The following is a 72,089-nucleotide window of genomic DNA, read 5'->3' on the forward strand; positions in this document are numbered from 1 at the left end:
TATTTTTCTATTTTTTATCAATCAATTATCATTTTCGGAATTTACCAAAAAAATTAACAAAATTGTTAAAAACGGGTTGGATAGTTTATTTAAAAGAGGGTGATTTTTGGGTCTGATTAGGTGTTTATGAGTCCGAATCCCTTTCAATTTTCATATAAATGTCATGTGGTAAGCTCAAAATGACGTGACAATTTCATGTGACATTTAAAGAGATAAAAAATGAGTTGGATATTTCTAACATATCAACTAATGCCCATAAGGGCATATCTGGGCAAAATTTAGACGACGAGAATATGAGTGAACCAAACTTTAAACGGAAGGTATATCTAGACCTATTCGAACAATTTAGGAACATATTTGACCCTTTTTTCTATTCCCTGCATTTAATATACTAGTTTTTTCTTTAAGGAAATTAATCGTTATTGCATACCTCAAATACGTGAATTAACTATTAAGTGCATTTGATGGTTTAATTTGTCATCGAAATAAAATTAAATAAACGAAAAAAGAAAGAAAATGTGACATGATAAAGTTGATAAAATTAGTAATTAATTTCTTTTCGAGAGAGATAAATATGAAGAGGGACAAAGAAGAATACCCCAGAGGCTGAGCTACATCGAAAAATTATATCTTATATGCAAGTAAAATAATAAATAAAGTGATCAAATAACATATCTATTAGTTTCAAGTGGCTTTGAAGAGCCGAGACACGAATAAGATGTTTGTGTGTTTAAATCTCGCACTAACTCCTTTTTCACTTTTTAAGCATAACTTTTGGACACTCTTCAAAAAAATTTTGGCTCTGTCACTTGCTATATCCTCTTGGCAATCCAATCTGCAATCATAAGATCATTGACTGCATTATATCCTGACAAACTAAGATACTTGATAACTTTGTTACCACTTGAAATATGAGTGTCAATAATATCATGAATATTTAGCCAATTTTCACAATATTCAGCATTATTAGCTGCGATTGAAAATTCAGCTCCTGCGACATCGTACAACTTTTGTTTTTCAACATGAATCAAAGCACCCTTATACACACCTATTATATGATGATACAAATTGTGACATTGATCAAGAGCTCGTCTCGATTCTAGAATATTTTCCTCTTCCATGTATATTTGTGTCTTTATCGCGTTTATAAGTCCTGTCTCGATGATTGCTAATGTCAGGTGCAACAAATCCTTTGCTAATACGATTTGAGGATTTGATTTCATAATTTCCAAACAAAATGAAGAATTCCAACTTTTTGTATAACCAATACAAGCATTCTTGAGCAATTTTGGAGAATTTGGCTCTAGCATAGCAATAATTGTTCGTGGTAGAAAGAAGAACAAGGACGGCAAAATAAATATTGCAAGAATTGAAATATTGATCGATGAAGACATAATATTCTTGTTATGAGAGTGTGTATTGCTTGAAAATTTAAAATGATTTTATGAAATTGTATCATGAGCAATAGTTGGAATATATATGCATAATGAATTGTTTCAATAATTGATTATTTATTTGGTACAACTTATCTAGTATGACTTATTTATCATGATTTAATTGTGACGAATATCAAGAAGGTAAAGATTTAAATTGTAGGCTTTCAACTATAGGAAGAACACTGTACTTGGATGGATTAAATGAACATACAATATTTTTTAATAATAAATATTATGCTCATACAAACGTGGCAAAACTCATTTTCCCTGATGTATATAATTCAACGTGTAGTATAACATTATATATATCGCTGAGTACTTAATCAGACTACAAGACATTTTCAATTAAGTATATCTAGAGATACCATCTTAATCAGATCGATGTAATCGTTTTCTTTAACTTCTGCTGGACTAACTTCATTACAGTTTCTACCGTGCACCTAGGGGAATTTGTAAAACTAATAGCTCTCTATAGAACAAACAGACTCAGCGTGATATCACGGACAGGGCCTAAAAGAGACCTTTGCAACGTAGAGAGACTGTTTTCGCTTTAAACAAAAGCAATTTGAAGCTAACAGTGGGAGTATAAGTATTGTATCCGAATCCCAATCCTGCAATATATGATGCTGAGGGGGGATTTAACTGCAAAATGTTCTATCCACACACCACCAGTATACATTCCAACAGTCTGTTAATGTCCGTCCAATCAATTACTTTTTATTTCCACAATTGTCGTATAATATGGAAGATGGGGAAAATACTTCAAAGAAGCTAACTGATATTGTGAAGAAAATGTGCAAGAGCCATCGCTGCTTAACTTCCAGAGGCATTAAGTCTAGACAAAACAAACGAACTAATAGTCCTGCAATTGGAACTTAAGAAGTAGCAGCAAGCTATAACAGGGAGTTAGTTTCCTTGTCAATCAAAAAAATACACACGTCTATTCACTAATTTTCCCAAAAGAATATTTATATTTGGCTAGAAGTATCTCACTGGTGAATGAGAAAGGGAAAAGAACATAATGTAGCACAGATTTAACCTTACAGTAGTAAGTTACATTTAGCTCCATATTACCATCAATGACACTTTTTTCTAACCAGAAAGCAAAAGCAACTGCAGCCAAAGGTTAGGCCCATCGCCGTCAACTGTACAACATCCTTAATCATTGATATTGCTCTTTTGGAGCAACATGGCTCCTGCTTTCGGTGACATTGGATTTCACGCCAATGACCTCTGATGCGATTTCCCAGCTCCCACTTCTCCTTCCCCAGCTTGAATTTCGTATGTCTGCTTGCACATTGGGGGCTCGCCTATCTGACCCAAGAACAGAATCAGCCTCAGACGAATTATGGTGGTGCACATCACTCTCTCGGCTTCGTATCTCTGCTTCAATGTCTTCAATATTATGACGCTGTGAGATCTTTAGAAGGTCTCCACCAAATTCAAGATCATCTTCTACTTTCACTCGTTGATCCTCGCCCATTTCGACTTCAGCTTCCCTGGTAGTGGGCAAAGGAGGTCGTGGTTCTTCCTCTTGTACATTAGCTCGGAAGTTGTTCCGTGATGGTTTTACTTTTGTGCAAAATACTTCCATGAAGTTGTTCACACAACCAAGGTCATAGACATTGATCCTGTTTTCTGCTTTATAGCGGAAATTTTCATAGGTTGTCTGAAAAAGAAAAGGTTAAACACAATTGTGAATGCTCAGACTGCTGCATATTTAAACAGCACAAGAGGAAAATTTCTAGTTGACATGACAGTAAAACTTGACTCTCTATCATGCAACTATAACTGCATCTACAGAAACAAACAGAAAAAAAATTACAAGTATTCAGGTATATCTACATTTACTGAATGGGACTCAGCTTTTACAGAAACCACAAGGGCATTCATTAGACAAGCTTCTCGAGGTATCTCACAGTACCTTGTCTAGAAGACTAGAAGTTATCTACTTTAACAACTATACAGACAATACTTGACTATAAGATAATAATGCATGAATACCAGCCAAAAAGGATTAGTTGGTTTAAATGAACAGAAGAAAAGAAAAGCATTTTAGAAAAGAGAGTGCATTTTATCTGAAACAAGACCAGCCCAAAACCTTTACAAGAACTGCCTGCAACTATTGAACACATATGCAAAGGAACAACTTTTGGTAATAAAGAACACATAAAACAGCAACCTAAACCTACCCTTGTGCAACAGTACACTAAAAAGCAGCACATTAGGCTCCTCATCTTTTCCTTGCATCACGAGGTCAGTAAAAAGGCATCAAAAACTTCCTACCACATTCTGCTAAAGAAAACAACAGCAGCACATTCATGGGCCCAACAAAGGTATAAAAACAGCCAGAGGCAAATCATGAAAGGCCTGGCTATGGAATGCACCACATATGACAGGTTCATTCCGTATCTTGAAGCACAACTAGTATCAATTTCCCCTATTCTCTATAACAACCAATCCTATCGCCATTATGAATACAAGATAAAGCAGCTGACCTGATTGGTGCTTATTAGATACAAGTGAAAGCCAGTGAGTCCACCAACAAACCACAGGGAAATAAAACAATAAGCCATTAGAACCACGGATGCTGGTGACTCTTTCAGTGCCTTCAAGACTGTGCTTTGATTATTATCCATTAGCACCTTGATGTACAGAGCACATATTGCAAACACATAGATGCATAGCAGCATAGCAGAAGAGACAAAGCAAAAGAAAAAACGGTAGTTACGCTGCAAAATAAAAAAAGAAGTATCAAGAATAAACCAATAGATCCAAACGCTATGGGAAACAACACTCAAAACCAATGTCAATAGTATAATACCCTACCAATCCAATGCATTGGCCAACCCATGGGCAGTGGTGATCAAATCGCTCCACACAATTGTTACAGATGGAGCAATGCGAACAACGTGGAGGGCGATATAGCATGCAGGTATCACAATATTTCACTCTGACTGGCATCCCATTAACAATTACTTCTTTTGTTCGGGGAAATTGAAGGCTGGGCGTTTGTCTTCCACCCTCTACCGATGCAGAAAGTTCATGACGGAACTCCTCCTCTGGTGGATGAGAATTACGTGGAACAATACCTGGATCTCGAGCTGATGTAAGAAGCAGCAGCACCAGTACCTGCCAAAATCAATTTATGGAACCTCTAAGCCACAGCTTGTAGTTATTTCATTATTCCTCTACACTATTCCGGATTATCAAAAAGTGATTCAAGTAGAGAGGCAATAACAGTACATAGTTCAACATAAAAAGAAACTATCAGAACATATTATAAGGTATCTATTTTCAAAAAGTACTGCATTCAGCTATCCGAAACACAATGATAAAACAAGTAACCTGAATCAAATTCTGAAGTTTCACTAACAAAATCTGAGAGCTAACAAAACATATCCATATGTGCTTGACATTTCCACATGTTCAGCAGGCTTCTACTAGCAAAATAGTGCAACCTCCAACAGTCCAAACAAAGAAGAAATTAAGGTCGCATTTATTTTTGTTATGATTAAGACGTCTGAATCTCAATGCATATCTGGATACTAAATGAAGTGTCTAGATTTCAACATCTGAATGTGCACAATTCAAAATTTGTTTAAAATAGTTGATCAAACTTTATATCAATTAGACAATTGTTTTAACATATGTAATCAAAGAAGAGCAAACATAAATTTAATCCTTCAATTATAAAAAAAATCCAATATGCATTTTCTTTACAAAATTTGCATTAGTGACAAGAGTTCAAGCCTATCAATTATATGCAGCTATAGAATCGGGCATCTACTACAATTGTCAGAAAACATACTTAGGAATAGTTTATTAGAAATTTAAAAGGTGTAAATACAAATTTATCTACATCACTTTGACAAGTAAAGACTCCACTTCTCATCAGTTCAAAAAACTTAATTGTCCCGATAGAACAGAAAAGAGAGGTAAAACAAGAAAATGGAATGAGCCAAGGCCAAAATTTCTCAATTTTTTTATGTTTATGATATTGAAGACATGCAAGCATCCTTGTTCATTGTTCTAATGAAATTTACCCATCCCATCCAAACCTGTCATCATTATCAATGCATCCTTCTAGCCACGAGTTAAATTATATCTGACATGTGCCTTTTTAGACCCTTGGTTTAAAACCTAAAAATTACCATTGAAAAATTGGTATCTAGATATATAATTTCAAATAAAAAATTGAAAATCTTATCGATGAAAATTTTGGCCGACTGGTTGATAGTAGGTGAAAGATATGCAAGAAGTGGTGAAATTGTTTTGCCGAAAGAGACAAAGTGATATGGAGAGGACAAAAGAAGTGTATTTTTAAGGTCAGGACGGGTAGACTGGATTTCTGACCTCTATAAAGTGCAAACAAATGAAGCCTAACACAAAAAAAAATCATTGTAATATCAGATATAGAGCTGTTGGGTAACGGCTATTTAGGTTAGTTCTTCTTAGTTTTGTTTTTTAAGATGATCCTTTTAGTTATTTACCTTCTTCATATTCAGTAATTAGGTCTGAGACGAAGTCTTGAAACGATGTAACTAAAAGATCTAAGAAAATAGAAAGGGAAAATTATGCAAAATGTCTGCCCATAAAGTCTACTTACCACCTTTTTAGCAAAATTTTTATTTAAATTAACCTAAAATGGCCATTCAGCCCTATTTTTTCCAAAAGAAATAACAGCCACGACCCACGTGTTTCTTCTGCTACATCCTTCGGCCTCCTTTTTCTTCTTCATGTGTCATTTTCTTCTTCGTAGTCGCTTCGATCTGCCATTAAAGCATTTTCTTCTTCTTCTTCAAGAAGCTATGGCTCTTAAGAACGAGATAAAAAAGCGAAAGTTCGTCAAAAAGACGGAACATCCAATCGCTACTAACTCTAAAATCAATAGGAATCAGCTGAAGATTAATAAGATTATATCTTCTTCTTCTTCCTCCTCCTTCCTTCCTTCTTTCCTCCCTCCTCCAAGATCAATCAGCCATTAAAGTTTCAAAGATTGCTTGATTTAAAATTTAACGTAACATAAACATGAATTGTTTCAAACGAATTTATATCAATTACTCAAAACATTGAGAGGGTTTCATATCTAAAATTTGAGACTGTTTAGAGGTGATTTTGAGTTGAGTTGAGTTGATCGTGATTGAATAGTCAGTGTATACTTCATGTATAGCTATGCTCTATTCAGCTTTTTGAGTGTATCATAAAGTATAGTCAGTCTATAGCTCATGTACAAGTAAACTATATTGTATAGTCAGTCTGTCAGTGTATACTTATTACTTTGCATGACATATGACTTTTGGCAAAGCTATATTGTATAATCAATAATACCTTCTCTGACTTTTGGCTCTATATATTGTATAGTCAGCGTATACTTCCTATGACTTTTGAAAAACATGACTATATTTATTTTGAGATTGACTAAAAAAATGTATTGTATAAACAATGCATATGGTTAGCCCTTTATATTATTAATTGTATAAACAATGCATATGATGTATGTGTATTTTTGATACATAGATATACATCATATATGCATGATTATACACTAAATACAATATCAATACATGCATTACCTTTTATGCAATATTGATACATTACATGTGCAATTATTTTTGCTGAAATTTTTGTCACATGTATGGAAGAGTTGGAATTTGCTCCATTTTTTAATGTGAAAAATATCTTGAGATACAAAAAATGCAGTTTACCCACAGTTTTTCTCCCAATTACCCAAAAACAAAAAATGGGGCTATTTTTTATGTAAAGAAAATTATGTTTGTATTTGATGTGAACTAATTACTTTGTTATGATAACCAACAAGAAGGTGGGGATATGGGGATAAAGAACTTGAAGGTACAGAGTAAAGCTCTCAAAATGAAATCATTGTGGAAATTTGCCAATAAAAATTAGATGCTATGGAGAAGGGTAATAAGCGCAAAATATGAAGGTGAAGATACGTGGATGACGAAATAAGTGACTACACCTTTGGAAACAAACATGGAGAAGCAAAATACCTCAATAAATCACATGCTTCATATGGTTATTGGCCAAAGAAGCTGCTCTGACTCAAGATAAAACTTGAAGAAAAGAGGGATAACCTTATGCTCTAGTTTTCTTAATGGGGAGGCATTAGAGACGATGAATCATCCGTTCCTACACCGCAAGTATACCCAACAACTATGGAGGATATTTTTGAACCTCAAAGGCATCTCCTGGACCATGCCCAGGAAGGTCTCAGGGGCTTTGAAGAGTTGGGAGGCAGCAGAGGTGAATGCAAAGGACAGAAACAGGTGGAGAATTATCCCTGCTGTGTATATGGTGGACTATTTGGAAAGGAAAGGAACTCTAGGTGTTTTGAGATCATAGAGAATGGTGTCCAGAAAGTCAAGTTAAACTGCATTTTATTGTTATGCTTATGGTGTAATCAAGTATACTCCAATGACACTATCAGTAATCGATGTTTTAGACTCAATATAGACGAAAACAAGTGGAAAAGGAGACATCTGTATATAATAGTTACAGTACAACCCATGTACTATTTTGTGATATAACACAAAGTTACCTATTTCAGAAAAAAAAATTACTCTGTGTAAATATTCTAGATTGTCCCCAAATAGAAAACCCATGATACGAAAGTAAAAATGAAATTAAAAAACATACTCTAACCAGAAATCTTACTGCCTTGGCACTACAGACTATATACCCACCCACAAAAAACCAGAAATCATAATAGCAAAATCCAATCACAAAACTCTTCCAATTATGTGTAAAAGAAAAAGATAAAGTAAAAGCAAATAAATAATCAGAAGAACTAAAATACAGGCGCACACACATAGGGACAAATAAATCCTAGATGCAAATGCTTCAATATCCATGAATAAATGAAATGCAGCAAGCCAGCAACTAGCCACTAGCAAAAAACCAGAAGAATTCAAAGCAAAACAAACTTGTCACACTTTTTATCCCTACTGGTGAAAAAAGTACTGTACAGCTTACATGGATGGTGAAAACAATTGCTACTACCAAGATAGCATATCCTGCATTGTACGATGGGAACTCATGGCGCAAATGCCTTGCAACGAACACACAGAAAACAGTGACGGGCACTATGATAAGCAATAAGCTGATAAGCAACGACTTTGCATCCGGCCCAAAAATCAACCTTCCACCTAGAAAAAAATACTGCAAGAGACAGGAAATGAGTTTTAAAAAAGAAGGCAAATGAAACCCCAAGCAAAAAGTATAGCATGGCATGTGACTGCTGATTTGTTACAGACGCAACAGATGAATGACTCCACTGTTGTTGCTGCAAATGAAAATATTGAAAAATGATTTATCTTTTGCATCCTTGATTGACAAGAACAGATGGAAGATCAAGAGACAATTTCAAGAGGGAAACTTAACAATTTGTTTTCATTGCAATCATCAGTGCAAATGGTCTCACCTATATTTACTATTTTCTGCTCGGTGGTCTTAACCAGTACTCAGAAACTGGTCTAAATTTAAAATATTTTCTTCAAGGCTTTGAGCGCAGACAAGATTTATACATGGTAGCAACAACTATTGGGTGGTCATGAGAATGAGGATGAGTGGAAGCAAGCAGTGTGAGTGGCTTAATCAAAAGGGAAAATGTAGGTAGCAGGTATACTGATTCCTTCTATTGGTTTTGTTAATCTTCGATGGCGATCTTCTCCGATTTCCTTTTCAAGACTTCTCTCTGTTCAGAACAAATCTACTTGTGGCTATGATCATGATTTTATAACAATAGTTTTTGAATTGTACATACATCACCTCAAGATAAACGGGCCTCTAATTGTTAAACTCAGGGGGATGTTACTAACAAAAATCCAATACAGAAGGAATTTAGGCGCCAAAAGTCTATGATCCATGCATCCAGCATAGAGGGGTCCCCGCACAAAGAAGATATTTATGAGGAAAACAGCCTGATAAACTATATTATATTTACAAATATGAATTTTATACAGGGTTTTCTTTTCTCTATGAGGGGCTTCCCCTTCTTTCTACCCAGTCATCCCTACATTTGCAATGTCAAGCATAAGCTTAACACTTGGATTTTAATACGACCAATATATGCGTATCAAAATAAAGAAAATAATGAAATCAATGGGCCAAGGGCCCATGATGAGCCGATTGTGATAATAAATATTCGACTTAAAGTTCTTTTATTTTTGATAAGTAGACTTGAGGTTAATTTTATGATAAGCAACCTTTCAGTATAGGAATTCAAGTGCTACTAACATCCAAGAAAGTCTAGCAAGATTACTAGAAAGGAAGATAGCTACATCTTTTCTTTTTCTAATCACGACTAACTAACGCGAAAAGCACACATTAGCGGAACCTTAAAAAGCATGTCAGTGTACTAGGGCATATGTACCATGTTGAGATCACCTTCAGTGCAGGGGTAAGAGTGTCAAAACAATTCTGTTCCAACTATACTTCCTTAGGTAAAGGCCAACTAGACATAGTTCATCAAGAAGAAGATAAAATTCACTCTATGTTGACTAACTAATAGTACTTCATTAGGCCAGGCCCTCAGAGTTGCACCTAACTCCCTTCCTAACCCTTCTATCGTTGCTAGAAACTATCTAATCATTTTGAGACAGCCATGAATGCACACAACAATCACAAGATGTTGATGACACCCTGATCTTCTGTGATGCAGAAGTTGAACAATTGAGAATTATAAGAATTATACAGGTTTTCTTTGAAGGAATTTATGGGCAGCATAGTCATCTTTTCCGAATAAATGAAGTATCAAACATGGAGGATTTGGCACTAATCCGAGGGGAGGGGGGGTGGGGTGGAGGGGAGACTCTTCCCACTACTTTTCTAGGCATGCCACTGGGCGCCAAGTCAAGATCTATGAATATGAAACAATGTCCCGGAGAAATGTGAGAAAAAACTCTCAAGATAGATGTGCCAAATTTTGTCAATGGGGTCATTCAAAGATTGGAGAGAATAAGAAGAAACTTTCAGTTATAGGGTAAAAACAAAAAGAAAAGGTCTATAACCTAGACAATTGGAAAGAGGCAGTTCTCAGCAAGGCTCAAGGTGGATTGGGATTTAGAAATTTGAAGAATCACAGCAAAGCCCTCAAATTTTCGATTCACCTGATCTTACCACTTCTGAAAAGAGCCAATAAAATAGTAAAAATATGAAGTAATTATAGAGGTACTCTCAAGACCCTTATGGATCGTTTGGTAGAGTGTATAAGAATAATGTTAAATAGAGTGTATTAGTAAGCATGTATTAGTTATGCTTGCATTAATTATACATAAATTATTTTTATGCATTGTTTGGTTTGATACATTAAAAAAAAAGCATGAATAGCATAAACAAAAATTATTTACTAAGATACCCTCCACTTGTGGAGAAGATGTAAAAAGGCTTTAAGGGGAAATTGGGTCACTAATCATGCTAATGCATGCATAAAACCATTGCATCACTAACCGTAAGCTCTTTTGTTTTTTGGTGCAACCAAATCTACCCAAAAGACCTTTTATTATTTGCTAGGGGAGATCTTAGATCAGTATCTACCAGTGTTCTTAAAGGCAAGCGCCACTCGCCAAAGGCAATGGGGGTTGTTCCTATTTCCCGCGAGGGGTGGCGAGGTCAAAAAGGCGAGCAAAGGCGAGTGGTGACGTGGAATTGGCGATGCAATAGGCGTCACCTTTTTTATTTTGTTTTTTTTTAAGTCTGAATATTAAAAACTAAATAACCAGATTAAGTTTTTTTTGGGTATTTTTCAAACTTGATGTCGCGACTGCTGTTGCTCTTTTTTGCGATTGCAAACTTGAAATCAATTCCTTCTCAGTTCACAACGAGTGAAAACTTGAAGGCAAGAGTCGTGACTGCTGCTGCTGCGAGTTCATGACTATTGCAGCTGCTAGTACTGGTCTGGACTTTTCTCTTCTCTTACATGACTTCTCTCTTTTCTTCTTTTCCCGAATCTCTCTTCACTTCTTTTCTCGAGCCAATCTCTCGTCCCTTCTTTTGCCCTGTTATTAGTACTCTATCAATCCCTCTATTTTTTTTAATTGTGAAGTCTAGTGAAGAATGACTGAGTTACTGAAGCCACTGTCCACTGCCTACATTTTAAAAAAAAAATCTTCTATGATTATTTCTTTGCAATTTGATTTAGTTTTAATACAAGTAAATATTTATATTTGCGATTAAATATTTTTAATTTTTTGTATTAATTAGCGCCTCGATTCAAAAAGGCGAGCGCCTCACCGTGTGGCGAGGCATGCCCTTGTCGCCTTTTGTCACCTCTCGCCGTCCAAAACATTGGTATCTACTCCGCATCAGACTTTCAAGCAATTCTCAGAGGTGTCAGGATTGCAAGCAGATTTCCAAAAAAAGGCTCTATATACTTTGGTGGAGTTGTTGAGAAGGGAAGTGATAGAATTGTGCATATGCTTGGAATACCTGCTGGTCAGTTAACTTTTAAGTATCTTGAAGTTCCACTATCCACCAAGAAAATATCTTTTATCCAATGGCAACCTCTAATAGAAAATATATTGGCCAGAATTACATCTTGGACATCAAAAAACCTCTCATATGCCGGAAGAGCTCAGCTAGTTCAATCTGGAATATTTCGAATACAATCTTATTGGTTTCAACTATTTCAGATGCATGTTGAAGTTCTCAAACCAGTGTTTTGGACGGCGAGAGGCGATAAAAGGCGACAAGAGCCTGCCTCGCCACGTGGCGAGGCGCTCGCCTTTTTGAATTGAGGCGTCAATTAATACCAAAAAATAAAAATATTTAATTGCATATAGAAATATTAATTAGTATTAAACTTAATTAAATTGCAAAGAAATAATGATAGAAGAATTATTTGTTTTTTAAAATGTGGGCAGTGGGCAGTAGCTTCAGTCACTCTGTACTTCTTCAGCAGACTTCACAATAAAAAATAAAGGGACTGATAGAGTACTAAAAACAAAGCAAAAGAAGAGGAGATAAAATCGAGAAAAGAAGAGAGATTCGAGAAATAAAGAAAAGAGAGAAGTCCAGACCAGTACCTGAGCAGCAACAGCTTTCAGTCATCGCTAACTAAGAAAGTAATTGATTTCAAGTTTGCAGTCGCGAAATAAGCAGCAGCAGTCGCAACATCAAGTTTGAAAAAATACCCAAAAAACCCTAATTTGGTTATTTAGCTTTTAATTATTAAAATTCAGACTTTAAAAAAATATAATCAAAAAGGCAACGCCTATTGCATCGCCAATTCCACGTTACCACTCACCTTGGCTTGCATTTTTAAACCTCGCCACGCCTCGCCAGAAATATGAGCAGCCCCATCACCACGCCTCGTCGCCTTTGGCGAGTGGCGCTCGCCTTTAAGAACACTGTCTCGAACTGACAGAAGAATACTACCGGAGTTCTATTTGGTCTGGAACTAACACAGTCACTAAGAAGGGTCTTGTTGCATGGGAGAAGGTATGTAAACCCAAGGTTTTTGGAGGTCTAAATATCACTAAACATTATGCTTTGGAATAAAGATGCCTTAGCCAAAAAAGACTACTGGGATCAACTGGATTCATGAGTTTTATCTCAAAGGCCAACTATTTGATAATGTCAGAGTGCCACAATAGGACTGCTGGATCATCAGGAAAGTTTGGGAAGCAAGATATACTTTGTCACAGGTGTAGATTTGAACATGTATTGAAGGCTTAACTAAACAAATCTACTCCGTATTGCTAGTTGACCTTCCTAAAGTTCCTTGGATATGTGTGATGTACAAGAATGATGTCAGACACAAAGCATAATTCATCATATGGTTGCAATTACAGGGGAAACTTTTAACAATTGATAGGCTTATCAAATGAAGTATGGCAATTAACCTTGAATGTTTATGTCATGCTCAACTAGAGACAAGAGACCACTTGCTTATGAGTTGCACATCAACTAAGCAAGTGTGGGATAAGATCCAGATGGATCCGACAGTAGGGATGCTTTAGAAATGATAAGGAGTAACATCTGACATGAGTCATCCAGAATGAAAAGGGAAGAACAATGTGAGCTCGCATTTTCTTCTATTTTATGACTGTGGTGTCTAGGCCACGCACCTCGACTAATTTCAAGCAACGGGTACAATGTAACTCTTTCCATCAAGGCTAGGTCAGATGGGAAGAATCACCTATTGTTTGGTATCCACTGAGTTTTGAACCTGGGTTCTCAACCACTTCATTGACCACTAAGCCAACACCCTTGGGTGCTATGAGAGCTCACAACTTCAAAGAGTGTACGCTGAATGTAGTTATGTCATATGGATGGAACGCAATCAAAAGGCGTTTGAGAAGTTATGCACACTGCTGACAACACAGTGAGCATGTTTGTTTTTAAAACCCTAATTTTGCCTTTTAATTATTAAGTCATGTCTTTTATTAAAAATAAATAAAAGAAGGCGGCAATGGTGTCGCCTTCCCTTGCCGCATTGACATGCCTCACCAGTAATAAGCGCCAAGCCTTTGCCTCACCTCGCCTCTCACCAAAGGCGCAAAGGCAATCACCTTTGAGAATACAGTAACTTAAAAACATTAGGTTCCTATCAGAACAACAGCATGGTTTTTCTCTCTTTCACTCACTTGTATAGATGGTTTCAACACAACCCATGTATTGTTTTGTGTTTAATACATACAACATTACAACATGTCACCTTCTCAAAAAGAAGTCATGAACATTTCTGTGATTATAAGTATCTCTTCAAGATAAAATGGAAAGTTTAAATCTAAATTATTTCTAAATAAGAATGTATGTCATTCTTTTTCAGACAGGCTGAAAAGGAAAAAATGACACAAAAATTGGGGAAAGGGGGTATTTTAATTGAAATTTAATCGGTATGCTATTAAATTCATAAAAATCTACTTTGCATTTCACTTCAAGGAAGTATGCAGCTCACTTATTGCTTTTCCCTCCAAGCCCTGTGAATCTTGTTACTTTTATGTGCTTTTCACTTTAAAAGCATTGCCACGTGGTTAAACAAGATAGAATGTTTACTCAGGACTTCAACTTCAATAAAGTGTCCCTACATCCTTGTCATTCTATCCTACAAATATCACACACCTGAAAGTGTAATCTCACCCCCACTTGACTTCTATAAAAACAATGCACCTTGATTTTAAGAGAAATGTCATTTTGCTACTCAACTCAATCCTAATAGTTGTTTGAAAGTCGCAGAAAATGTTTTCCGCATGAAAATAAATGATTCTTCATATGCTTTTTTGGTGCTTGATAAGTAAGAAAACTATATATTCCAAAACTATAACGGGAAAAAATTAACCAACTTTTCAGGGTGGAGCTGGGGTGGGAGAGGTATGGAAACCATATGTTGGAAGTAGCATAAATGAGTTTCAGAAATGACTTCCCTCCTCTTGCGAAGGAAGTTATTTTCCAGAAATTAAAGAAAAGTGTATTATTAAGAGAGAAAAATTCAAAACATTTAAGTCGAACATGAAAAAACTGGAAAACCTTTTCTGCCAACCAAGAAGATGAAAGTAGCATAAGTGAGTATGATGAGATGGATGGAGAGATACTATTATGAATGAAGATACTAGGTTGTTTGTTGTTGTTTTTGTTTCTACATACCAAACAAACCCTTAAAAACAAAAAGAGCTCTAAAATCCTTCTAAATTTTAGGGTTGCCTACTGTGTCCTTAGAGAGATATACATTTGCACTATTCCTGCTCAACGTGTCATAAAGTAAAGAAAGACAGTTAGCAGCAATACAAACTATATGTCAAACAAGAATTCGAAAGTCCATGTGACACGATCAGATTCCTAAGTAACTAGCAGCTATTCACCAAAAAAATCCTTTCTTGGAATATGACATTTCAAGTATTATTCAAGAAACAGCTCTTCTTTTTTTCCCCATTGGGTAGAGTCTTTTACTATACATAACTGTGTGCGGGTGTATCGATTGAATGTGCATATATGTAAGCTATGTCTTAACCTCAAAGAAAAGTTTCAACAATTTTCTTCAGATTTTTATGAACGTAACGAACTTGCAGACACTTGTCTGGAAACATCTTCTCAATCAGCAGTAGCTCCAGCATTCGGGATAAGATGCTTAACTGATGCAAATCCCAAGAGTTCCAAAATAAAAAGAATGCCGAGGAGTAACATTCTTTACAGTTCAGATCAAAACTTTAACATTTTAAAGGCCATTAGAATAACTCAAAGCTGCAAATATATCATACTAAGCAATTAAAATTCGATCTTTATGCAGAACTTAAGAAAGTAACTGATACACACACCAAGAAACTTATATCATTCTCTTCACTCATAGCGCCTCAAAACAACACAGCTCAAATAATGATATCAACAAATTGTTACTGACCAAAAAATGAAACGAAATGCTCATCAATAACCCTAGATACTAGAAAGTTGCTTAAAAAAACAAAATTAGCCTGAATCCCACTACATCAAACAATACCCTAACTAAAATTTCAAGCAAAACCCAGAAAAATTCAAACCATAACAAACGAAAAAACATCAGAAAAAAGCAAAATTGAAACAATCACAAGCAAGAAAGTAAGAGAAATTTCTCACATTGCTTCCTTTCCAGACTTGGTACACGCGCTTTGCCATGGGGCACGCCTCAACCCCACGTACTACGACCTTTCAAACCTTACGCTGGAACAGAGTCAAAGACTTGAAACTTAAGAAGATTCATTTTCTCCTCCTCTTCCTCCTCCTCCTCCTCCCTCAAAACCTATCCAACACCAAAACACAAAGAACGAAAATTCTCAGTAAATTCTCAACAAATTCATGCGATTTGTGAACCAAATGCTCAAATAAATAGCGTTCCTTAAAGGGTTTTTCTGGGATTTTGATTTGGAATATGGGGAAGAAGAGAATTTGAGGGGGTGGGTATAAGGACGGGAGATGGTGGTGGCGGTTTTGGAGTTTTTGGTAAAAAAAAAAAATATCCCCTTTTTTATGTTTTTTGGGAATTGTTATTTTTAGAAAACAAAATTAAATTGGTTCGAAAAAGGCTAAACACTTTTTTAAGTTAAGAAAATTTAATTTATTACATTAATTTTCTCTTTCTTAGGTCACTATTTTTAGTAGTGACATGATTTTTAAAATAGTTTTAGACTGTCATTTTTGGTTATTTAGATTTGTTTAAGATTTTGGACAGCCTACATGTATGAACACTTCTTGTCATATCGAAAATGTTGGAAGTGAAAAAAAACATACTCTAATAAAGAAATAAAAATATATAAATAAAGATGTTAAAAGAACATAAATATTTTCTTTAAGGATGGCAAGGAATATCAATGGGAAAAGAAGCTAAAAAGAAAAATGATTCAGGCTCAAATCAAAGGTCTTTTCGTCTTTTGGGGAAAAGTCAAGTTTGTTACGTTAGTAAATTAACCTTGAATTGTATCAATAGTGATTTAGATCATCTTCTCAAGTGTGCCTAATCTAATTGTGTGAGTAATTACAAAATTGTTTGTGAATGGACTCGTTTTCAATGTCGTTTCATCTCTCTAGTTAAGTAATTGTTCACCGTCTTTCTTTCCCATATCTGAAATGGCTTTATAGTTAGTGGCCTCCCATATAGATGACCGTCTGAATAACTTTTATTCTGTTTGTTGGAAGGTTTGTATGAATCTCTTCCCGTATGAACTCACTCACTATCCGAGAGAAGGTAAATCATACGTAATATAAATGTTTTGCGCCTTTGAGCCTGCACAAAACCTTTAATTATACTTCATCAAAAATCTGATTATTGCAAATAACATATTAAAGTCACTTCCTACTCAAAATTGTTAATTACGTTGTAAAAGAAATACCTATACATTTAACTTTTCTTAAACAAAATTGATGATCAATCAATGCGTGATCTTGAAATTCACCTATTTATTGACATCATTTGGTGATTAATCTATGGGACCAACAAGGTACTCTACTGAATTTTCTTTTTATTCTAACAAATTTATTTTAGGATTTTGTCTCATTAGGATAAACTGCATTGAATACAAAATTTACAAATTTCGTCTTTACCATTGGCATTAATATTATTTGCATCAGATTCATTTCCAAATATACTTCGAGTTCTTTTGGTTATGTAATTAGATATGCTTTAGCATGTACTAATTACCTTAAAGAAAATAATTTTTTTCTTGATCTAGATTTTCTTTAAATTAAAAGTATAAATTTTATAAAGTCATTTTTCTCTCTCAAAGTTAGCATTCAATCTATATATAGCTATATATTATAATGAGTCACTTAAAATAAATATAAATAGCTACGTAGGATAGGCTATAAATTGATTAACATAACCTTTTCATCTTTCATGTCTTTGTTTTTCGATCTGCAACTCAATAGCGATATTTCAAAAAATTTACAAGCTTTTTGTATCTTAATTAGAAAATCTTTTATCACTAAATTCAGACCAAGTATAATAAATAGTTTTAATGAGACGAAACCCTAGTAAAATCTTTATATACTATGCTTAATGTACCCTATGCTTTAAATTTTTTATTAAAGAAGAGTACTATATATTTATCGACAATATTTATGTTCTTATTGATTTTACAAGAATTTGTAGTTTCATTATAACAAAAATTAACACACTCCTAACCTTCTGTACTATCAAATCATTAGATTAGTTATTATCAGGATAATTATTTTCTTATAGAATCATCTATACGATTCATTTTTATGTTACGCATAGGATTTGGAGACTAAAGTTACTTTTTGATCTTACTTAAAATTTTTGTGAGACAATTCGAATTTTATTTTTGTAAATATTTAAATTTTCTAAAATATTATTTATCAAGAAAGAACTTATAATGATGTTGATTAGTTTATAAGCTTCTTCCCCACTCAACTCTTGAAGAACTTTTCTAATATGACTTAGATGTTGAGGGTGGACAATATCCTCATGAGACTAGTTGACTATTTATATTATAATGTTAACATAAACGTTATACTTTCAAATAATTATAGACGTTTATTTTATGTATTTAGGCAAATACTATCTTTATCTTGAAAAAATAAATTTTGTTTTTAGTTTTGCTTAAATTATTTATGTAACATACAAAATCACGATTTACTCAATAATTATTTATAATTTGTTTGTAGTCACGTACCTTTTATTATATGAAAAAAGAATATTATTATTTACAGAGGAAAAAACGTGCATAAATACCCTGAGCTATGCGTAACGTTATAGGAACACATTTTGTTTTTACGGATTATATTATCCCTCTAAAAAAATTTAAATGAAATAAAATGTCACTTTCAAGTATTGATAGGGCAAAGAAAACTCAAATTTTAATAGACGATAAAGTATACGCAATGCCACAAGTGTTTTGTTTTTAAAATAAATAATCTATTTTGTTTTCTTTTTAAATTCAAAATATAATAAAATCAACCAAATCCAAATGTTAAAATGAGGGAGAAGTTTAGTAGATATAAAAAAAAACTATAGTTTCTTGTTTCTCATTTCCTAATTTTAATGACATTCGAGTTCTAAATTTATTCTTAGATCTCTAGTTTTTGTTGAGATTCAAAAATGGAGAAAGAATTTAGAATCTATTATTACTAAACCTTAAAAAAATAAAACTTTGAAGAATAAGTAAAATAGATCAAAATTCTTGATAGTTAGTCAAATTGATTACTAGAGTTTGATAATAATGTTGTGAATTTGAGCTTGATTTATTTATACATATATGTTGAAGTTCTTTTAAAAGTTTGAACTCTTGAAAAATGGGTGATAAAATAAGAATGAAGAGTATATTTGAACAAAGAGCTTTTGAGAGTTTTGGAACAGATACGTAGTTATTTTATATTTAATTAGAGTCTTTTCTTAAGATTCTCACGTTTGAGGAAAATATTTTTACATTTAGCTTCACATCGATCAACAAAGTGCTACAAAATAAAATAAAAAAGTTGGAAAGTAATAAAACCCTCATATTGCTTGTAACCCTAAAACTTCAAATAGAAAATTGATCCTAAGGATAGAACTAACTTAATTTCTCCTAGTGGAGTGTTTGGTCATTAATTCATTAGATTTCCAACTTAAACTTCAAATGCTCCTTACTAATTATGTGACCACTTCTTAACCTTTAACTTTTATGTTTATTGATATTTCTTTTCTGTTTTTAGTGTAGGAGATAAAATTTTGGAAAGAAAGAAATAAGATATCTATCAACTATAAGAGAAGATTGTTCAAATAAATAGTATTTTTATATCTAATTTTAAAATTGTAATTCAAATCACAAATAATTAATAGGAACTTATAGCAAAGGACTAAAAAAAGAAATTTTATATTTTTCTTATTTGGCTACTAAAATATATATATTAATACAAAAAGTAGGACTCGACTTAAACTAGGATACTCTTTTTTTTTACTTATGACCATTAATCGGCTAAAGGTCTACGCTAAACTTTTCATATTAACGTGAGAAGTAGGATTTGACAAAACTAAGAGCCTGTTTGGCTCAGCTTAAAAGTTGGTCAAACTAATTTGAAATCTGTTTTTGACTTATTTAACTGTTTGGCAATATTCAAAATAGCTTATTTTAAGTTAAAAAAAACTTATTTTAAGCCAAAAGTTAAAAGTTGGGGTAGGGGTGCTTCTTTTTTTTTTTAGCTTATAAGCTGTTTTAAGTTGACCACATTTTTATGTTTTTTCCCTTAATATTTTTATACAATCTTCAAATTACCCATATAACTCTAACATCTCTTTCTTCTATTTTTTCCTTTTCACGTTTGGCATAACAACTTCAGCACTTTTATCCAAACGCATAACTGTTTATTTTAAAAATAAGTTTCAGCACTTTCAAAAGTACTTTTTTAAAGCTGTTTTTACTAAGCCCATCCAAACGGGCCCTAAGAGCCTGTTTGACTCAGCTTAAAAGCTGGTCAAACTGACTTAAAAGCTGGTTTTTGACTTATTTAACTGTTTGGCAATACTCAAAATAGCTTATTTTAGGTTAAAAAAAAACTTATTTTAAGCCAAAAGTTAAAAGCTGGGGTAGGGGTGCTTTTTTTTTTTAGTCTATAAGCTATTTTAAGTTGACCACATTTTTATGTTTTTTCTCTAAATATTTTTATACAATCTTCAAATTACCCATATAACCCTAATATCTCTTTCTTCTATTTTTCCCTTTTCACGTTTGGCATAACAACTTCAGTACTTTTATCCAAACGCATAACTGCTTATTTTAAAAATAAGTTTCAGCACTTTCAAAAGTACTTTTTTAAAGCTGCTTTTATTAAGCCCATCCAAACGGGCCCTAACAATGGTAAGAAAGTCATAATAATGTGAACAAAATAATCTAATATTTAAATCAGAGGTGTTATAAAATAATTAGCTAATAAATTAATATTAATAAACTAAATTAAAATAAATAACTAACAAAGAGAGAGCATAATAATTTATTCAAAAATTTTCTATACTTCACTAGTTTTTAATGGCTATTTATCACCAAAGGAAAACATGGGTATAAGTAGGAGCTTATAGGCTAAGATGAGATAGTTTATACACATGGCATTGTGAGGCTATATGTGAGTCTTACATATGATATCCATCTTTGATTATTTTACAACAAAAGTATATATACTGGTCTTTATTTTATTTTATAATATAGTATTTTTCTTTTTAGGTTATTTAGAAAGGAACTATCGTTTTTTATATTTGAAAATAATTTCAAATTTAACCTTTTATTTAGGGTGTATTTGGTAGATAAGAAAATTATGTTTTTCAATTTTCATATATAGTAGATCAATTGTCAAAAATACTTTGCCATGTCCCAAATTGAAATGAAACATGATTGACACTCAATTAATGAGTGAACTCTATATCATTTAGCTCAACATATGAACTAAAAATAGTAAAATGAGTTTATAAAATCATGACCTTTTCAATCTATTTAGGTTTGGATAAATTAATAATCTATTTATGTTATGAATTCAATTAATTTAATCTATTTAAATTAATTTAATTTAAAATTGAATTAATATGTAGTCTAAATTGATTCATAAAAAATTTAAAATAAATATTTTTTATTTGATATATTATATAAATCATATATAAGAACAAAAATAATTAGGTATTGGTCAATTAATAAAAAATGGACAAAGAATTAAAATGTAATAAGAATTAAATTAGCTGAACGATGACTATGCTTTTAGTGTATTTGATCTTTAACTTGTCTTAACCTAAATAACTTTTAGATCGGTTAATGATCAATTCATAAATTAACATAATCTATTTTAACGTACAAATTCAATCAAACGTGTTTATAGTGGTGTACAAAATCGAAATTGAAAATCGAAACAAATCGCAAATCGAGTCAAACAGAAAAAAATTCGACTAGCGGTTTGGTATGAAAAAAATCCGACTATATTTGAGTTAGTTTGGTTTCAACTAAAAAAAATCAACCCAACATTATATATGTAATTTTAAAATTTTACTTTATGCATAAAAATATTTACTTTGATATCATTTTAAAATATTTTTTATACTATTTCATAGTTTTTAACTTTTAATATATTATTTCAAGTTTAAAACTTAGAATTCGGAATGGTCCAATAAAGATTATAGTTCATAGATATTGATAATTATAATAAAACTAAAATCAAAATCAAGTTAATACTAATGCAAAAAGAAAATCAATTCAACACTAAGAATGACAATAATATTAACTTTTTTTTAGTTTTACGTTGGTTTAGACAATTAAAATGCATAATTTAATTTTAATTTTCCTTAAATATTTATTAATGTTAATACTTATTAAACTTATTTTTGCATGATCTAGTACTTTTAAATTATGATTATTTTCACTATGACTTTACAATATTTATTTTATATATGATGATTTAATTATTAATTTTTATTGAATATTTTTGTCATCAATACTCATCTCTATTTTGTGTTATTTTTTTTTAAAGAAACACCTTAGATAATTGTATTTTGATTGGACTAAAGAAATATTTGGAGCACAAGTTAATTGTACGTTTGTATGCAAACTTTAGGTTGGTTTGATTTATAAATTTAAAATTCAACACAATAGTTTAATTTGGTATTTGAAAAATCCGAACCAACCCGAGGCAGAAAAACGAAAAAAATTCAAATTTTATTAGTTTGATTTGATTTATAAATTTAAAAATTTTATACAAATATTTTAGTTTGATATTTGAAAAACCCGAACTAACTCGGTCATATATATATACTCTACTATGTTCATTTTGACACTCTTAATTTGAATAATTCAGTAATTATGCACCTATCAAATAGTAATTAAATAACTAATTAACCTAAAAGTTAAATCATTTTCTTTCATTCCGAGTGATGAGTAAACCCTTAAATGCACATTTCATTCTTATTTTTGATTTAGAAAAATTAATCTCATTTTAATTTGATTTATTTATTCCAAGTCTTGTTTCAACAAACTCACATAGTCAGTCCTCCAAAATCTACATTAAGCGAGTAAAATCATTAGCTAAATTAATTCATTCAACTCAACTCCTCCGTCAAAGTATTATAATTTAGCTATATAGTACTTATACTAAATTTCATTATCTAACTTCTTTACTTGTTATATTTTATAGTCATAATATATATATATATATATATATATATATATATATATATATATATATATAAATTGTAAATAAAAGATTCTAACTTTAACATTACGAAATACCATTACTATCTTTAACGAAGTTTTCACAAAATTTTAAATTAATTTCCCTTTTCAATTGTTGAAGATTTTCTTAAATTTTGTTAAATAATTTGGTATTAAGTCATGAACTTTTTATTTTTGTTTTTTTTTGTGTTTACTCTTGAATTACTCACTCTTGATGTGGTAACCCAATTATATTACTTTATGAGAAAGGATTCAATGCTCAAACTTTTCAAATAATTTACTATTGAACTTTTTATCTACATCTGATCAAATCACATATTAGGTAACAATCTTGCATTTAAGTGAAATTGAGATATTCTTTTTAGCAATCACAAATTATATAAAAAAAATTACGATAAATTTGAAATTATAAATTTCAAAATTTTCATAATCACATAAAAATAATGACAAGCTTAAAATTAAAAAAAAAAATCACTTTTTCTTTCTTAATTTTCAATAAAAAAAAATGAAGAGAGGGCCAAATTTCTTTCCATCTTAAAGTCTTCAGTCAAGTATAGCTAACTCTAGAAGCAATGAACCTCCCAACAAAAAATAAGAAAAACAAGTAAACAAGTATTATTACTACTATTCCCAGTGAGACCTGAGACCATTTTTCTCTAATATATATTTGAATTTTCATCGTATCAAATTTATTTAGTAATTTATATTTTTAAAGTTATGTCAAATGTATCAAAATGTTCTTTAATATTGTAGTCTTAAACATGCCACGTGAAAAGTTAAAGTTAAAGTGTTACAAAAAAAAAGAATCATTCTTTTTTAAACAGACTAAAAAGGAAAGAAGGTCATTCTGTTTTAAACGGAGGAGTATTATTAATTACTAGGTCTCATAGGAATTTAGGTCTATTTATAATTAATAAATGAATTAGTTATACTTCTTACGTGATATTATAGAATGTATAATACCTTCCATTTGGAGGTATTAGTAATATAACTCGTAGGATATAATACCATTGGATAAGTCTATATAATGACAAAGATATTCTTCAAAGTATTTTAATTATTTTTATTTATTTTCTTAATTTTATAATTTATATTTGTACTAGTAAATTTATTCAAATAAATTAGCTTACAAATTATTTAGAGATAGTTGTTTGTTACTAAATAAATTCAATAGAAATTTGAAATGTATATGTGTGTGTATATACGTGTGTGTGTGTGTGCGATTTTCTAATTATTTATTTTTTGAACAATTTAAAAACTTACATAGATATTAGAATTATATCTTGCAATTTTTATGTGTAAATATAAATGACTTATTAAAATTTACTATTATTGACCGTCTTTTTGATTTTAAAAGTAGATATTTTATCTTTTTAACTTGAAAAATGACATTCCGAGTGAATAATTTATTAAGATACAATTCCTCAAATAATTAAAGTGAAAAAATAGTAAACATAACAATAAAATAATTCTTTCTCATAACTAATTAGAAAGCGATAAAAAGAATATTATTATCCAACGATTATTTATCTTGATCCTCTAGTAACAGTAAATTCACTTTTAGTCCAATAGCTCACGTAACAAATACATGTTTGGTTTTTAGTTTTTCTGCTCATTTTGTGTTTAAAATAAAATTTTAAAAAGTATTTTTTCTTTTAATTACATCCCTAAATTACTCTGTATCGGATCAAGATAAACCAAACACATAATATAAAATATATATTTATTATGCTTACATTAATTAATAAAAAAGTTATATATAATAACAAATTAATAATCTAAAATAAATTGAGTAGCTAGGGTCTAATTTAATTGTGCTCCAATAGCAAATATTTGCGAAAAATTGTCAGACACCTCTCTCCAAATATCTCACTCGCCACTCTCCTCCAATCTCTCGCTCGCTTTCTCATTTTTTATACAAACACAAGTGTATAAAAATTGTTTCTAATTGTATAAAGCAGAGAAAATTATATAAATACATATATTTTTGTTTCCTCTCTCCCCTCTTCCAGATCTCGCTCGCCACTCTCCCAAATCTCATTCGTCACCCTTGCCTTTTTCACTTATACAAACAGAAGCGAAATGTATAAATTGTGTTTCTGTTTGTATAAAGCGTGAGAAAATTGTATATACACATGCAAGTACATATATTTTCGTCCTATACACTTATAATTATACAATAAAAATACTTCTTTTGTCTTTCTCTCTTTCTCATTTTATGAAATTTTCAAATTGTATCTAATTTCTCTCTTTTTAATTTTATACAATTCGATTCAATTATATATTCCTTGTCAAGTCTCTTTTGTCTTTTCTCTCTTTCTCATTTTATGCAAATTTAAATTGGTATATAATCGTTCTATACACTTATAATAATACAATTCGTTGTCTTTCTCTTTCTTGTTTTATACACTTCGTTTATACAATTTGCTTCAATTTTATATGTATAGCGAATTATACAATTTCTATATTTGCTATAACATACAAATATAAATTTTTTATTTGCTGAAAGTTGCTGGTTAATTAATTATAAGCGAGCCATTGGACTGAAGCAAATTTACTGTTACTAGAACTGTATGATGAAATTCTACTGTATGGACCGTTGACCCCCAATCCAGTCCGCGCTTTCAGACAACCCAACATCTTCTCTTTCATTCAAAACCCCATCTTCTTCACCCGTTAATGGCGGCTTCTCCTTTTCCACCTCCCTCTACTCCTCTCTCTCTTCCACCTTTTTCCATCTTCAGTTTCAATCGGAAATTGAAAAACTCGATTTTACTTTTTTACTTCCATGGATCCTCCACTTCAAGCTTTTATAGCTGCGGCTTCCAGTTTCGTTGCAGTCCTCTTGATCTTTGCTTCTCTCTATATTTTCTGCAGAAACCCTATCAAACGTCGTCCTATCGAAGAGGAAACCCGGAATCATCCCCGTAGCCGGAACCGGAACATCCGGGCTATAGCTAGTAGCAATACAGATCTTTCATCCATCACCGTAACTGAAAGTGCAACATTTGACCCGAATCTAGATCAACTCTCCATGAAGCAGCTCGCCGACGCGACCCGGAATTTCTCACCGGAACTCATAATCGGCGACGGGAGTTTCGGGATGGTATACAAGGCAACGCTCACCTGCGGCAAGACCGTCGCCGTGAAGAAACTCTCCGCCGACGCTTTTCAAGGGTTCCGAGAATATCGCGCGGAGATGGAAACCCTAGGTAACATCAAGCACAAAAATATAGTCAAAATGCTCGGGTACTGCTCCACGGGTAGTGACCGGGTACTAATTTACGAGTTCATCGAAAAAGGCAGCCTCGACCAATGGCTTTACGACACGTCATCGACTTCCGATATGTTGGAATGGATGCCACTTCATTGGGAAACAAGGACAAAAATTGTCAAAGGAGTAGCTGAAGGACTTGCCTATATGCATAATTTGGATACTCCAATTATTCACAGAGATATCAAAGCCAGTAACATCTTATTAGATGCAAATTTCAATGCTTATATTGCTGATTTCGGATTAGCTAGAAGAATTCAAGGATCACATTTACATGTATCAACACAAGTAGCTGGAACCATGGGGTACATGCCACCAGAGTATATAAATGGTGCACCCATGGCTAAAACAAACGGAGATGTTTATAGTTTTGGCGTGTTAATGCTAGAGATTGTTACCGGGAGACGCCCTAATTTCCCGTTTAAAGGAGAAGATGGTTGCGAAATTAGGCTTGTCAATTGGATTAGTGGTATGGTAGAACAAGAAAGGTTCATGGAAATGGTGGATGACAATCTTTCGAAGGATGAGTTGAAAGAAAGTGCAGTGGTTGAGTATTTTAGGATCGCTATGATGTGTGCTAACGAAAATTGTCACGCTAGGCCGCCTATGAAGGAAGTCGTTAAGATTCTGGATGGAATTTCAACATTCATTTCTTCGTGAGTATTCCTAAATTCATATCTAATGTATCCAATTCTATGTAGTACTATTTTTAAGTTTGTACTTAGTAGTTTATATATAAAAATGTAAAAAGTAGGGCAAATTGTTGTTTTTAATTGATTGAGAAATAAGGTATTCGGACATTATGTAAATAACAATTGCACCAATTTAGATTCTTATGTCCTAATAAAGTTTTAAGCAAGCTTGTGGCTAGACCACATTGTCCAATTCTTCCACTTCTCATCTTATTTAAGTACTTGCATTAATCCAACTTCTTATATAGTGGATAAACTTATCAGATACTTATACTTAATCTAACGATTGCGGTGTACTCAAGTCGATTCGAATATTAGTTCTTTTAGTAAGAAGGAAAAAAAGTCAAAAAATATCTTTGAACTATTAGAAAAGGTTTATAAATATCCCTTGTTCACCTATTGGTTAAAAATACCCTTGGTCCACCATTCTGATTCAAAATAACCCTTAAAACTTATAACCTTTTATTTTTTAATTATTATTATTATCAATTATTATGTGACATCTTTATATTGGATAAATTTAAATTTCAATCCACCAAAAAAATTTCTACCCATTTTAACCCCATATCTACATTTTTTGACCCAAACCAAATCAAAAATTCATTAAAATTAAAAGATTTGAACATCTCTTCTCTACCATTCCAACCTAATAACTTATTCTCTTTCTCAGCATCTTATACAACCTCAGTCAATGATAACTAATGAATTTAATACCAATTAGAACTAAAAGTCTCTTCTTTGATTGTGTTAGAATTTAGTCAACGCTACCACTAAAATACAATCAAATAGAGCTTTTCAGTGCAACTCCACTATGCAAAATTGAATCTTGAAAAGAGTATGAACCAAAAGGAAGAAATAAAAAAACCCAATTCATGTTTTCTCAATGTCACCATGAAAATTCTTTTAGTGCAACTCAACCATGAAAATTGAATCTTTTGAAAGGGCGTGAACCAAAAGGGGAAGAAAGAAACAAGACCCAAGTCAAATTATATCAATTCCACTATTAAAGCACGATTAAGAAGAACTATCTCGTGCAACTTGCCCTTAAAAACTTGAATTTTTCACATGGTGTGAACCAAAAGAAAGAAACAAAAAAGATCAAATTCAAACTCAATCAAGAAGAGCTTTTTAGTTATATTTGATATGACCAAATTCAAATATCAATATGTCAATTTCAAATTCCAATACTAATTGATTCAATCATTAATTTTATTTTGAAATTGTTGAATAAGAAAAGAGGAAAAAAGAAAATAGGTTATTAGGTTCAAGGGAAAGAGAAGAGATGATGAAATTTATTATTTTTGATAAATTTTTTAATTGGGTTTGGGTCAGGATATGGGTTAAATGGGTAGAAAAAATTTGATGGATTGGAATTTAAATTTATCCAATAAAAAAATGCCACATGATAATTATTAATAATAATAATTAAAAACAATAAAAAAAATTGTTAAGTTTAAGAATAATTATGAATAAAAAGGTCGATGGAAGAATATTTTTAACTCAATAGATAAATAAAAAATATTTTTAAAATCTTTTCAAATAGTTTAAGATATTTTTAACCTAACTTGTGATCGATTCGAATATTAGTCGTTTTAGCGAGAATGACATATGAGTAGAGGCATATCGAAGTTTCTTTAAGTTGGTCGGTCAAGTTATTTATAAAACATGTGTAACAAGTGCATAAATACTTTGATTTGTCCTCCTTTTTTTTTTCAAGACCGACATGGGTAATGGGCCAATGGCATATGGGCATGTTGTTGGCGTCGTGTTTAGTAGTAGATATAAAAGTTTGTGGTGTTTTTTGGCTTGAATATGGCAATATTGTTGCATCATGATTCATGGCAAAGATGGTTCAGACTATCAAATTGTTTGACCACTTTTTGCGATCACATGGCCTTGTTGTGTCAAATGTACTCTCCTTGATTATTAATCATCAATCAAACATTACTAGTAAATACTTGTTTTAAATGTTTGAGAAATTTAAATACATTTATATTGAAATAGATGTATTTTCAATTAGAGATTTTTGCATATAACTTCAATTTTGGTTTTATAACTTATGTTGAAGAGTGATAACAATTAGGTGTGCGTAAATTGATTCGTTCTTTCCAACTTTTTAGAAAAAACTTTTAAGAAGTTCAAAAAATAAAAAATTTGAAGAAAAAAAACCCTCAAAAACCTTAATAAATTGTTATGTGTATCCAACGCAGAGATTTGAGGCACATATATATTTGACCATATAACTCGTTTGAACTATCAACAAGTCAAGTGGATTAGCTCTGATTTTTGTTATTCCCAAGTGGAAATGAGAAGTTATTACTGTAAACTTTGTGGAGGGCTTGCAGTATATTATTGTAAGAAGCATGAGCCAGTTTGGATATTATGGACCGACTCACAAAGCCCACAAATTTTAAATCGGTACAAATTACGATAATACGTGGATTCTGCACGCACACGAGTAAATTGTATATTCAATTGTCATATGATGATATATTTGTCTTTTAATTAATTAATGTTAAACAACTCATGTTCAAATATTGTATTGGATTTATTTAATAACAAACAACTCTCTCTAAATAATTTGTAAGCTAATTTATTTAAATAAATTTACTAGTATACATATAAAACATAGAATCAAAAAAATAAAAATAAAATAATTAAATGATGTTCCAAACGTGCCTTAAATTATTTTACAATAATATTTCTAGTGTAATCTACGAATTTTATTCATATTTCAAAGATAGAGAGATTATTTCTTATAAATCGTATTTAATAAATCGTGTTAAAAAATTTATTCAAACTAGTTAAGCCAAAAAAGTAACACAAATACAAAAACAACTAATAAAACTCAACACGTAGTAACCGAACACAAACTATAAAAAACAATACAATAATCAAGTACAACAAATCAACATATAATAAAAGAAATCGAAGAACAAGAAATTATAGAAACAATACTATCAACTATGAATTTAGGCCTAAGTCATACATAACCCTCTAAACTTGTTCACATATTTCATTTAGACACCTTAATTCAACTGTATACCAATTGAACACTTATATTGTAAGAGATTTCTACCTATTAAACATTTTGTGCTGACATGGCAGCATGTGTGTAGTACACACATGAAAAGAGCGCGAAAGGGCATCATTTAACCAATTTTTTTTTTAAATAAAATAAAATTAGCATCTCTTCACCTTCTTCTTTGACTCAACCACCATTAGAACCACCTTCTCACCACCGCAATCACCGGTGTCCCACCATTAAAGTACATTCCATTTTTTTTCGAGCTCCAGTCATTCTTCTTTTTTATGCCACCTTGTTTTTTAATTAAATATGCGTCACCATATCCACAATGCTCTTTTTCTTTATTTTTTCGGTCATCTTCTTCCCCCCCTTTTTTTTTTCAGACCATCATCTTCTTTCTCCTTTTTTACCAGCCATTGAACACCACCTCATTTTTCTCCAAATTTATCATCGTCAGTATCTTTTTTTATTTTTAGCTTTTCAAACAATCAATTACAAATTTTAATTTGTTCATTAGAAAACAATGCCACCAATCATCTTTTTCTTTATGCCAAATCAACTCAAACATGAATGAATCTAAGCTTAAAAACAAAACATTAATTAGATAAAAAGAAGTAGAAAAACTTAGGTGATTTAAGTGTTTTTTTTTTTAAAAAAAAAAAAAGAGGAAGAAGATGAAGTTGGGGTGGCGTGGGGGGAGGGGGGAGCAGGTCTGAGCGGAGGCAGGAACATACATACTTTAGGATTTTATTTTTTTAATTATAATTATTTTCAAGCACAAAAGACAGATTTAAGACAAGTGACTTCTTTTAATTAATTAGTTTGTCATGTCATGGCAAGTGCGTCACACACACTTGACATTTTTTGTTGATTATCAAAATGTGTCTAATAGGAAAAATTTTATACAAGTAAAAGTGTTCAATAGGTAAAAGGTTAAATTGAAGTGTTTAAATGAATAATGAGAACAACTTTAAGGGGCCAGAGATGACTTTGGCCAAAAATTTATTATATATGAGGCACACCATGTCATACTTGTATGAGACATTGTTTGATTGACAAATGGACATAAACGGAACTCATATGCCAAGTAATAAAGGGACATTTTAAGTCACCTTTTTTTTTAATGCCCCTAGCTCAATATATTGTGTTTTAATTTTAAAAAAATATTTTTTTCTTTTTATGATTATCTTAATCATACATTTTGAGAATTTATTGGTTGATCTAATTAGTTTATACATTTCTTTTTTACGTACTGAATCTTAATTCTAATTTATGTTATTTATTCTATTATAATAAATAGTTGTTTAAAATTGTAACGATCCGCTAGGTCATTTTAAGAACTGGAACTGTTTTGACTTTTTTCGTAAAATTTAAATAGAAACTTCGAAATATTCGATAACTAAGAGTATTTAGTTGATGAAAATTTGAATAAATAATTAATATAGTTAATAGTTAGTGGCCAAATCCATAATTAATTTAATCTATTTTATACTTGACCCATGTAATTAAATTAGGTTAGTGGAATTAGCCACTTTTAATACTTAAGTATATATAGATTAGAAGGGAAAAAAAAGGCACAGAAACTACCGACGAAGACGTGGACAACTCATCAGATTGCAGGTGAGTTGATGAAATTTTTTGTTTTTGGCCTGATTAAATTGCTAGTCTCAAAAGATAAATTAGTATTATATTAGTTAAGTTGTTAAGGAATTGGAAGTTAGCTAAACTTGGCAGTGAATGTAGCGTAAGTGTGGGGTTTTTTTTTTTGGGATTTTTGGAGGCACAATTTGTTGAATCAATTGATAACTAATGATTATTATTAATTGAGGCAAGGATTAGAAGGTTGTTTAATTAATTAGTAGTAGTAAGTAGCTAATCACTGGAAGGGTTATATATGATAGTTAATTGAAATATAGTAGCCACATATAATTTTGTTCTGCCTTTTCTTTGTAGTTGGAGCTTGCTGTTACTTTGTTAATATTGAAATTATAATTGTTGTAGTTAGTGTAGTTTTAGGGAGAGATTTGAGGGTCATATTGAGGGCAGAGACGAAGTAATAATGTGAGGACTCTTGTTCCATTCCAAAGTTCTTATATATGCCAAGCGTGCCTTTGTTAAATTAATAGTAGCCTGGCTACACTTTTAGGTTTCTTTATTTACTCTTATTATTCCTTGATTGGTTGTTGTTTGGTTACGAAAATAGTGGAAGATCCGGATTATATAAGGAAGTGTTATACGAACTTGTTTGATTACGAGTAAGGTACAATTGGTAGATTGAGAATGTCCTGAAGCTTTACGAATAGGGAAGAACTATCTTGAAGATTCGTGGCACGCATTCAGCATTCAAGGTATGTTAAGACTTTTTAGACTTGTTGAAGGACGTTTTCCTAATTAAAGATTAAAAAAATGAAAATAGACAAGGGGTAAGGGGGAAAGATGGTGGTCTCGTATCAATGGTGTGACGGGCATTGGTACGAGTACCGGTGTTATAAAAAGGAAAAGTACTGTTATAGAATGTGGACTGAAATTTGAGAATGCCAAAGCATATGGGCATTAGCTGATATACTATTGACTTAAATTCCTTGTGTGATTGTGTTTTATTTGTTTCACCCGTATAGTTGAGATAATTGAGGTGGTTATGTATTATATTCATATTGATTGATTGAGATGCATCATCATTCCCTCTATTGAAACAATATTGTGCACATGCATAGAGATGAGACTGAGTATAAGTTGGGCACGTGGAGATCGTCCGTGCTGGGGATGGTGAGATGTTAAGATTGTAATTTGGGCACGTGGAGATCGTCCGTGCGAAAATTGTTTGATATTATGATAGTGCGTTGAGATCGTCCGCACAGACACGTGGAGATCGTCCGTGTCGGTATATGGACCTCGCGAGTCCCCCATGGGTCATGAACTCTCGATGTATTTCCGAGGAGTATCATGTATATACGATTGAGTGAGTACTGGGTGTTCTGAGACATATCATTACATGACATCATATTGCATTGCATTTCATCTCATCATTCATTCTTGATGACTATATGTTTCGTTTGGTGTTTGGAAAATATTAAATGTTGATTTCCTTTATTGATGAAACTTAAATAGTAAGTGTAATATATATATATATACTTGTACAATCTAAGAATTTATTTTCTTATATAACTCCCGTCACTACTTCTTCGTTGTCGGTCAATGAGACATACTGGGTACACGTGGTTTCGTACTCATACTACACTTGCTGCACTTTTTGTGGTGCAGATTGAGTGATTGACTTTCAATTTGGAAACGTTCTTCGAGATTGGATATGAGTTTGAATTATCTTGGAGTTGTGGTGTGCTGTTTGGGATATTTTGCGGCCCACACCTTCAGTCTACCCCTATTTATTAGGCTATTTTGTTATGCTGATAGGATAATTCTTATGTTTAGATTTTTGTATTAGTTTGGAATTGTATCATATTGTAGAAGCTCTTGTACTTATGACACTAAATCTTGGGGTAGTTTTATTTATATTCCGCATTTATTTGAATACTTAGTATGTTAGATATTAGTTTGATACTTATCTTTCTCACGTTTAAGTTGAATTGGTGATACTTGTTGGGTTGGCTTACCTATCGGTTGGGAACATAGGTGCCATCACGACTCGTGATTTCTGGGTCGTGACAAAAATTTATTTTTTAGTTTATTAAAATCAAGATATAATATGTTTTCTAATCCTAGCAATTATTTTTAAAAAAATTATAAATAAATTTTGTAAAATTGCAAAAATTCTTTAAAGGAATAAATTATTAAAATTATTATTTATATTTATAATTTCTTAAGAAATGTGTAAGAAAATTTAATAAACAAAATATTAATTAAATTTTCCCTATCTTGAATTTTAAGAATAAAAATATCGTATAAATTGACTGAAATAAGATATATGTATGTTGATGTTTATGGATGTATTTCGTTTTTGAATTTCATGACAATAGAATCAAAACTTATATAATTGTTTGTTAAGATTATTGATGTTCTTTCCGTTAAATTTACTTATTGAAGAGTATTCGTCGATTGAAGTGTTTTTGGATTATGAAATTGTCGAAAGAAAAATAAAAAAACATATTAAATTTTTACCTTCTTTATTTTCATATTAATAATCTACTTTTTTTTATACAAATTTCTTAAGAAATCATAAATAGAATAATAGTTTTACTAGTTTACACCTTAATTTTTTGGGTAACTTTATAAATTTTATTTATACTTTTAAAAAATAATTAATTGTTATATATAAAAAAGAAAATTGTAATTAATTCTATTTTTGAAAATTAACAAATAATTTTATGTAACTATTTTTAACAAGATAAATAATTAATATCAAAATGGAAAAATAATATTAAAATGAGTCGGACAATGATTTTTTAGTTTCATATTTTTCACGAATAAAGTTATTTAAGTAAAACATTTGGAACAAATGTTAGAAAAGAAATCCAAGGAAAAAAATAAAAAAGTAAAAAGTAAGAAAGAGAAAAATACGTGAAAAAGGAGAGTGAGAAAGAGGAGTTTGGTCAATTTTCTGAAATAAATTTACTTCATAAATATAAATGGGCCTCATATAATTTTTGTCTACCACTATACCTGTGCTTCATGCATGATAAATTTTTTTACCAACTACTAATATGAACCAACAACAAGATAACACAATACGATCTATTAACCTTTTGCCTTAATTCGTGTCTTTCATACTATTTTATCTAAAATCATATAATCGATAAGATAAAACTATGTCATGTCCTGTCTAATCAACTTTCCTCAATACTCTTACGGTATACCTCTACCTCTTTTGAAACTATTTATAGTCAATCATCAATCTCTCGTACCTCTGCATTGTATATCTCCTTTTCCCATGCCATAATCATCTCAATGTTGCTTTTTGGTTTTTGCATCTTGTTTACATTAAAGCACTCCCACTTCTCCCGAATTTCTTTATTATTATCCTTTCTTGTGTCCAAGAATAACGGTATGATATTTGGAGATCCAACCTGAAACTCTTTCATCTAATGGACACTCATTATCACTATGCCAACGACATAACTTTTATCAAGAGTATCCAACTTTAAATATACATCTTTCTAAATATATATATATATATATATAAAACAAAATTTTCACCACTGCTTATAAGAGATCATAACTGGCCAACACTAAATTCTTTTCCCTTTATTTAATTTCCTTAATAATAATTTCTAATATTAGTAAAGCTTTTTTGGATCTAAATAATATAAACTATTATGCAAAAAGAGGGAAAAAAATGATATTTACTACTAGTGATTAGTGTTAATTTTCCAATTTAGGCATATGTTTTACCAAGGGAAAATAGAATTAAAAAACTGTAGAAGTCTTTATTATATTTTCTTATCATAAAAAAAAAAGTAAAAAGTAGCAGCATATCCGAAAATTCTGTCAGTTATAGGGAGGAAGCCCACATAATGACACGCAAGCAACAACACGTTGGATTGCTCATGTGTCAATCATTTACTGGATTGTGCACATAAGTCAACAATTTGCTAAATATTTCATTTTCACCTAATCTTAAATACTTTCACAAAAACACACAGAAAAATAGCTTTTCCCAGTTTCACACTCTTTTTCGGCCGTTGCGTTTCAACATTTCGCTTCGAATCTTTAGTCTTCGCGTCCCTCAATTGAGATCTGCTAAGGGTTTAGGAAGTTCTCCAGAGTCCGATCGGGTTATCTCTTTTCCCGGCGGAGTTGATTGTCACTGTATCGGATCCCGATCTGTGATTGCTGTTCGTAAGAGTTTCTGCATTCTCTGATTTATTTGGGATTTTACAGTTTAATTATCAGTTTTATTGGATTTAAAGTAGTTGTAACTGCTTGTACTGGTATTTTAGGATAAGCGATTGTGTTTCGTGATTTTTTTAATTTTTTTTTTAAGTGCTATAACATTGATCAGTTTTAAATGTGTGTTATTTGCAAATTTTGTTGATTTTATTTGGAGGTTTATAGTTTGAAATGGTTAAGTTTGATCTCTTCTGTTCTGTTGTTTCGTTTTGTCTTCTTCTGTTCAACTTGGCTGTTTTTTTATAGCTATCTTTTGTTTGATTATTCGTGTTTCTGTTAGTCTAAAATAAGTTTGGACATTACATTTGATTTTCAACTTATATACACTTGAGAATTAGCTGTAAGTTGTAACTGCTCGACGGGCATTTCTAGGTTTAGATTATGTTTCACGAGTTTTTGTTATATAGACTTGATGCTTCAGCTTTGATCAGTTTCAAATGGGCTTTCTTTGCAAGTTTACTGATAGAATGTTTTTGGTTTCTTTTTTCCCCCAAAGACCTGAAGAGTGGATTTAATTGTGGAGAAGTAAACGTCACAGCTGCTTCAACACGAGCTAAGGAATTAGTGGAAGTGATTTACAAAACAAATTCAAAATACAGCGACCAGGTTCAGGGGGCGATTTGCCCCAAAGTGACTTCAGCTCTTTCCCAGTAGCACGGAGGGTAAATTCTTTTCAAACCGTTGCAATGGATGATGAAATGGAAGGAGGGAACTTGGGTCCTTACCAGGAGAGACCAAGGACATTCCCTAGCATGAAGAGCAAGGCTTATGCACCATGGGTAGGTTACCTTATTTAGGTGCACTTGTTTCTCTATTTTGCTCATGTTTCTCTATTTCACTCAGGTTTCTCTTATTTGCTCTTGTTTAATCTTGCTCCAAAATTTTGTGTTTTCCAATGATTGAAATCGTGCTTTTTGATTATTTTACGAAGAAAAATATGTTCTTATCTAGCTTTATGGAGAGTAATGACAGATTCATCATTGTTTCTTACTATCCAAAAAATTTTTTATGCACCTTAGTTTTCTCCTTTGTATTGTGTTTACATCTGTTTTCTCACCCTCTAATCCCCTGTATGGTGGTACAATTGTAACTTGTCCTGACTCATCAATTCCCAAATGTATCTCACTTGATAGTTGATGGTCTTCTCTAATTTTTTAATCCTGCTAGATAATTTTTTTTATAGAAACTGGTGAAAAAAGGCACATGATTGCGCTGAAAGATGGTAGAATACTTGAAAAAAAACTGTGCATGAAAACTGGTAACCACTATGCTGTTACAGAAGGAAGTTGTTGTGTTGAGGGTGATCTAGCAACATCTTCCATCTTTCCTATTCTCCACCAACGAACTAATTCTACAAACATAACAATGATTCCTAATTATTCTTAATACATCTACAGTAATAGAAAGAAGACCTACTTTTTAAAATTAAAAGGAAGCAGGAAAAAACAGTAGATATGTATGCATGAATACAGTAGACTAGATTTGTTTGAAACGAGTAAAAAAATATAAATATATATACATTAAGTAAGTTCCAATTGTAGTGTGACTAGCAATAGGTCAAATAGGTTCTTCCACTATTCTCCATTAATCACCTTTAGTATATTATTATATCTAGAATTCTCTTGAGAATTTCTATAGGATTATCTTTAAAAATATAAATAACATATTACATATCCGTGTAATCCCACTACACAAGTGGGGTCTGGAGATGGGGAGGGTAGGATGTATGCATGACCTTTGTGGGGGTAGGGAGAGTGTTTTCGATAAACCCTTTGCTAAAAAGAAAAGCAGAAATTGTAGCAGTGTGCAAGAATATAAGACGATAATAATAGAATGATCCAAAGAGAACACCGAAAAAAGGAAGTTACACAATTAGTAAGTAATACTAATAACAAAGTGGAGAGGAGGTTAGCCCTACCTCTCTCACAAGCAGTGTGTCAACACTCAGCTACATACCAACTTTCTACTCTGTATCTTTCCATCTAGGTTCATGTTCTCATAAGCTGAAGTTGTGCCGAATATCTTTCCATCATGGGTCATGTTCTCATAAGCTGAACTTGTGCCAAAGATTTTTTATTTTTTAACAATGAATTTTTAAATAAATATTTGCACGTTATTTCAGTGCTTGCTCTTTTTGTCATATATAAAACCCGTAGCTGTTTCTAAAAATTAAGATATGCGCACAAGTTAAGTGTGCCATAGATTCTTCTAAGACAGTGGTGTTTGGGACAGTTTGTGCGTACCTCGGCTATTTCCTTGGATCCTGCTACATTTCACCAACACAGGTATGGTGTAATTCTACTAGGATTTGAACCCTGGTATTTACACCCATTGCATTGATCATCATGGGTTGACCCTTATTCATCTACTTCTACTAAAACTAGTGACTGACTTTAGGTTGGATTGAGGTAATACTTATCCTTCCAATATTGAAACATGGCACAACTAAATGCATGAACTCCCATGCACCAAAGCAATCAAAGTAAATCACTGAATTTCCAAAAAGAATTAAGATGCATAGATTGATCTTGAAGATTCTAGTATTGATCTCCACCCACTTGCACTATAAAGTACTCCTCCAGTCACTTTTGATGTGGAAGTCATTTGTGGAGTCAAACAAGTTTTTATTCGGTTGTTTTAGTCGAACATTTTAAAAATATTTTTGAATCATTTGTTATGTTGACATATAGTACTTTTCGTGTACTTTTCAACTTTTGACCGAGCCCCTCTATGTCGTAAAGGTAGTCTACACAAGGACTAACAACCTAATTTCAATTTTTTTCTAGCACCGATCTTGTGTGTGCCTCTCTCTATCTGTATAGAAGTCAATTATTCATTCAGTTGCTTGTTTATAATAATACTCTGTGATTAAAAAAGAGTTGGATGTTCTAGTTTTCACTTTTGCTCTAATAAAATTGTTGAATGAGAAGCTGTTTTAGCAGCATTATTTAATTTTCTTTCTTTCATATTTTTCTTTCTTTCTTATTTTGCGTTATGACTTTCTTTCATATGTTGTCACAACTGTTTCATGCAGATATTTCGTGTTCTCGTGAGGATAAACTCGCGCATTCTTTTGATGCTCCTGCTTGTTTGTTTTGGAGCTATCTTTTACATTGGTGCAAGTACCTCGCCCATCCTTGTGTTTGTGTTTTCAGTTTGTATCATCAGCTTTTTCGTGTCGATTTATCTTACTAAGTGGGTGCTGGCAAAGGATGAGGGACCACCTGAGATGTCCGAGGTACAATCTTCTTGATCAGTTTTTAAGTTGTCTTTCAAAGTTTTCGTGGTCCTTTTGTTTTTTTCTGTGTTTAAAACTTGTGGATCAGAGAGTTTGGACAACATTTTCCAAACTAGATCATATATTTTTCTTTTGATATGGCTCTCAAGGTCTATGCAGTAAACTAAATGAGTCTAGATGTTATTATTCTTTAGTTCTTTTCTATTTTTTCATTTTATTAATTTATTGGTGGAGGATAGAGGTGGATGTTGGAATCAGGTTAGTTTTTTAGGGAGGCAAGAATGGCACTGTATCCAAAAGCTTTGTCTTGGTAAAGAGGCTCCTACTATTTGAGCGAAGTCTTGATCATCATGTATGAGTGGTTGTTCCAAGGGATAAAGTTGTATGCAAGAATTTCATCTGCAGAAGATGCTATGGAGATTCAGCATGGGTTGGCCTCTGCTTTTGCTTCTTCCACCTTCACTTGCCAACCACAAAAATGATCTATTTCTTCCATTTTCATTTCTCTTCTTCATGCTCCTAGTTTACATGCCACCCAACCTTAGCCCTTCATAGACATAAGATTTTCAAAGAGAAGTCGATTCAAAGGAAAAATAAAATTATCTTTTGTCCATTATGAGAGATTTAATGTAAAGAAATTGGTTGAAAGCTTGTTGACATTCATGGCAGCCCCTAATTTAGAGAAACTTGGATTTGCAGTCATGATTTTGCTCCTGTTTCATTGGAACATGTTGTAAATTGTCTTAAAGTCTTGAGCTCATTATTTAACTTGCTAGATATCAGATGCAATACGTGATGGAGCTGAAGGTTTCTTCAGAACTCAGTATGGGACCATCTCCAAGATGGCACTATTGCTCGGACTGGCTATACTAGGCATCTATTTATTTCGTAATATAACTCCTCAGCAAGAATCGTCTGGCTTAGGCAGGTGATGACAGGTTTTGAGTTGGATAATTGCTGTTCTCTCAGAGAAGTTTGAGTTCACTTTATGATGCTTCCCATGCTTTGATATAGGGTAACATCTGCTTATATTACGGTCGCTGCATTTCTCTTTGGGGCTCTATGTTCTGGTGTTGCTGGGTATGTTGGCATGTGGGTGTCAGTACGTGCAAATGTTCGAGTATCCAGTGCAGCAAGACGGTCAGCTCGCGAGGCGTTGCAGGTTCCTTTTATTACTCTTCATAAGAATGTTCCACAAAGAACGCTACGGTCCTTTCTTGTGGAAATTTACTTGAGATATTTCTGATGTAGATAGCTGTTCGTGCTGGTGGATTTTCAGCATTGGTGGTTGTTGGTATGGCTGTAATGGGTGTTGCTATCCTGTATGCAATTTTGTATGTGTGGTTTGGGGTGGATTCGACTGGTACAATGAAGGCAACCGATTGTGAGTAAAATCTGCTAATTTTTCACATTGTTTTATTTCATTTATGCACTTTTGACTTTTGAATGTCTGTTTTCTGGTTCATAATTATGACTTCTACTTCATCTTTGCACAGTGCCTCTTCTACTAGTTGGGTATGGTTTTGGAGCTTCATTTGTTGCCCTTTTTGCTCAGTTGGGTGGTGGAATATTCACAAAGGCTGCTGATGTTGGAGCTGATCTTGTTGGAAAAGTAGAGCAGGGTATACCTGAAGATGACCCACGAAACCCTGCTGTAATTGCAGATCTGGTATTTATCTACTTTTTTTTTGTTTTCTTACATTTTTCTTCTGCGAATTCTGTGTTCAATCATGCCTTTTAGTCATGTATTCGAGTTGGATGTTTTATGAATGATCTCATTAAGTTTTACTTTTTGCCCCATACACCTTGCTAGTGCAGTGATATGCCAAGTTTCTGTTTCAATTGTACTTAAACTTTGAGATTAGATACATTTTTTGGTGCTTGAGTAGCACCAATGAGAACTAGATGAAAGTTATCTCCTTTGATAATTTCTCAGAGTTTAAAGAAGTAGTTCTTTGTCTTCACTAAGGTCGGTATGATCAATTGTTTCACATCCTAATTTTAGTGCTTGCTTGTGTCTCTTAAATTAAATATAGAAAAGGAATTATAGAGTACTGACATCTGCTCCGTCAATTATTTGATCGTAACTGTGACTACCTATACGTTGTGTTGATGTGCCTAATGCTAACCTCATAAATTCCCAAATTTAAGGTAGGAGACAATGTTGGCGACTGTGCTGCTCGAGGTGCAGATCTTTTCGAAAGTATAGCTGCGGAGATTATTAGTGCGATGATACTTGGAGGAACCATGGCTCAACGCTGCAAAATTGAAGGTAGGATGACACTCACACTTGAGTTGATTAAATTGTAACATAGGTTGTAATCTTGGTGGGAGTGTATCAAAAAGACCACTTTAATTGTTCTATACCAACCGATGCATTTGAATCCAAGTATTACAGTAAAGGGAATTGTTCAACATAAGATTATGTACTGTGAGGATGGAACTGCATATTTGCAAATGAAGGACTGCAAGTGTTTGTAGACCAGTGTTGTTAACTTTGAAAATGCCCAACAAAACGTTGAAGTCAGTGGAGTTGTAAGCGTTTGAGAAAATACAATTAAAACACGTGATTTAGTGAGCACAGAGCTGTTGGTTGTCTTTTTTTTTTTTTAAAGATGGGGACATTTCATCAACTTAGTTCCTTCACTGAAGCAGTGGCTAAGCTGGGCGGAAGCATGCCTCTGGCAAAGCTGTTTTAGATGCTGCTGTTTATAATGCGAGGGGCAAGAGGTCTTGCAATGATATCGGTCTTACATTAAAATTCATCCCATAATTAAGTTGTCATCTTAAATTTGGATAAGAGTTACTGCTTAGCCTAATAGTCTGTTATTACCCGACTGTGTTGTGATTGAAACTACCCAGGTGCCACAAAACGAGCTCTTAGTATTTGTTTAGCTATAGTAAGAAGTGAGTTTTGTGTCCAAATGGAGGGAGAAGGCTGATGAGAATTCGTGAAGGCGACAAGAACTAGCTTGGGGTTGAGGCTTTGTTGCCCTAGTTGTATGGTATACACTAGATAGAATGAAACTGTAACGATTTCTCACCTCTAAAGCATTACTTTAGATATTTCTCGATGAAATAATTAACTTACCAATGTGCTATGCAAGACCTTTACAGAAAGTAGAGAGTTTTACCCAAAACGTCATTCTTAGCTATGCTTTCCATATATTTTCTTGATTAGTTACTAGAAATATATGTGTACAAATGTTCACCCTTCCTATAATGTGGCTAAATACTGAACTTTTGTTCCTAGAAATTATTTCCAAGTCCTCCCATGCGATCTGCTGTTTCCTTTAAGTTGTACGTTTTATCTAACTTAGATTGGTTTCTTCTGCAGATCCATCCGGCTTTATTCTGTTTCCTCTTGTTGTTCATTCATTTGACCTGGTTATATCATCAGTTGGCATATTCTCTATTCGGAACAAAAGGGATTCTGGAGTAATTGGAACTATAGAGGATCCCATGAAAACTCTTGAAAAGGGTTACTCAGTGACTATATTTTTAGCTGTTCTGACATTTGGTTTGGTAAGTTTTATTTGCCTTGGAAGTTGGAGCATTATCCACCATTTCTACCCTTATTGGTTATTTGACTTCCTGTCTCTGTTCTCTCCACTGATAGTTTGCATTGCATTCCATTTGCAGTCAACACGGTGGTTGCTATATACGGAACAGGCTCCTACTGCTTGGTTGAATTTTGCTTTATGTGGTCTGGTTGGAATTGTTACTGCTTATGTCTTTGTTTGGATATCAAAGTACTACACTGACTACAAATACGAGCCCGTGCGTACCTTAGCCCTTGCTAGCTCTACTGGTCATGGAACAAACATAATTGCGGGTGTTAGTTTGGGTCTGGAATCCACAGCTCTACCTGTCCTTGTCATAAGCTTGGCTATTGTTTCTGCTTTCTGGCTTGGTCGCACGTCAGGATTAACAGACGAAGCTGGAAATCCAACTGGGGGGTTGTTTGGCACTGCTGTAGCAACTATGGGAATGCTTAGTACGGCTGCGTATGTTCTCACCATGGATATGTTTGGTCCAATAGCTGATAATGCTGGTGGGATTGTTGAGATGAGCCAACAGGTGAGGCTTATGTTTTTGAGCAAAAGCACGAGGTTGTGACTTCTTTTTTTCTTGTAAATTTTTGTTAGCTTGGTTAGCTCAATAAGCCTTTTTCATGCACAGCCTGAAAGTGTTCGTGAGATAACTGATGTTCTTGATGCTGTTGGAAACACTACTAAAGCTACAACCAAGGGATTTGCAATTGGATCTGCAGCACTTGCATCATTTCTTCTGTTCAGTGCCTATATGGATGAGGTAGCTGCATTTGCTCAAGAACCCTTCAAGCAGGTATGGAATTGCTATGACTTTCTATTTGACCTTTTTAAATCTTAACTATGTTAACTATACAGTTGCAGTACCAAGATTTTTTTATTATTATGCAGGTTGACATAGCGATACCTGAAGTATTTGTTGGTGGTTTACTGGGTTCTATGCTCATCTTTCTGTTCAGTGCTTGGGCGTGTGCAGCTGTTGGTCGAACTGCTCAGGAAGTAGTCAATGAAGTAAGAAGACAGTTTATTGAGAGGCCTGGGATCATGGTTAGTAGGATTACCTTTCAGAAGGTTGCCATGTGTTGCAGAATGCTCATGACAAGGCTGAAATTAATGCATGTTACTTTTACTGGTGGCAGGATTATAAGGAGAAGCCAGATTATGGTCGATGTGTGTCCATTGTTGCATCTGCGTCTTTGAAGGAGATGATTAAACCTGGAGCCCTGGCTATCATATCCCCCACAGTTGCTGGTGAGTCTTGTACTTAAAACTGTTTGCCTGCTATAAAATCCATAGAACTGACCAGCAAGGCTGACCGAGTTTGTTGAGCGGGGGATCATCCCAATGGCGGGGGGGGGGGGGTCTTAGGTTCGTCGAACCCTGCATGCTTTCTTGATCGAGCTCGTCACACAGGACTTGCATAGTGCGATTTACCCTTTCTGTATAGTTCGCGAGCTATTAGACTAGAGTGGGGTTTACCTTGTGCGCATCCAAAAGGGTAGCAACTGCGGGTTCCTAAGTCACAAAAAATAAATTAACTGCATGTTTTCTGTCATCTTGGAGCATAAATCTGTAGCTATAACTGGTGTTCTGGTGATATGTCTACCAGGTCAACTTAGTTTCGGTCCTTGAGGGCTCTTCTTTGAACTTTATAGTCTTGTATAATATTAGTTATTATAATACACATGTTCCTCCCTGGATTTTCCAGTTTTCAGATGCACACCCAAACTTTGTAGGGGGTCCTATTACCCCCTTGGACAACTTCTCAAATGGAACAAATATCCCTGTCAGTGATGATGCGGCACAGAAAGTGAGCCTCACACTGTGAGAGGTGTGAGGCAAAAAAGAAGTTAAGATTGATTTATGTGTACACGTGTCAGTTTTAATTCAATACTATATAATTAATTATACTTAATTGATTAATAAATGATTCTCTTACCCCTTCTGCCCTTCCCTTCTTTTTCCTGAGTTCATCTCTAAAACTCAACCATAGTGCCAGCCAACCATCCTTGCTCCTGCCATCCACCCTTTTTTAAAGTGACATGGAACATATGACCTCCATCCCTGGCAAAGTTCAAGTGTGCAGCTGAAAAACCTGGAAGAGTCAGGGTACAATATATATTATCCCTAATATCTATCTTCCTTAAAAAATCTTTGTTGTGGATTTATTCAATGAGTTTGTTGATCTTGTCATATATTTGCTCTAATCTGCATCAGCTTGCATTTTCTGTGGAATGTCTCAGTAGTTTGTATCTACTTTTAACTCATAAGAACCCCACATATCAGGTCTATCTTTTTTTCTTCTACCTTTTTAAATATTTTGTTCGTGGTTTAAATAGATTCCACATTGTCATTTGTGGTAAAGCTTAGCACTTGATATTGCAAAGTAACAACTTGCTTAGAATTGCAAAATGTGTCGTGAGGTGAGGTGTCATTGACAAATAAGAGTTTTCCCACCACAAGTGATTTCAGTGAACAACTACATTTATTGATCATGAGAGTCTGAGCAACTTAGACTACATTTGTACAAATCCACCCTGCATCTTTTTCTGCTGAACCATGAAACATCCAACACTCATTCAAATTCTATCCGTTCACCAAGTTGCTTGATCTCTGTTTGACTATTCTCCGCAGCAGTGTTTGTCTACATGTCAATTATTTTGTCATTCTTCCTATTAGTTAACTTGGTATTGTCTGTGTGTGTACTATGTAGTTTATCTCTTTGGTGAGTGGTGATGTCTTCTTCACCAAACATTATAAGTAAAATCTGAGGAAAATTCTTTGCAATCTGTTTATTTCCATCAGTTCACTTGTGCAGGAAAATTCTAATTCTAATTCTTTTTTTTTTTCTAGTTCTTAATTGATGTCTTTAAGAGTGTTTCATATCTTCTCGATCTCAGTTTTTAATATTGAGTTTATTATATCATCTTGATCTCCGTATAGGTGTTATTTTCCGCATTTTGGGCTACTACACAGGGCATCCTCTTCTTGGGGCTAAAGTTGTAGCTTCCATGTTGATGTTTGCCACGGTTTCTGGTATCCTTATGGCTCTTTTCCTCAACACTGCTGGTGGAGCCTGGGATAATGCAAAGAAATACATAGAAACAGGTGCTCTTGGAGGCAAGGGGAGTGACACCCACAAAGCAGCAGTTACTGGAGACACGTAAGTGTTCTTAAATGATTCACATGTTCTCAAATTATATTGCTTGCATTCTTCAAAAATGTGACCTTATCCGTGTTGGATCTTCCAGTGGCGGCATTTTTGAAGGATGTTAGCAAAAATAGTTCTCAAAGTGTTGGTAGAATCCTATTACTCAATAGGTCATTTCATGCAAGCTTTGTCAAGTGCCTGTTTGATTGTTCTATATACTCATGTAGTCATAACAATATATTATATCTTGTTAGAAAGCAAAACTTGCAGATTTGTTACAATTTTGTCTTGTGTTTCAGGGTAGGAGACCCATTCAAAGATACAGCTGGACCTTCTCTCCATGTACTAATCAAAATGCTTGCTACAATAACTCTTGTGATGGCTCCTATCTTTCTGTGAGAGTTAAATTTAAGAGATTTTTAAATATACGGCACAAGTCTGTAGGAGCTTTTCTGTGTTCACTGGATGGATATATGACGAGAGATGTATTTTCTGGTTTACATAACGAAAACCACATTTTTTTGATACATGAATTTCTAACTATACAGGCAACTCTTTTTAGTTATAGATTTCTGAATTTCTTATACTTGGTTGCTATGTGCTTTCATGGGTTGTTTTTCATTTCCTTTTACATATTTTTTCCTAACGGTACTATAGTGTTTGGTAAGGAATAAGTTATCCACCCACTGTTATGGTTATGGTATAAATGGTAGGATATATAATTTCATCACTATCTAATACCTTCAACCAAATCAAATGCATGATTCAAGTTATATCATACTGAACGACTCCATATCCTCAAGTTTGCCAAGTCCGAGCTCCAAGTTTTCCTTGATATAGGACCAAAAATAATATGGTGGTGATTGGCTGAAAGTAGGCAGCCTATGTTAGCCCAACCAGAGAAGACTTATATAATATGTAAGTCCCAACTCTTAATACATCAAGAATGTCATCTTAAAAAAGTGGAGAAATTGGTACTATTATATACATTTGTAAAGTTTGAAGATGTAAGATTGAATCGCAATCATTTTTTTGCTTATTGGTGTTTGATATCTATATTAAATATAGCGCTATTGTAATACTTAAATTACATTAATTTTATTTTCTTATGATAAATATTAAGTGACCATATGTAAAGTAACACATACAGAGAAAAGTTACATGACTGGAAAAGTTAAGGAAAGACTTTGGGTCTAATGATGACCCATTACATATTTTAAGTGTGGAGCTAGCGCATAATAAATTGATGGATGCACTGATATAATTATTTCCTAAGGTTGAAGGAACCCAACTTGAGTAAGCCTTATATTATTTGTCTATTTAATATTTTATACATTTTTTAAAAAATTATAAATTAATTACTTATTTATCTTTTAAAGCTTCTAATACATAAGTCTTATTCATCAGTACCTTAATAATGGTATTACTTTTTTAAAAGATCACAATATTTATACCAAGAAGAATTAATTTTAAGAGCAAAATAAAAATAATTAATAAACTTATATTTTAATTTTATGAATTAATAAGTAATTTAAAATAAATAATTTAATAACGTGGACAATTACATATTTTTACTGTCAGTCGCAAGCGGGCGGCCAAAATATTTTACTCCTAGACAGCTAGACAAGCTGTCTAAAAAGAAATCAACACGATTTTTCGCTAAGACAAAAATCTCGGATTCATGTACATATATATTAGAAATGGAGAAATGAGATGAAAAATTATGGATTAGGAATCAAATTATTAGTCTACTCTGTGGCGCTAATGTGGTATTCATGTGGCGTTCACATGACACTTAACAGACTTCTGTTAATTAGCAGGGTATGTTTGATTCAATAGTATGACGGAGAGGGTAGTTTTGAGTCGAAATATAATTTAAGGGTATATGTGAGCTATTTCGGATATTTTAGATTATTATTGAGCCTTTTCCGATATATGAATGAGGTGGTTGGTGAGGCCTTCGCATGGCGACAAGACGAGAGAGGTAAGATTGAGATGACTTGAATATGTGAAGAGAAGATGTACGAATTTTGCAGTAAAAAAGTGCGTGAGATGGACTATAGTGGATAATTGGTATAAGAAGAGGTAGAAGTAGGCTGGAGCAAAGAGGTTTTGGGACTAGGGAGAGATGATTAGACATGACAGGTCACACCTATAACTTATATGACAGATAGAAAGATTTGGAGATCGAAATTAGGCCAGAAAATATTAATAGGCCGGTAGTCAATAACGTTGTCTAATTCTCTGATTCGTATATTTGCAGGAAGTAACAAATATTTTGTTATTGCTATTTGCTCTTTTCTTACTGGTTTATCAATGTAACATGACTTCTTTATTATTATATTTACTTTATTTATAATATACTTACTTTAATCAAAATTTTATTGAAAATATTCTCTTTTATGTTTTCGAGATACAAAGTAAAGGTGCCTACAATACATATATAATGATGGATTATAAGACTTGCCCAACTGACCAAAGTCTCAATTATTTATTCTCAAAATTTTAAAAATAATTTCTGAACTTTAGTTGATTAAATATGTCGGAAGTGTCTGAGAGGGAAATGAACATAACAAGCCAAGGAGCAAAAAAAAAATTTCTATATATATATATTTTACAAAGTTTCCTTCAATGAGATGGGTTGAGCTTGGTTACATCGATGATGTTCACATATGCTATTTAATTATTTATATTATACAGTTGATATACACGGCATATACATAGATGATATTCACATATATTTTTTTTTCACTTGTGTTTGATGCTCAAATTGAAATCCCAATTAAATATAATCATGCATTGAATAATCCTCATTGGGTGACGCTCCCAATATATTTCTATCTATACCTAAAGTTTGAATTCGACACTACTGATTGAGAGTGGAACAGTCATTCCAAACTCGTAAAAGCAGCCTGTTGGAATTAATCATTGCACCTCCAAATATATAAATTAATCTTAATTTAGGAAATGGAAGATGGCAGCTTGTAATGGACACATGCACTAATGACCATTTTCTAGGAAATCCGATGGCTCTAATTGATTTTAAAAAATCTTACACTTGGCTATTAAAATTTTTTTAATAATTTTAAACAACTAAGTACTATATGGCTATACATTTGGCCATTTTTTGCTAAGTGTTTGCATCAAGACAAAGTAACAACACTCATGGTTTCTACTAGTGTGTCATCAAGCTTTAAGCTCTTGTTTGTCTCTTCTCTTTGGTTTTTTCTCAATATTTCATTGTCTCATCAAAAGGTCAAGGTCTTCCTCCAATAGTGAAAGGGCTTTCATGGATATTCTTTGATTCAAGTTGCCCAAAATTACAATCAATTGTTAGAAAGAGACTTGAGAAAGTTATTGGTCAAGCTGTTGGCTTGCTTCGCCTTCATTTTCATGATGCTTTGTTCAGATAAACTAGTGTAACTTAATTTGATACGAAAATTAAAAATTAAGTAAAAGTAACTTTTGAATATTGTAATTTTAAATTAAAGATATTAAAATATTCTTTAATCTTATGATACTAAATATATCACTTGAAAAGTTAAAATTAAAGAATTAAAAAAAAAATATTCTTTTCGAAACGAATTAAAAATACAATAGAATATTGTAAGTGACATTGCTATCCTCTCCTCCTCAAATTAAGCTCTTAACTTGACTTATCCACAACATAACTTTTACTATGATCTTTTTAAAAGAGGAAGATATGTATCTAGCTAACATAATAATATATCAAAAGAAGAAGAGTAGAGAAAATAATATTTAGTTATTCCAAAACTTACTTGTTATATACATATATATATATATATATATATATAATGTTATGTTTTTTGCTTTTAATTTATTTCTTTAATTTGACTAAACTATAGTTAACTAGAAATTATTTTGATTAAAAATCTCGCGATAGTCCTTTTCAAAGTCAATGTAGTTATTCTCACGACCTATCACTTGTGTTTTTAAAACGTCTCTAATAATATAATTTAATACTGACAACATATTAAATAAATAAAATTAGAAAATCGGAATTTTCTTGTTTGTTCTCAATTAAAGGAGTTAGTGTCTTTGCACCATATGAAAAAAGAAACAAAATCGAATAAATTGTGACTTTTACAAGAAAAAATTTACAAATATTTTTCATAATCATCGGAGTAACATTAAATTTCGATAATGAAAACAAAGAATTATATATATATATATATATATATATATATATATATATAAAGTAGAAGCTAAAAAATGGGATTAAACATGACATAAATTCAAATAATTAGATAAACTTTAGCTGAAAAATACTTAATCCACCTACTAAATTGTCATCCCTATTTATAAATAAAAAAGGCGTCTCTTGTTGCGACTTAAGTATCTTACTCTTACAGTTTTACATATCTATTTTGCATATATAATGCGTTTAAAATATAAAAAGAATTGATGACATACCTTTTCTTCTCTACTTTAATAATTAAATTTTAGCGGTGTTAAATCTTTATATTAAATCATATAAAGTTACATTATTATGATCATGTAATTTAACAAAGCGAGAGTACATGTTAATTATCAAAATTAGTAATTCAAAGCTTATACAGATGCATGTCTTACAAATTTAATCCTCATCCACACTTTGTATTTTTATTTATAAATTTTAAATTTGGAGAAAAACGAAAACTGAAAGTCAGCTTAGAAAAAAAAAAGTGAAAGTATAAAGGGAATGTGAGAAAGCATCTTCATAGTTTAATATTCGCATTCCCTCTTTTTAATTTTTTTTTTGAATGTGAGAAAACATCTTCTTATTTTAGAATTAATTATTTTGGAATTAGTAGATTTAAAATATTATTCCAACCTTAAAGTGAAATAAAAATAACATAATAATTTTGAGATATAACTAATTTCAGATAAATTATTCTGTAACTTTATTCTAATCAAACATAAGATAAATTTATTCTAAAATTAATTACTCTCCTTTTTATTCCTCGTAACAAACAAGTCCTAATATATTATACTACATTTTATCAAATTGGGACGGTTGAAAATCAAAGATGTACATCTAAATTTTGAACAAATGAAGAGACTTTTGTTTCTTCATTCAAACACATATAATATACTGATTCATTGAATAATATATAGAACGTACCATGAGCAAGTAGTAGCTACAAAAACTATTAGGTGAACTAAAAGTTTCTTGGTCATATACATAGACTCTTATGTGTATTTACTTTATTACTGAGGCGTACGTCTTTCGTTTTTGCCTTTTTTTTTTTTTCATATGACATATCTGTTTTGAAATTTGATTATTCTAATTTTATGCTATGAAATTCTATCCTACGAGAGAAATATTCTTTATTAATAACAATAAAAATCTTAAATACAAAAAACTACATTATACTAAGAAATAAAGAATATTTATCATTTTTTCGTAACTTTTTGCGATAATATAGGCTGCTATTGTCGTTTGGAAAACCTCCAAAGTCTTGATGCTATCCTGCACGTGGGCGGCCTCTATTAAAAACAAGAGAAATAAATTGCAACTATCAACGACTAAATTGCTCTATATAATAAGTCACCAAAAGAAAAAGAAAAAAGGTGGAATATATATATATATACTAGTTTCTGAGGACATGCTTCGCACGTGTGTTTCATGTGAATTTTTGTAGATACGTTTGAATGACTAAAGTTTAATAGAAATATATATGTAAATTTAATGAATAATAAAATGTAACAATTACAAAATAAGAATAAAAACTTACGCAAGATAACATTCATAGAAAACTAAATAAAGAAGTATAAAGGAGAAAAAAAAAAGATAAAAAGAAACAGATTTAAGAAAAAATATAATGTAGACATGAAAAAATCAGTACATAACTCTCTGAGTTCTTATCGACTCTTTTCATATCCTTACAAAATTCAAGAGGCTTCTTCATCTACTTTAACTATAGAATAAAATGACAGCCTAATAATCTTGGTAGGAGTTTCATGAGATAAAGATGTTGAATTTATATAGATAGAATAGAAGGAATATCAAAAGAAATCTTAAAGTTTTAGTTTAAATATTTGAAGGTTATGAATATGAAAAAATGATAGTTATGTATATTAAGAGTATAAAAGTGAATAAGTAATTAACAAATAATAATAAATAAATGAAGAATATGAAAAAGAAAATTAAAATTAGCAAACCATGTAGAAAGAACAACTAAAGTTCTTATCACTTAATAAGCGTTAATGAATTTAAATTTGTGAAGATAGAGTCATTTATCACTTAATAAGCGTTAATGAATTTAAATTTGTGAAGATAGAGTCATTCTTTAATAATAGTCAAGAGGACAATATCAATGTGTGTCTCCATTTTGCAGATTTACAACCTTTAAATTATTGAATTTCGTTATTTATCATTAAGGATAATACTTTATCCACATGAATTATATTATTCATGAGAGGGGTTAAGGAAAAAATTATGAGAAGAGGAAAAATATAGCAATTTAGGTAGAAACCATTTTTAAAAAAAATTATAATTATTATATACATATAGATTATAAATGATAAATATTAATTAATTAGATATTTAATTAGAAATTAATCTTAAGAAATCTAAAAGTCATTAACATTTTAATTAAATTTATACGATCAAATATTTAAATATTTTATAACAATTTAATTTATAGAAGGGGTAAAATAGTAATTCAACTTTTAACTTTTTTTGGTTCATGCTTTTAGTAATATATGATATATATAAGGAAGTTAGAGTATGAACGTAGATTTTCTTTTGAATAGTATTATTTTTTAATGTGCATTTTTTAAAATAAAATAAACCTAACATGGATATGTTAGAAGAGATTATAAGACACAATGTACACTTGAAATGATACTCCTTCTCAACTAATTTAATTCACTCTTATTTAGTTGGCCCTCGTAAATATTTATTGTTGATAAAATGATTTAGTAATCATAAAGATATATCTAATTTATTTAGATTATGAATTTAGGAAATTTCTTTTTTTAATTGTTATATCAAATTCAATTATATTACAAATTGAAAAAAATAATATTTAAATGCATTATTACATCCTAGGGGCCAAAACCACTGGCTTAGGCAAATTAACAGTCAACCCTTTGAAGCTTTTTTTTTTTAATAATAAATGACTTTACCTAATTTGCTCTTCAATAACTTGTGAGACAGACCCGTCAAAATGGATTTGGCCTGTGAGGTCGGTCTGATCCAACCTTGAAATAAGTGAAGTTGAGCTTAATTTTTTGACTCAATTATGAATGAGACATTTTAGCACGTCCCAGTTGGCTCGCTAGCCTCGTAGGCCCAATTCGCAAGCCTTTGTGGCCAGTCTGTGAGCTAGCTATTAATTTTTTTAAAAATATTTTTATATATATTTTTAATAGTGTTTTATTTGTAAAGATTTTATGATAAATATTTTGAAAAATAAAAAATCAAGTAATTTGCAATATCATTTTGCATTGTGAATTGTAGATGAACATGAACTTCTTAAGGATATAATATCACATGTTGATTCAAATGTGATTTCGATGGTGAAAGTAGAAGTGGAGTTGTAAAACATTAATTAATGAGTCATGTAATATTTAGAAATTTAGATTTGTTAAGTATTTAGGCTGCCTTGTGTTGCTGAAATCTTTTAAACCAGCTAATTTTTTTGAGAGAAATGATGGAATGATAATCACAACTCCTATAAACAAATCCATAAGCTTATATTAGAGATAAAAATAATAATCAGTGACGCTGTTAATTAAATTGGAGTGCATATGTCGCTCCATTTATAAAATATATTAAATATAATTAATAATGTATCAGTATTAAATTAGATTTTAAATATAACTAACAATTCAAAAGATACTTCGAATAAAGAAGAATTGCTTAAACTTTATAATAATTTTACACATCTCATTATGTATTCATGTGAAACTTTAATCAAATTTTAATTTTCCGTAAAATATGATACGCGTACCTAATGTTTTCTTTTTTAATGTTAAAGAATAGATATAATACTATACTTTTCATTTTGAAATATTAATATTAATATCAAAAGGTCCAGAGACCAGAGCAGTGTGACGAACACGTGGCTCTTTTTATAGAAAAAAAAAGTCCATTGAAAAATAAATTTTTGTGAAATTTTATTGATTATATTATTGTGATACTTTTTAAAAAATTATATAAAGTATTTTTATTATATCATGTGCAAAATAAAAATTATTAAAAAATTAAAATAGTTAAAATAAACTATATTGGCCCTTTCGGTTTTCTTTTCATCAAGCATAGCTTTATCTAGAAAGAGGCAAAAATGTTAACCAAGTGCGACGACCACGTGTCTCTTTCTCCGTTGATAAATGAAGATGATAAATACACTTCCTATTTTTTTTATTTGTTATTTTTAGTATATTCAGAGAAAATACATTTAGTATTATTTTAATATTAAGGAAAAAATTTGCGATTAAGTAAATTTATTTTATTTACTTATTATCAAAGTTATAATCAGTTATAATTATCACTCACGATTAACATTATACATTAATTTTATGGATTAACTTTGAGTTAACTTTGAGTTTATATAATTACCCACGTTTGTATATATATAATCGCCTGAATATACAACTTACATATGAATTATTTACAATTATCTAATGGATATACACATATAATTCACATCCCTCTCACTCTTCGTCCTTTCCTCGTTTTCTCTCTCCTCCTTTTACCATCTCGCTTGTCATATATACAAATGTATAGGTATAATTTACAATTGTCTAATCCATATGTATACACAATTCACTTTCTCCCGCTATCTCCCTCGCCTCTCCTCCCTCTCCAAGTCTCATTCACCTTTCTCCTCGATCTCAATCTCGCTTGTCATATATACAAATACATATATTTAATATACAATTATCTAATCGATATACATATATAATTTATCTCTCTTCTAGTCTTGCTTGTTTCTCTCCTTCCCATACATATAGCTACAAATTGTAATTATCAAACTATGACTATGGAAAATAATTAGACTATTTTTAAATAGCCATATTTAAAAGTTCCTCTAATATTAATTACAAATTACTAATTTACTTTTTCAAGATTTAATATCTATTAATATGTATATTAATATGAAGTACTCGTGTCAAACAGTTGGGAAGAAAAATATTCAACCATATAATTTAAATTGTATTTATCATTATTAACTTTTGTGAAAACTATAAATAGAATATAACTTTTAAAAGTAATGCAATTATAATCATAAATTACAACAACATAATTAAAGAAATATCTCATACTTATATTGTGAAGGAACCTGACAAATCTAAAGTCAAACTGTATTTCTTGAAGTTTTTGCTGGAGTAATTTTGGTTTTGATAGACAAATTAGTGTAAAGATATAATTGAGATAGTCGGCTAAGCTATGATTTTTTTTTTACCGATTACTAGTGGAAATGTTTGGTAAAAAAGAAAAAAGGAAAATCACCCACATACGATATTTATATCTAATTAATTATATAAATTTATTATATTTTATGTAATTTACTAAGATATAAAATTTGTACTGACTAAATATTAAAAAGAAGTCAAATAAAATCAAAGCGTTTCCTTTGAGACTCTAGGTCATATATATTTTAATTAATAAAAAACATAAATAAATATATTATAATAAAAAATATTTATCATTTATAATATTAATATATTTTTTTTACTTGATCAATTTAAATTTATTTATAATACAAGTTTGATACATATTACAAGAAATAATTTATTATTCACATATAATACAAGTTTTAATGATGGATAATATTATTATGACACATTTTAATACATTTATAATATAATGTGTCAAATTTTTACCAAACAAACATAATATATTTAAAAAAATAATGATAAATTATATATATTGCATACATAATTCATTTTTAATTTATATTAGATATTTAACATAATATTGCTATAAATAATAATAAACAATCACTAAAATTAATAATTATTTATTAAAATGTACTAATTTATGTAAAAAAAATTTAATTAAATTTCATTATAAATATCAAATATCGATCCAACAAATAATAACACAAAGGTTCATGCATCGTGTAAATAAATATGGAATAAGAGTGAAAAAAAAGCATTCTTTATTGGCGGCTAGTATATTTTGATTTTCTATTGGATGTTGATAATTGTAAAGGTAAATTACACTACACAAGAAATTTTGCACGTAGCACTAAAGAACATAGATTTTTAGTGTTAGTTATTTAGTTTTTAAATTTTTATGTTACATATCAATTAAAATAAGTACAGTAACAAATTATTCATGTTAATTATTAAATTTCACGTAGCACTAAAGAACATAGATTTTTAGTGTTAGTTATTTAGTTTTTAAAATTTTATGTTACATATCAATTAAACTAAGTACAGTCACAAATTATTCATGTTAATTTTTTTTAAAAGAAATATTAAATTCAAGCATAACAATAAAAAATGAACGAAGAAAACACACTCTCCGATTCAAAAACAAATATATCTCTGATATTTTTCTTGTATTCCAAAATGAATGATTTTTTTTAAAGTCTACCTTCTTTATTTATTTTTTTATCCTGCAATTTTTTAACTATTTTTAGTTTTAAATTAAGTTTAATCGAAAACAAAACAATATTACTCATTAAATTATCTTTAATTAATAAAATTAAATAATTTTTCTAAAGTACGTGTGCCACATTCCAAACTATCAAAATCAAAAGATTAATAGCAGTGTGACGACCACACGGCTAATTTCTTTTTTTTAAAAAAAATCTCGAGATGCCTCATTTTAATTAAAAAAGTCCAAGCAAATAGTAGAAGAAAAATTTAAAATATCCAAGTGGATAACTTTATATGCCTATAAATTTGACCATTCTTGTTACTATCATTGTACAAATTAACTATCTAGCTATAGCCATGGTGTCAACTACTCTATCAAGTTTTCTACTTGTTCTTGTTCTTTCTTTCTTTGTCTCAGAAGCTCAAAGGCCTGCTTTAACTAAAGGTCTTTCATGGTCATTTTATCAATCTAGTTGTCCTCAACTTGAATCCATTATTAGAAACAGGCTTCAAAAACAAATCAAGGATGATGTTGGCCAAGCTGCTGGCTTACTTCGTCTTCATTTCCACGATTGCTTTGTTCAGGTTATTATTTATTTATATACTCATATTACTAGAAACAAAAGTTTTTTTTTTATCGCGAATTAGTGTGAACTTTGTATTATAAAATATAATTTTTCCACTGAACTAGCTATCTAGGAAAATGCATGATGGAAAACTAATTGTTAATGAACATGTTTTAAAGGGGGAAATCAAATAAAAAATATATATTTTTTTTATGATGCAGGGGTGTGATGGTTCAGTGTTGCTAGATGGATCAGCAGGAGGGCCAAGTGAGCAAACTGCAATTCCAAATTTGACCCTAAGAAAAAGGTCATTCAAGATAATTGATGATCTTAGAAAAAGGATCCAAGATGAATGTGGTCAAGTTGTGTCTTGCTCTGATATTGTTGCCATTGCTGCTAGGGACTCTGTTGTCTTGGTAAGTGCTGTTATTTCTTTTGTGTTAATTTATATTATACATTTTTATTATACAGTATAAAAAAAAATAACACTATTTCTATAAAAAAAACTTTGTCAAAATATATTATACAATAAGATATTTTAGTAGATAATTAATTGAAAGTTCAACTATTTATATAGTTGGTAAATCATCAACCAACAATGTTTAAAAAGAACAAATTATGAGTGATTAAATAGAAAAATAGCATAGTTAAAATAGCTGAGAGGAAAAACCCTGACAAGTTTAAAAATATATTTATGTACGTATTTTACCTTAATATAAAGTTTAACTATTTATATTGTAGAAAAAAAGACTTTCATGTTGGGAAAATGTCATAGTACTGAATGAGTAGTTGGTTTATGCCATTACTTTTCACACCACTTAGGCCCCCCACCTCGTGACTTGATAGGTCTTCAAATTTGGTTTGGTAGATAAATTTAAATTTCTATACATTTATAATATATGTCAATATATACAAGTTAAACGTAATATAAATTTATGATAATTTCAGACGGGTGGGCCCAACTACGATGTACCCTTAGGAAGAAAGGACGGAGTCAACTTTGCAACGGAGCAAGCGACAATTGACAACCTAGTCGCACCCTCTGCCAACACCACAACCGTCCTCTCTCTCCTCGCAACCAAAGGCCTCGATGCGACCGATGCGGTTGCGTTATCTGGGGCCCACACTATTGGTATCAGCCACTGTCCTTCCTTCACCGACCGTCTCTACCCAAACCAAGACTCCACTATGGACAAGACATTTGCTAACAATCTTAAAGGTAGTTGTCCCACGGCTGACTCGAACAACACGGTCAACATGGACATTCGTAGCCCTAACGTTTTCGACAACAAGTACTACGTTGATCTCATGAATAGACAAGGGCTTTTTACGTCCGATCAAGATTTGTATACGGATCGAAGAACACGAGGGATTGTAACGAGCTTTGCGGTGAATCAATCGTTGTTTTATGAAAAATTTGTTATTGGTATGATAAAAATGGGACAAATGAATGTGTTGACTGGTGGACAAGGTGAAATTAGGAATAGGTGTGATAGGAGGAATAAGGCTAAAAAGGTTGATATTGCTACTGTTGTTGAAGAATTGGAGGAAACTTTTTCTGCTTTGTTTTAAGTTTTAATTAATTAGTCTTCTGGTTTTGTTGTAATGATAATAATGAGTGTGTTAATTAACTTTTAGTATAATAATCGCATTTTGTTTTGTGATGTATTGTAAGAACATGGTGTTTTGGATCTCTTCTCAAGTTGTTTTCTAGCTCCTATGATGATATCAAAATTGTGTTACTAGTATATACACTCTTTTGGCCAATTTGCATGTTGCAATAATTTGAGAAATTTAAATCTATTTTACTTGTAATGATTTGATAATTAGACAAATGAATAAGTAACATTTTCTTGATTTTCGAAAGTAAATAATTTTCATGTTTTCTTTCGTCTCGAGAATTAATTTGATTAATTTTTTAATTCGGATATTTTTTTATGGTGAAAAATAAATTATAACAAATATTTTGAAATTGATGGAGGTGTTTCCTTTTGCCATAAGTACATAGGCACCACTAGTCATTATTGTTCACTAGATTTGCTTGGCTTGCAACTTTAGTTCTGATTAGTGTTGATATAATTAATTTGCAAATTGCAACTTTAATTAAGGTCTGATATAATTATATTCTTTTTCTACTCTTCTTTAAGATAAACAATCATCTGATTGTGGGAATCTTAAAAGCATAAATAGAAAAACATTGTCCCCCCCTAACTCCTCTACAATAAAAGACTTTCAGGTTGACTGATATCCAATTAAAATTAAATTAAGGGAATTAGGTTAGACCTTATTATCCTAATAAAATAACGAACCTTTACCAATATTATAAAATAAAATAAATAATAATAATAACAGGTGTTGTCATTATTATCTTAGCTTGGGAAAATATATAGAACTCAGCGTGGCCACACAATTGTCAAAATATGGCGCGTTAGACCAAATGCTTAAATATAATACATAATATTATTTTGTAATGTTTACAATATGAATATATGACAAATTCATATTTTTTTTATTGAGTTGTTAGGGTAAGAGATTTCTTGTCTCACTTATTTAACATCGTGTTTTTCTTTTTCTTTTTCTTTCTTGTCTTTATACGTTTTGGTAAGTTCTAAAGATCGAATAAATGAGGGGAATATAATATGGTTGAAAAAAAATAATATAATTTCACCTTTTTGGTGAAAGTATTACCCCTCAATTTTATTTTTTGTTATTAATATTTTTTTTCTACTTTCCTCGTATTACTTTGTTGTCGGCTTCTATAATTTGCCTATTGTTTTCTGACCTAATACTTGGAATATTTGGCTCCTAGATCTATCTATCAACATCATATTTTATTTTATTTTATTTTATTTTTTGATGACAAGATTTGATTTAATTTTATTTTAAAAGTAATGAGGGAAGAAAGATGGTGCAAAGAACATAGATTTTACTATCCATACCTAAAGATTACCTAAATGTTATCTAATCACTTAAATTTATAAATAATTATTAATAATACTCATATAAATGAATTAATTAACACATTATAATATTTCTTTATTCCATATTAAGTTAATTTTTAAGGTGTTTCATACCCTTTAAAAATAGTACATCAAGATATAAATTAAATCTAGTTTTTTTATTTTTATCCTTGTAATTAATTATTGTCAAATTTATGATTACAATAACTAAATAATAATTAATCACTAATTTCAATACTAACTAATAAAGAATAAAATTATAAAAAAAAAACACACTAAAAATAGTTCTGAAAACTGAACAATTAAAGTAATTTAAAAAATGAAAAATATCTCAGAAATTAACTTAATATGAAATGGAAATAGAGATGGAGGGAGTATGTTAAAATATGATACAAATTACTTATAATGCTATTTTATATAGTATAAGTTAGTATTAATTAACTCAATCGCAGTCTTCTAATTGCAAGTATAGTCTTGAGAATTAAAAAAAATGAATGATAAAAAATAATTATTTAAAAATAGAGGAGGCAAGAAATTCAAACTAGCTATAATTTAGCTAATTAGCTATAATTTAGCTAATTATTACACAATTGATTAATTCGTAGATTCTACAGAGGAAAAGAAGAAGGTGGGTGTTTGTTAAAGAGTAGTGTCTCCACATTAATTAATTATATGTTCTATAGTCAATTTAGACATTATCTTTGTTATATTCAATACGTTATAGCTATCAGGTTATCATTATTATTTTAAATATAATTTGTATCATTACTATACTAGCCATATAAGCAAAGGTGGACGCACATTCATATGGGAATGCACATGCACTTGTAAATTTTGAAAAAATATCACGTGTATTTGTATATTTTTTTTATGAAATAAACAAAAATTAGAATATAATAAAAAATTTATGATACAAGCCAAAAGTACTAGCCATGAGATTAAGATCTGAAGAACCTATTTATTTATTTATTTATTTATATTTTAAGTTTTTTGGTACACACAAAGTTTTTATGCAAACTATATATAATAACTAATAGATTTAATACTAAAATTACAATTTAAATTTTAAATCTATCCACGTGTATTATGAAATTACACAATATAACATTTACTATATATAGAACAAATTCAAATTAAACAGAAGAAAATAAGTTTAATACATTTTTTGGTTTGAATTAGTAATACTTAATTTGTTCACATACAATATCCTTAACTAACATGCAAGTGTAAATGGATTACAACTTGAAATTGATGACCTCTAGCAATACGTAGGAAAAAATAATTAAATTAATCAAAGACAACAAAGATATGGTTGGTGTAATATAGTTGCTAATTTCTAAAGAGTTGTTCCTTCTTTCATGATCTTCACTTTGACATATCTTGATGAGCTTCCAAGTTTTCTATTGTAAATTTTTCTTAAGATCTTGTAAGAAAGTATTTATTAAAATATTCTTTAGTTATCATTTCATTTTCACAGTCTCTCGTAGTTAAATTTAGACTTCACAAAAAAAAATCGAATTCGACTCCTCTTCATTTTCCTTCCTTTCGTTTTTTCCAAGTTCTTGCTTGGATCGATGTGAGACATATGACACATATTACATGGATAAAAATCAATGACTAAGATTTATTTGATTAAAAATAAAATTCTAATTATGATTTAGATGATTATTTCATAAAAAAAATTATAATATCATAATGATAAGTCATAACAAATAATATCTTGTTCATAAATATCTTATAAAAACTTCTCTTTTCTATATTTTTCTTATGAGTATTTATAATTCCCCCCCCCCCCCCTCCCCCCTTTTTTTTTAAATTGAGTAACTTTGAACTTTCTCTTTAAAATAAGTTTACATGAAATTAATAGCAAATATACTCGCAGGGAAAAAAATTAGATAAAGAGAAATTATTTTATAATATATTTATGGAAAAAAATAGAAGATAATATTAGTATTTTTTTCAATAATATATTTATGGACAACATCATATATTTGTTATTATTGTGGTATATATTTTCATTTTTTAATAAAATATTAATTATCTAAATCATAATTAAATCTTACTCATTAATATTCATCTATTTCCATGTGTCTCACATCCAACCAGGAACTTAGGAATTAAGGGAGAGAAGTGGAGAGGAGTCTATGACCAAATCATACACAAAATACGTTATGAATTAACAAAACCTAATGAATTATTTTTTGACCTCCATTTTCAACTTGTTCTGGTAGAATAAGCTACCTTCTCTGGAATAAATGAAAAATGAAATTATTATTATACACCATTAAGGAGAAATATAATTTTATGAGCCATCTTTTTCATTGCCTTCTTGTACTAAAAGAGACAAATCCATTAAAGGATTTTGTAGTTATCTGTTTTTGCACAATTTACTAATTGATTTTTATATTTTGTTCATAGTAAAAGTATAAGACATATCTTATAAAATATTGTGATGTAAAAATATATATTATAAATAAAGTTGTTTTTTATTTTGAAGAAGAAAAATCAAAGATGTTGGGACAAAAGTGCGAATGACTCACTTGTTTCTTAGCCCGTCAATTGGAGAAAAAACGTCTATCTCAAGATATTTTTTCATTTATAAGGTACAACTTGAGACCTCAAATAAATTATGATGAGATATCTCATCATACTCTTTATGGATTATTTGATAGGATGTATTAAAAAAACTATCATATATTAATTTTGATATTGTTTCATATTTTATTTATAGTGTTTTCAATTTGCGTATAACTAATAAAAATATCACAGTAGTTCAGTAATTTAGGTAGAGTGTCTTCATCCTATTAAGTATTATAGAGTGTATACTTCATAATTTAATACACAACAATTCTATCATATTAGCAATATTATATAATTGTTTGTCATGTTACGCTTATTAAAAGTTAATTTAACTAATTTTCAAAGGTAAATTGGATCATATTAGTTCGATATTTTAAATAAAAAAATAGATATTCTAAAACTATATGAAAAGTACTATAAATTATAATTTTTTGCATATTAATATGATGAAAAAATACATCTTAAAACGTTAATCAAAGTTTTAATAGTTTGACTCTAAAAATAGAAACCTTGACAAACAATACCGGACGGAGGGAGTAATTATTAACACACTAACAATCATGGTTAAAAATAAAATTATCTTTGAAATACACCAAATCATATAGTGAATAATAAATAATCTCAACACAACTAATTTTAATATTACTTTCTCCGTTCGTTTTTAATTGTCATTATTTCTATATACTACTATCAAATGAATTAGTGCGAGAAATTTAATATTGAACAAGTAAAAATGAACGGACGAACCAACTATTACTTCCTTCCCGCTATAAATATAGAGCCAAGTTAATGTGAACCTTCCTCACTTAGCCTCAAAATATCATCAATTAATCATAATGGCTTCACCTAGCCTTTTCACTTTTGATTCTTCACTACTTGTAGTACTAATCCTTTCTATTTTTGTTTCAATCCATTTTCAAGTAACACAAGCTCAAGGTACTCAACCAATTGTGAAAGGTCTTTCATGGACTTTTTATGACTCCATTTGTCCCAATGCTGAGTCCATCATCAGGAGGAGACTCCAGAATGTTTTCCGGCAGGATATCGGTCAGGCCGCCGGCCTTCTTCGTCTTCACTTCCATGATTGCTTTGTTCAGGTATTGACTTGTTATTGTCACTAGATCTAAACCTCACTTATAAATAATTACTAGGCGCCATAATACTAATTACAAGTATATTCATCTGTTTCATATCAGTTGTCCACTTTCTTCTTTACATACTCCTTCAGAATCATACATAATTTGGATCGTTTTACTAATTTACCCTTTATCGACTCTTTTGAAAAAAAAAAAAAACTCTATAGAACTTATAAACTTGCTTAGGCTTTCAAAAAAATATATATTGTAGAGGTAAAATGAAGAGAAAATAACTAACTTTTTCTTGATTTGATAAATTGACAAATAATTTGAGATAATTATTTATAATATGATGGACAACTAATATGATGGAACTATAATAAAAAAAAAATCTTATACAGTTTAACTTATGTAACATAATTTGAATTAATATGACAAAAAAAATGAACACTTTCGATGACTAGAAAGCTTTTTATAAAGTTAAATAGACCAAGAAAGAAGTGTTACATAACCTAAAACATAAAAAAGTAACTAATGTTATAACTTATAAGTAACTATAAGAAGATACAACTCCTATTATTCACTCCTGACTTCTTGATAGATAAATTTTAATTCCATCTTTTTAAAAGAGATATTTTTACCATATATATTTATATATATTCAATAATTAATATATGCAATACTATTTTATATACAGGGTTGTGATGGATCAGTACTGTTAGATGGTTCAGCCAGTGGACCAAGCGAGAAAGATGCACCCCCAAACTTGACTTTAAGACAACAGGCTTTTCGGATCATCGAAGACCTTCGCCGTCGTGTGCATCGTGATTGCGGTAGAGTCGTTTCTTGTGCTGATATTACGGCTATTGCTGCTCGTGACTCCGTTTTCTTCGTAAGTTTACGTTTGTTAGTAACTATTTTAAGTATTTATTGGTTTAATTTATATATTCCTTTAGTATTGTTTTGGAAAAAAACCTTCAAGTCAAATTTATGACAAATAATTCAATGCGCAATAGTATAAAAGCCTCAAATAATTGAACAAGTTTTCACTTCTCAATAATGTTCGCATTCAAGTGTCCCACGTCCACAAGTTGTACCTAAACTGTCACACCATAATTAATAGCATATTCTTTCTTTATTACATCCATTTTAATTTATTTTTTTAAATTTGTCTTTGACATAAAAATTTTAAAAGTAAGGAATTTTTTTCAAAATTGTATTTTAAATTAAATTTATATAAAATATATCATATTATTTTTTAATCTTCGAGTGATAAACATGTCATATGAAAAGTTAAAACTAATAAGCAATGAAAAAAGGAAACACACACACACGTATACATATATATAAATATTCCTTCTGTCTCATTTTATATGAATTAGTTTGATTTGCCTGCTCTAAAATAAGTAATAAATATTGTGTTACTAAAGATTATTTCATTTATGGTAAAATGAAATATTTTAAAATTAAATTGTTATTGACTATAGAAATGTGTTATTCTTTTTTGGACTGATTAAAAAAATAAATGTGTTACTAGATATAAAAATATGTTATTCTTTTTTGGGTGGACTAAAAAAGAAAGCCTGTTACTAAATATAGAAATGCATCCTTTTTTTTTTACACCAACTAATGAGTCAAATAAACTAGAATAGAGGTAAGGAGTAATCATTTTCTTATCAAACCATTTAAGCTCTTAACTTGACTTATCCACAACATAACTTTTACTATGATCTTTTTAAAAGAGGAAGATATGTATCTAGCTAACATAATAATATATCAAAAGAAGAAGAGTAGAGAAAATAATATTTAGTTATTCCAAAACTTACTTGTTATATACATATATATATATATATATATATATAATGTTATGTTTTTTGCTTTTAATTTATTTCTTTAATTTGACTAAACTATAGTTAACTAGAAATTATTTTGATTAAAAATCTCGCGATAGTCCTTTTCAAAGTCAATGTAGTTATTCTCACGACCTATCACTTGTGTTTTTAAAACGTCTCTAATAATATAATTTAATACTGACAACATATTAAATAAATAAAATTAGAAAATCGGAATTTTCTTGTTTGTTCTCAATTAAAGGAGTTAGTGTCTTTGCACCATATGAAAAAAGAAACAAAATCGAATAAATTGTGACTTTTACAAGAAAAAATTTACAAATATTTTTCATAATCATCGGAGTAACATTAAATTTCGATAATGAAAACAAAGAATTATATATATATATATATATATATATATATATATATATAAAGTAGAAGCTAAAAAATGGGATTAAACATGACATAAATTCAAATAATTAGATAAACTTTAGCTGAAAAATACTTAATCCACCTACTAAATTGTCATCCCTATTTATAAATAAAAAAGGCGTCTCTTGTTGCGACTTAAGTATCTTACTCTTACAGTTTTACATATCTATTTTGCATATATAATGCGTTTAAAATATAAAAAGAATTGATGACATACCTTTTCTTCTCTACTTTAATAATTAAATTTTAGCGGTGTTAAATCTTTATATTAAATCATATAAAGTTACATTATTATGATCATGTAATTTAACAAAGCGAGAGTACATGTTAATTATCAAAATTAGTAATTCAAAGCTTATACAGATGCATGTCTTACAAATTTAATCCTCATCCACACTTTGTATTTTTATTTATAAATTTTAAATTTGGAGAAAAACGAAAACTGAAAGTCAGCTTAGAAAAAAAAAAGTGAAAGTATAAAGGGAATGTGAGAAAGCATCTTCATAGTTTAATATTCGCATTCCCTCTTTTTAATTTTTTTTTTGAATGTGAGAAAACATCTTCTTATTTTAGAATTAATTATTTTGGAATTAGTAGATTTAAAATATTATTCCAACCTTAAAGTGAAATAAAAATAACATAATAATTTTGAGATATAACTAATTTCAGATAAATTATTCTGTAACTTTATTCTAATCAAACATAAGATAAATTTATTCTAAAATTAATTACTCTCCTTTTTATTCCTCGTAACAAACAAGTCCTAATATATTATACTACATTTTATCAAATTGGGACGGTTGAAAATCAAAGATGTACATCTAAATTTTGAACAAATGAAGAGACTTTTGTTTCTTCATTCAAACACATATAATATACTGATTCATTGAATAATATATAGAACGTACCATGAGCAAGTAGTAGCTACAAAAACTATTAGGTGAACTAAAAGTTTCTTGGTCATATACATAGACTCTTATGTGTATTTACTTTATTACTGAGGCGTACGTCTTTCGTTTTTGCCTTTTTTTTTTTTTCATATGACATATCTGTTTTGAAATTTGATTATTCTAATTTTATGCTATGAAATTCTATCCTACGAGAGAAATATTCTTTATTAATAACAATAAAAATCTTAAATACAAAAAACTACATTATACTAAGAAATAAAGAATATTTATCATTTTTTCGTAACTTTTTGCGATAATATAGGCTGCTATTGTCGTTTGGAAAACCTCCAAAGTCTTGATGCTATCCTGCACGTGGGCGGCCTCTATTAAAAACAAGAGAAATAAATTGCAACTATCAACGACTAAATTGCTCTATATAATAAGTCACCAAAAGAAAAAGAAAAAAGGTGGAATATATATATATATACTAGTTTCTGAGGACATGCTTCGCACGTGTGTTTCATGTGAATTTTTGTAGATACGTTTGAATGACTAAAGTTTAATAGAAATATATATGTAAATTTAATGAATAATAAAATGTAACAATTACAAAATAAGAATAAAAACTTACGCAAGATAACATTCATAGAAAACTAAATAAAGAAGTATAAAGGAGAAAAAAAAAAGATAAAAAGAAACAGATTTAAGAAAAAATATAATGTAGACATGAAAAAATCAGTACATAACTCTCTGAGTTCTTATCGACTCTTTTCATATCCTTACAAAATTCAAGAGGCTTCTTCATCTACTTTAACTATAGAATAAAATGACAGCCTAATAATCTTGGTAGGAGTTTCATGAGATAAAGATGTTGAATTTATATAGATAGAATAGAAGGAATATCAAAAGAAATCTTAAAGTTTTAGTTTAAATATTTGAAGGTTATGAATATGAAAAAATGATAGTTATGTATATTAAGAGTATAAAAGTGAATAAGTAATTAACAAATAATAATAAATAAATGAAGAATATGAAAAAGAAAATTAAAATTAGCAAACCATGTAGAAAGAACAACTAAAGTTCTTATCACTTAATAAGCGTTAATGAATTTAAATTTGTGAAGATAGAGTCATTTATCACTTAATAAGCGTTAATGAATTTAAATTTGTGAAGATAGAGTCATTCTTTAATAATAGTCAAGAGGACAATATCAATGTGTGTCTCCATTTTGCAGATTTACAACCTTTAAATTATTGAATTTCGTTATTTATCATTAAGGATAATACTTTATCCACATGAATTATATTATTCATGAGAGGGGTTAAGGAAAAAATTATGAGAAGAGGAAAAATATAGCAATTTAGGTAGAAACCATTTTTAAAAAAAATTATAATTATTATATACATATAGATTATAAATGATAAATATTAATTAATTAGATATTTAATTAGAAATTAATCTTAAGAAATCTAAAAGTCATTAACATTTTAATTAAATTTATACGATCAAATATTTAAATATTTTATAACAATTTAATTTATAGAAGGGGTAAAATAGTAATTCAACTTTTAACTTTTTTTGGTTCATGCTTTTAGTAATATATGATATATATAAGGAAGTTAGAGTATGAACGTAGATTTTCTTTTGAATAGTATTATTTTTTAATGTGCATTTTTTAAAATAAAATAAACCTAACATGGATATGTTAGAAGAGATTATAAGACACAATGTACACTTGAAATGATACTCCTTCTCAACTAATTTAATTCACTCTTATTTAGTTGGCCCTCGTAAATATTTATTGTTGATAAAATGATTTAGTAATCATAAAGATATATCTAATTTATTTAGATTATGAATTTAGGAAATTTCTTTTTTTAATTGTTATATCAAATTCAATTATATTACAAATTGAAAAAAATAATATTTAAATGCATTATTACATCCTAGGGGCCAAAACCACTGGCTTAGGCAAATTAACAGTCAACCCTTTGAAGCTTTTTTTTTTTAATAATAAATGACTTTACCTAATTTGCTCTTCAATAACTTGTGAGACAGACCCGTCAAAATGGATTTGGCCTGTGAGGTCGGTCTGATCCAACCTTGAAATAAGTGAAGTTGAGCTTAATTTTTTGACTCAATTATGAATGAGACATTTTAGCACGTCCCAGTTGGCTCGCTAGCCTCGTAGGCCCAATTCGCAAGCCTTTGTGGCCAGTCTGTGAGCTAGCTATTAATTTTTTTAAAAATATTTTTATATATATTTTTAATAGTGTTTTATTTGTAAAGATTTTATGATAAATATTTTGAAAAATAAAAAATCAAGTAATTTGCAATATCATTTTGCATTGTGAATTGTAGATGAACATGAACTTCTTAAGGATATAATATCACATGTTGATTCAAATGTGATTTCGATGGTGAAAGTAGAAGTGGAGTTGTAAAACATTAATTAATGAGTCATGTAATATTTAGAAATTTAGATTTGTTAAGTATTTAGGCTGCCTTGTGTTGCTGAAATCTTTTAAACCAGCTAATTTTTTTGAGAGAAATGATGGAATGATAATCACAACTCCTATAAACAAATCCATAAGCTTATATTAGAGATAAAAATAATAATCAGTGACGCTGTTAATTAAATTGGAGTGCATATGTCGCTCCATTTATAAAATATATTAAATATAATTAATAATGTATCAGTATTAAATTAGATTTTAAATATAACTAACAATTCAAAAGATACTTCGAATAAAGAAGAATTGCTTAAACTTTATAATAATTTTACACATCTCATTATGTATTCATGTGAAACTTTAATCAAATTTTAATTTTCCGTAAAATATGATACGCGTACCTAATGTTTTCTTTTTTAATGTTAAAGAATAGATATAATACTATACTTTTCATTTTGAAATATTAATATTAATATCAAAAGGTCCAGAGACCAGAGCAGTGTGACGAACACGTGGCTCTTTTTATAGAAAAAAAAAGTCCATTGAAAAATAAATTTTTGTGAAATTTTATTGATTATATTATTGTGATACTTTTTAAAAAATTATATAAAGTATTTTTATTATATCATGTGCAAAATAAAAATTATTAAAAAATTAAAATAGTTAAAATAAACTATATTGGCCCTTTCGGTTTTCTTTTCATCAAGCATAGCTTTATCTAGAAAGAGGCAAAAATGTTAACCAAGTGCGACGACCACGTGTCTCTTTCTCCGTTGATAAATGAAGATGATAAATACACTTCCTATTTTTTTTATTTGTTATTTTTAGTATATTCAGAGAAAATACATTTAGTATTATTTTAATATTAAGGAAAAAATTTGCGATTAAGTAAATTTATTTTATTTACTTATTATCAAAGTTATAATCAGTTATAATTATCACTCACGATTAACATTATACATTAATTTTATGGATTAACTTTGAGTTAACTTTGAGTTTATATAATTACCCACGTTTGTATATATATAATCGCCTGAATATACAACTTACATATGAATTATTTACAATTATCTAATGGATATACACATATAATTCACATCCCTCTCACTCTTCGTCCTTTCCTCGTTTTCTCTCTCCTCCTTTTACCATCTCGCTTGTCATATATACAAATGTATAGGTATAATTTACAATTGTCTAATCCATATGTATACACAATTCACTTTCTCCCGCTATCTCCCTCGCCTCTCCTCCCTCTCCAAGTCTCATTCACCTTTCTCCTCGATCTCAATCTCGCTTGTCATATATACAAATACATATATTTAATATACAATTATCTAATCGATATACATATATAATTTATCTCTCTTCTAGTCTTGCTTGTTTCTCTCCTTCCCATACATATAGCTACAAATTGTAATTATCAAACTATGACTATGGAAAATAATTAGACTATTTTTAAATAGCCATATTTAAAAGTTCCTCTAATATTAATTACAAATTACTAATTTACTTTTTCAAGATTTAATATCTATTAATATGTATATTAATATGAAGTACTCGTGTCAAACAGTTGGGAAGAAAAATATTCAACCATATAATTTAAATTGTATTTATCATTATTAACTTTTGTGAAAACTATAAATAGAATATAACTTTTAAAAGTAATGCAATTATAATCATAAATTACAACAACATAATTAAAGAAATATCTCATACTTATATTGTGAAGGAACCTGACAAATCTAAAGTCAAACTGTATTTCTTGAAGTTTTTGCTGGAGTAATTTTGGTTTTGATAGACAAATTAGTGTAAAGATATAATTGAGATAGTCGGCTAAGCTATGATTTTTTTTTTACCGATTACTAGTGGAAATGTTTGGTAAAAAAGAAAAAAGGAAAATCACCCACATACGATATTTATATCTAATTAATTATATAAATTTATTATATTTTATGTAATTTACTAAGATATAAAATTTGTACTGACTAAATATTAAAAAGAAGTCAAATAAAATCAAAGCGTTTCCTTTGAGACTCTAGGTCATATATATTTTAATTAATAAAAAACATAAATAAATATATTATAATAAAAAATATTTATCATTTATAATATTAATATATTTTTTTTACTTGATCAATTTAAATTTATTTATAATACAAGTTTGATACATATTACAAGAAATAATTTATTATTCACATATAATACAAGTTTTAATGATGGATAATATTATTATGACACATTTTAATACATTTATAATATAATGTGTCAAATTTTTACCAAACAAACATAATATATTTAAAAAAATAATGATAAATTATATATATTGCATACATAATTCATTTTTAATTTATATTAGATATTTAACATAATATTGCTATAAATAATAATAAACAATCACTAAAATTAATAATTATTTATTAAAATGTACTAATTTATGTAAAAAAAATTTAATTAAATTTCATTATAAATATCAAATATCGATCCAACAAATAATAACACAAAGGTTCATGCATCGTGTAAATAAATATGGAATAAGAGTGAAAAAAAAGCATTCTTTATTGGCGGCTAGTATATTTTGATTTTCTATTGGATGTTGATAATTGTAAAGGTAAATTACACTACACAAGAAATTTTGCACGTAGCACTAAAGAACATAGATTTTTAGTGTTAGTTATTTAGTTTTTAAATTTTTATGTTACATATCAATTAAAATAAGTACAGTAACAAATTATTCATGTTAATTATTAAATTTCACGTAGCACTAAAGAACATAGATTTTTAGTGTTAGTTATTTAGTTTTTAAAATTTTATGTTACATATCAATTAAACTAAGTACAGTCACAAATTATTCATGTTAATTTTTTTTAAAAGAAATATTAAATTCAAGCATAACAATA

At 30.3% G+C, this 72,089-nt stretch overlaps 5 protein-coding genes and 1 long non-coding RNA gene across 9 annotated transcripts in view; 5 read left to right on the forward strand and 1 right to left on the reverse strand.

Annotated features, from left to right (window-relative positions):
- Nucleotides 1-2,332: 2,332 nt before the first annotated feature.
- On the reverse strand, nucleotides 2,333-16,459 carry LOC101252481 (protein S-acyltransferase 8). Its single transcript, XM_010321811.4, has 5 exons — nucleotides 16,008-16,459; nucleotides 8,433-8,618; nucleotides 4,266-4,568; nucleotides 3,935-4,168; nucleotides 2,333-3,105 (listed from the first exon to the last, which is right to left on the reverse strand). Exons 1-5 carry the CDS (start codon nucleotides 16,044-16,046, stop codon nucleotides 2,599-2,601), a joined length of 1,269 nt encoding a protein of 422 aa, XP_010320113.1. The 5' UTR covers nucleotides 16,047-16,459; the 3' UTR covers nucleotides 2,333-2,598.
- Nucleotides 16,460-25,337: 8,878 nt separating this feature from the next.
- Nucleotides 25,338-27,226, forward strand: LOC101252773 (leucine-rich repeat receptor protein kinase EMS1). Its single transcript, XM_004237775.5, has one exon. The coding sequence runs from the start codon at nucleotides 25,854-25,856 to the stop codon at nucleotides 26,997-26,999; it is 1,146 nt and encodes a 381-aa protein (XP_004237823.1). The 5' UTR covers nucleotides 25,338-25,853; the 3' UTR covers nucleotides 27,000-27,226.
- Nucleotides 27,227-31,610: 4,384 nt separating this feature from the next.
- Nucleotides 31,611-33,588, forward strand: LOC109120113 (uncharacterized). Its single transcript, XR_002027566.3, has 3 exons — nucleotides 31,611-31,679; nucleotides 32,263-32,407; nucleotides 33,321-33,588. It is a non-coding gene; the product is annotated as an uncharacterized lncRNA (long non-coding RNA).
- A 2,048-nt stretch (nucleotides 33,589-35,636) lies between these two features.
- LeVP3 (pyrophosphate-energized membrane proton pump 3-like) lies at nucleotides 35,637-46,429 on the forward strand. Of its 4 annotated transcripts, none has more exons than XM_026030418.2 (15): nucleotides 35,637-35,852; nucleotides 36,400-36,682; nucleotides 38,938-39,141; nucleotides 39,925-40,069; nucleotides 40,156-40,303; nucleotides 40,393-40,525; nucleotides 40,638-40,810; nucleotides 41,293-41,413; nucleotides 42,479-42,666; nucleotides 42,784-43,221; nucleotides 43,324-43,488; nucleotides 43,584-43,739; nucleotides 43,832-43,943; nucleotides 45,636-45,855; nucleotides 46,143-46,429. In XM_026030418.2, exons 4-15 carry the CDS (start codon nucleotides 39,984-39,986, stop codon nucleotides 46,240-46,242), a joined length of 2,040 nt encoding a protein of 679 aa, XP_025886203.1. In that variant the 5' UTR covers nucleotides 35,637-35,852; nucleotides 36,400-36,682; nucleotides 38,938-39,141; nucleotides 39,925-39,983; the 3' UTR covers nucleotides 46,243-46,429. The 4 variants fall into 4 exon arrangements, with proteins under 4 accessions (XP_025886203.1, XP_010320055.1, XP_069152444.1 ...); XM_010321753.4 differs by having other exon boundaries at nucleotides 35,653-35,848; nucleotides 39,918-40,069; XM_069296343.1 differs by having other exon boundaries at nucleotides 35,673-35,848.
- Nucleotides 46,430-56,727: 10,298 nt separating this feature from the next.
- LOC101253377 (peroxidase 12) lies at nucleotides 56,728-58,826 on the forward strand. Its single transcript, NM_001347482.1, has 3 exons — nucleotides 56,728-56,988; nucleotides 57,191-57,385; nucleotides 57,918-58,826. The coding sequence occupies exons 1-3, from the start codon at nucleotides 56,761-56,763 to the stop codon at nucleotides 58,539-58,541; spliced, it is 1,047 nt and encodes a 348-aa protein (NP_001334411.1). The 5' UTR covers nucleotides 56,728-56,760; the 3' UTR covers nucleotides 58,542-58,826.
- Nucleotides 58,827-63,238: 4,412 nt separating this feature from the next.
- LOC138347868 (peroxidase 12-like) overlaps nucleotides 63,239-72,089 on the forward strand; it is an 11,268-nt gene continuing 2,417 nt past the window's right edge. Inside the window, exons 1-2 of the mRNA XM_069296463.1 lie at nucleotides 63,239-63,606; nucleotides 64,283-64,477. Of these exons, the coding sequence (XP_069152564.1) occupies nucleotides 63,346-63,606; nucleotides 64,283-64,477 (456 nt within the window). The 5' untranslated portion in view covers nucleotides 63,239-63,345. The remainder of the gene's footprint in view (nucleotides 63,607-64,282; nucleotides 64,478-72,089) is intronic.

This window comes from Solanum lycopersicum, chromosome 4 (genome assembly GCF_036512215.1).
Source record: "Solanum lycopersicum chromosome 4, SLM_r2.1".
NCBI lineage: Eukaryota > Viridiplantae > Streptophyta > Magnoliopsida > Solanales > Solanaceae > Solanum > Solanum lycopersicum.

Bases quoted from the DNA above. Each gene is read 5' to 3' on its own strand.
- LeVP3 (XM_010321753.4), top strand. From the start codon at position 36,590: ATGGATGATGAAATGGAAGGAGGGAACTTGGGTCCTTACCAGGAGAGA. The intron at 39,142-39,917 runs GTACAATCTTCT...TTAACTTGCTAG, and splicing joins GACCACCTGAGATGTCCGAG to ATATCAGATGCAATACGTGA. The intron at 41,414-42,478 runs GTAGGATGACAC...TTTCTTCTGCAG, and splicing joins TCAACGCTGCAAAATTGAAG to ATCCATCCGGCTTTATTCTG.
- LOC101252773 (XM_004237775.5), top strand. From the start codon at position 25,854: ATGGATCCTCCACTTCAAGCTTTTATAGCTGCGGCTTCCAGTTTCGTT.
- LOC101252481 (XM_010321811.4), bottom strand. From the start codon at position 16,046: ATGGCAAAGCGCGTGTACCAAGTCTGGAAAGGAAGCAAT. The intron at 8,619-16,007 runs GTGAGAAATTTC...TGTCTCTTGCAG, and splicing joins AAGTCTGGAAAGGAAGCAAT to TATTTTTTTCTAGGTGGAAG. The intron at 4,569-8,432 runs GTAAGCTGTACA...TGATTTTGGCAG, and splicing joins CAATTGTTTTCACCATCCAT to GTACTGGTGCTGCTGCTTCT.
- LOC101253377 (NM_001347482.1), top strand. From the start codon at position 56,761: ATGGTGTCAACTACTCTATCAAGTTTTCTACTTGTTCTTGTTCTTTCT. The intron at 56,989-57,190 runs GTTATTATTTAT...TTTATGATGCAG, and splicing joins TCCACGATTGCTTTGTTCAG to GGGTGTGATGGTTCAGTGTT. The intron at 57,386-57,917 runs GTAAGTGCTGTT...TGATAATTTCAG, and splicing joins CTAGGGACTCTGTTGTCTTG to ACGGGTGGGCCCAACTACGA.